Here is a 55420-nt window from a genome sequence, read left to right as displayed (position 1 = left end):
GACCTTGACTTTCGGTGTGATCTGGAATGGCATTTTGGAGATCGCCTACAGATGGCTGCTAGACTCTGCTCTTGTTTTCCTTTGCTTGGGACTATCAGGAAGTACCAACTGACAGCTTTGAAATCCTGGCTAAAGTGTCGGCAATGAGGCAGAGTAACAGTTTGCTTTGCAGACCATTCAGCTGTGGAAGCAGAGCTCTTATGGCGGTTGCTGCATGCGCTCACTCACCTTGACAAATCTGTTTCTGCACAGGATGGGCTTAGATAGAGGAATGCATCTGTCTAGCAGCAGGATAAGGGTACGGGAGATGGAGCAGCCGGCCCTTCTCCCCAGGAGCAGTTCAAGAACCAGGGAGGTGCCACAGATCCCAGCAAGTATGGATTTAATTGACTGTTCATCGGAAATAACATTTACTGAGCTTTGAACTGGAGTTCTGGCATTGAGGCAGATCATTGCCAACCTCTGCCCAGCACCTTCAGCGGCTCTGGGGATCCAGGAAGAAGAGATGGTTAACCTCTATGCCCCGCCACCAACTCCAGAGACTGGGGATTTACTAGACTTTGCTGATGAGGAGAAACAACCTGAGAACCTCCAACAGAAGAGCTTGCATCAGGGCACAACATACCTGAGAGAAGAAGCAGCCATCCTTTCTCCCACACAACTGACAGAAATATGGGATTTCCTGCCAGCAGCATCTGAGGGGTTACAACAAACTTCTCCAGCTGAAAGCACTGGCTGCAGGGCAGAGTGCTACAGACCTCTACCCTACACCGGCAGCAGCTCCGGGGGGAACCAGGGAGAGAAGTTGTCCTTCATCTCCAACGGCAGACCCACAGAGGAGGTGGCCATCCTCACTCCCCAGCAGCAGTTCAAGGACCAAGGAGGGAAGGAAGCTGTCCTCACTCCCCAGCTGCAGTCCGAGATGAAGGGAGGGAAGGAAGCCATTCCCCCTCCGCAGCAAATCCACAGTCTGGGAGTGGAGGAAGGCGGCCTCCTTCCCCAGCAGTTAGCCAGAGCAGATGATGCGGGGTCCCCAGCAGAAGTTCTGGCAGCAGGGCAGAGTCCTACCAACCTCTGCCCAGCACTGGCAACAACTATGGAGTTCCAGGGAGCCAGGGCGGGTGGCCCCTCTCCCCAGCTAAAGTAGCAGAATATCGGTAAATGACAGTTGGACAAAGAACTCTGGTATGGGAGATTTATTCCATCTTTCTGGCCAGAAAAGAATGGACGCTCCTGACCCGACTAATGTCTACATGTCAAGAGTTCCCGATACATTTTACACAGTGTAGATATAATTTCCATCATATTACTTCACAAGCGAACAGACGGTACATTTCCGTTATACAAGACATTCTAACCTTTTAAAAATCAACCTATGCATACAAGTTCTGCAAACTATATATATTTTTAGCTTTTTACTAATCTTTCATTTCTCTGCAGTATGCTCTTGCGGTTCCTTCATCTGTCTTAAATGATGTCAGCAAACAAGCTTTTTGCACAGAAAGAGGAATGTAGCAAATTCCTGTAATGGGGAAGTCACAAGTAGCTTCAACATGAAATACAAGAAATATGATTCTTAGCTGAAATTCTAAATCAGTCTTACTACACACATAACTATGGCCATATAAACTGACCCCCGTTCCCACTTCATTCCCCCCTTTTATCATAATCATAGCGATTAATATGAGCGAGATTAAGCATCATTAAATAACATACAGTTCTTCTTTCTAATGGATCAGGGCCCAATGTGACTGAGATTTTTATTTAGTCCCGGGGGGTTAGTGGCTGGTATTTCCACATAGCCATAATATGGGTCGCAGCCTTTCTTTCAACAGTGGCCTCGGTGAAACTCTGGATCATTCTAGTCCCAAGGGGAATCAGACAGGGCAGCAGCAGACATGCTACGAGTATTACTACAACAATCCCCAATATAGCCTTTACCCCATATACACTGGGGAAACCCCAATCTCCGAACCAGCTACCAGCATTGAGACCATCCCATGTCTGTACTGGCACATGAGATAACTTTTTCATTCTACCAGTGATTTCCTCAACTACTTTTCCTGTGTTGTCCACTTCTAAGCAACAATTACTCAAATTAAATTTTCCACAGACACCACCCTCAGTAGCTAACAGATAGTCTAAAGCAAGTCTATTCTGATACACGTGCGCACGTAAATTAGTTCCTTGTTTAGCAAGCAAATTTAAGGCAGCAGCAGTTTCGTTAGTAATTATTTCTAATACAGCCTGTAACCTTATAACTCGATTAAGCATATAAATTGGTGTTCTATAACCGTAGCTACCATCTTCGGCCCATGTAGCTGGACCATAATACTGGACGATACGTTCTGGGGGCCACTCATTATCTTTCCAGTTTCCTATCTTCAGACTAGATGACCTCCGCTTCCTCTTTGAACCTATGTACACAGGGACTCCCAGTTCTTCCCTATTCCCCAGTGGAAGAAGGAAAAATGAGAGTTTTAATGTGCCTAAGACACAGGCTCCTGACCAATGTTGGGGGAGCTCTGAATAGGCTTTATTCCCACAAATCCAGTACAAGTTTTCTGGGGCTTTCCAGTTAGATTCTTTGGTGAGATTTTCCCATAGCCCTTTTAGATGAGTAAAATTGGTAAAAGGGGTGTGGGTCAGGCACGGGTACGTTTGAATCACTCCACCAGGATGTATTTTTAGAAGTGTTGTTATAAAACTGTTGTCCTAAACAGGCCATTTCTCCTACATGTGTTCTATACTGGGGACCCGACCTGGCTATACAATATTTCCCAATTATTGATGTTTTCAGGTGCCATTCTGACCTTATTCGCTCAGGGGGCTGCTCAGAGGTGGCACTGAATGGCACATCATAATCTTTTTCCCTGGCTTCCCAAGGCCATTGGTCTCCCATGTTAGTTCCTCCACACACATAGCAATCTGTTACTTGTAAATTGTCAGCCACACTTTCTACCAGCTCAATGAACAGGTTCTTTGTGCTAGGGGGCATTTCCATACCAGTGGCTAGCTCTTCATATAGGGAATGAAATAGCTGATGATTAGCACTCCTTGTATGTTCAGTCTCCAGTGAGACATACACAACTGTACCGGGGTCTGATCCTTTACCATAAATATGAACTCCAAATTTATTTCCCCATTGTGTTAAAAACCGGGCAGGGTTATGTATTGTGAAATTCACAGGGGTGCAACTCCCCACTGTGCAGCTGGATGAACCAGCTAAAGATTGTAGAATGGCATCCTGATTTTTCATTCCCCATGTTCCCCAAGCAGCACATCTCCAGTTGGGGCAGTAGTTCCATTCCTCATTTGCACAGCTAGGTCCCAGTTTCCCTGAACAGATGTACCTATCATTTTTCAAATACTCTCTTTCCCATCCTAATCCTCCACACCCTCCCCTTGGGAAGTGATTGAGGTTGATGGCAGAACACACATCAAAAATCAGGGTTGCTGCAGTGCTGGGGTTAGTGATCAGGGTACGGGTAGCGTCCGGGCTGTGGTTGGAGCAGAGCTTAGTAGATATCCCTTATCTTCCGCTGTGCGTTGAGCCAGCAGCTTCCAGGAGTGTGTTGGCCGCAGGGCTGCAGTCTGTCTATCTTCTGCCGTGCGTAAATTCAGCAGCTTCCAGGAGTGTGCTGAACACAGGGCTGGAGTTCTTCCTTCTGATTTCTCTGGTCAATCTCAGTCTCAAAGGATCTTGGGGGTCTACTGTACTCAATGGCGACCCTAGGGGGGGCCAAAGGGGTCCCTGACCCCCCCCCCCCAACATTATGCTGGGCCCCACCATGTGCCCCCCCCCAAAATTTTTTTTTTTTTTTTAAATTTTTTTTTTTACAAAAAGGCAATTTCTTTTTGTTTGTATTCATATCGGATGTGCCGCATCTTACTCGGGCCACCGCTGGGGTAACATGGTCTCTATTGAGAGGGAGAGAGTACCCAGTCAGCTCCTGCAGCTGATTCCTCCCCCCTCCCTCGCTGACACTGCATAATGCGAGCGCTCACACAACCGCGGCCGCCCGATCTGCTCCTTCCCCTGCATCCTCATTGGCAGGCAGAAGAGCGAGTTGCAGGAAGGACTCCACCAGGACTCTCAGTTACTGAAAAAACAGACTGATTTCTCCCGTCCTTAGGACAGGAGGACCAGCCTGTAAATTCCAAGAGATGCCAGACCAGAGCTGTCAATAGCAGGGGCAGGACAGCAAGAGGAGGCTGGGGAACCCCACAGTGGCAGAACACCAGGGAAACCTTTGCAACCCTGATAGTTCTCCCACTGCTTTGGACCCTTATATTTTCTTGGTATGCTGGTGACATATATCTCTTGTTTTCTGTCACCCTGGGGGACCCCAATACAGTAGGAAGGGAACTCACTGCAGAACATGTGAAAGGGCCCGTTGTGGGATCATAGTAAAGGGCCCCAGGATAGATAAAATATATATAGATCTATCTATCTATCTATCTATCTATCTATCTATCTATCTATCTATCTATCTATCTATTTGCATTTTATATTGCCCCCCTATTTTTGTCCTTGTCCCCCCATGTGCCCCCCCTAAATATGAAAGCTGGAGACACCACTGCCCTTATGTATTTATATATGGAGATCATATCCCCTCTTATGTATTTATACATGGAGATCATATCCCCTCTTATGTATTTATACATGGAGATCATATCCCCCCCTTATGTATTTATACATGGAGATCATATCCCCCTTATGTATTTATACTTGGAGATCATATCCCCCTTATGTATTTATACATGGAGATCATATCCCCCTTATGTATTTATACATGGAGATCATATCCCCCCTTATGTATTTATACATGGAGATCATATCCCCCCTTATATATTTATACATGGAGATCATATCCCCCCTTATGTATTTATGCATGGAGATCATATCCCCCCTTATGTATTTATACATGGAGATCATATCCCCCTTATGTATTTATACTTGGAGATCATATCCTTCTTATGTATTTATACATGGAGATCATATCCCCCCTTATGTATTTATAAATGGAGATCATATCCCCCCTTATGTATTTATACATGGAGATCATATCCCCCCTTATATATTTATACATGGAGATCATATCCCCCTTATGTATTTATACATGGTGATTATATCCCCCTTATATATTTATACATGGAGATCATATCCCCCCTTATGTATTTATACATGGAGATCATATCCCCCCTTATGTATTTATACATGGAGATCATATCCCCCCTTATATATTTATACATGGAGATCATATCCCCCCTTATGTATTTATACATGGAGATCATATCCCCCCTTATGTATTTATACATGGAGATCATATCCCCCCTTATGTATTTATAAATGGTGATCATATCCCCCCTCATGTATTTATACATGGAGATCATATCCCCCCTTATGTATTTATACATAATGATCATATCCCCCCTTATGTATTTATACATGGAGATCATATCCCCCTTATGTATTTATACATAATGATCATATCCCCCCTTATGTATTTAGACATGGAGATCATATCCCCCCTTATGTATTTATACATGGTGATCATATCCCCCCTCATGTATTTATACATGGAGATCATATCCCCCCTTATGTATTTATACATGGAGATCATATCCCCCCTCATGTATTTATACATGAAGATCATATCCCCCCCTTATGTATTTATACATGGTGATCATATCCCCCTTATATATTTATACACGGAGATCATATCCCCCTTATGTATTTATACATGGTGATCATATCCCCCCTCATATATTTATACATGGTGATCATATCCCCCTTATGTATTTATACATGGAGATCATATCCCCCCTTATGTATTTATACCTGGAGATCATATCCCCCTTATGTATTTATACATGGAGATCATATCCCCCCTTATGTATTTATACACGGAGACTATATCCCCCTTATATATTTATACATGGAGATCATATCCCCCCTTATGTATTTAAACATGGAGATCATATCCCCCTTATGTATTATACATGGTGATCATATCCCCCTTATGTATTTATACATGGAGATCATATTCCCACTGATGTATTTATACATGGAGATCATACCCCCCCTTATGTATTTATACATGGAGATCATATCCCCCTTATGTATTTATACATGGAGATCATATTCCCACTTATGTATTTATAAATGGAGATCATATCCCCCCTTATGTATTTATACATGGAGATCATATCCCCCCTTATGTATTTATACATGGAGATCATATCCCCCCTTATATATTTATACATGGAGATCATATCCACCCTTATATATTTATAAATGGAGATCATATCCCCCCTTATATATTTATACATGGAGATCACATCCCCCCTTATATATTTATACCTGGAGATCATATCCCCCCTTATGTATTTATACATGGAGATCATATCTCCCCTTATGCATTTATACATGGAAATCATATCCCCCTTATGTATTTATACATGGAGATCATATCCCCCCTTATGTATTATACATGAAGATCATATCACCCCTTATGTATTTATACATGGAGATCATATCCCCCCTTATGTATTTATACATGGAGATCATATCCCCCTTATGTATTTATACATGGAGATCATATCCCCCCTTATGTATTATACATGGAGATCATATCCCCCCTTATGTATTTATACATGGAGATCATATCCCCCCTTATGTATTATACATGAAGATCATATCCCCCCTTATGTATTTATACATGGAGATCATATCCCCCCTTATGTATTTATACATGGAGAGCATATCCCCCCTTATGTATTTATACATGGAGATCATATCCCCCCTTATATATTTATACATGGTGATCATATCCCCTCTTATGTATTATACATGGAGATCATATCCCCCCTCATGTATTTATACATGGATTATACATGGAGATCATATCCCCCCTTATGTATTTATGCATGGAGATCATATCCCCCTTATATATTTATACATGGTGATCATATCCCCCCTTATGTATTTATACATGGAGATCATATTCCCCTTATATATTTATAAAGGGTCAGGTGATCACAGGGGGGTCATTGGGGTCAGGTGATCTCAGGGGGTCATCAGGGATCAGGTGATCACAGGGGGGGTCATCAGGGATCAGGTGATCACAGGGGTGGTCATCAGGGGTCAGGTGATCACAGGGGGGTCATCGGGGGTCAGGTAATCACAGGGGGGTCATTGGGGTCAGGTGATCACAGGGGGGTCATCAGGGTCAGGTAATCACAGGGGGGTCATCGGGGTCAGGTGATCTCAGGGGGTCATCGGGGTCAGGTGATCACAGGGGGGTCATCGGGGGTCAGGTGATCACAAGGGGGTCATTGGGGATCAGGTGATCTCGGGGGGTCATCGGGGAACAGGTGATTACAGGGGGGTCATCGGGGTCAGGTGATCACAGGGGGGTCACATGGGGTCAGGTGATCACAGGGGGGTCATCTGGGTCAGGTGATCACAGGGGGGTCATCAGGGTCAGGTGATCACAGGGGGGTCATCGGGGTCAGGTGATCTCAGGGGGTCATCGGGGTCAGGTGATCACAGGGGGGTCATCGGGGGTCAGATGATCACAGGGGGGTCATCAGGGATCAGGTGATTACAGGGGGGGTCATCAGGGATCAGGTGATCACAGGGGGGTCATCTGGGTCAGGTGATCTCAGGGGGGTCATCGGGGGTCAGGTGATCACGGGGGTCAGGTGATCACAGGGGGGTCATCTGGGTCAGGTGATCACAGGGGGATCATTGGGTCAGGTGATCTCAGGGGGGTCATCAGGTGTCAGGTGATCACAGGGGGGTCATCAGGGTCAGGTGATCTCAGGGGGGGTCATCAGGGGTCAGGTGATCACAGGGGGGTCATCGGGGTCAGGTGATCACAGGGGGATCATTGGGGTCAGGTGATCTCAGGGGGGGTCATCAGGGGTCAGGTGATCACAGTGGGTAATCGGGGTCAGGTGATCACAGGGGGGTCATCAGGGGTCAGGTGATCACAGGGGGGTCATCAGGGTCAGGTGATCACAGGGGGGTCATCAGGGTCAGGTGATCACGGGGGGTCATCAGGGTCAGGTGATCACAGGGGGGTCATCAGGGGTCAGGTGATCACAGGGGGGTCATCTGGGTCAGGTGATAACAGGGGGGGTCATCAGGGGTCAGATGATCACAGGGGGGTCATCAGGGATCAGGTGATTACAGGGGGGGTCATCAGGCATCAGGTGATCACAGGGGGGTCATCTGGGTCAGGTGATCTCAGGGGGGTCATCAGGGGTCAGGTGATCACAGGGGGGTCATCAGGGGTCAGGTGATGACGGGGGTCAGGTGATCACAGGGGGGTCATTGGGGTCAGGTGATCACAGGGGGGTCATCAGGGGTCAGGTGATCACAGGGGGTAATCGGGGTCAGGTGATCACAGGGGGGGTCATCGGGGGTCAGGTAAACAGGGGGGTCATCAGGGGTCAGGTGATCACAGGGGGGTCATCAGGGGTCAGGTGATCACAGGGGGTCATCGGGGTCAGGTGATCACAGGGGGGTCATCGGGGTCAGGTGATCACAGGGGGGTCATCGGGGTCAGGTAATCACAGGGGGGTCATTGGGGTCAGGTGATAACAGGGGGGTCATCAGGGTCAGGTGATCACAGGGGGGTCTTGGGGGTCAGGTGATCTCAGGGGGTCATCGGGGTCAGGTGATCACAGGGGGGTCATCGGGGGTCAGATGATCACAGGGGGGTCATCGGGGGTCAGGTGATAACAGGGGGGTCATCGGGGTCAGGTGATCACAGGGGGGTCATCGGGGTCAGGTGATCTCAGGGGGTCATCAGGGTCAGATGATCACAGGGGGGTCATCAGGGATCAGGTGATCACAGGGGGGGTCATCAGGGGTCAGGTGATCACTGGGGGGTCATCCAGGGTCAGGTAATCACAGGGGGGTCATTGGGGTCAGGTGATCACAGGGGGGTCATCAGGGTCAGGTGATCACAGGGAGGTCTTGGGGGTCAGGTGATCTCAGGGGGTCATCGGGGTCAGGTGATCACAGGGGGGTCATCGGGGGTCAGATGATCACAGGGGGTCATCAGGGATCAGGTGATTACAGGGGGGGTCATCAGGGATCAGGTGATCACAGGGGGGTCATCTGGGTCAGGTGATCTCAGGGGGGTCATCAGGGGTCAGGTGATCATGGGGGGGTCATCAGGGGTCAGGTGATCACGGGGGTCAGGTGATCACAGGGGGGTCATCTGGGTCAGGTGATCACAGGGGGATCATCGGGGTCAGGTGATCACAGGGGGATCATCGGGGTCAGGTGATCTCAGGGGGGGTCATCAGGGTCAGGTGATCTCAGGGGGGGTTATCAGTGGTCAGGTGATCACAGTGGGTAATCGGGGTCAGGTGATCACAGGGGGGTCATCAGGGGTCAGGTGATCACAGGGGGGTCATCAGGGGTCAGGTGATCACAGGGGGGTCATCTGGGTCAGGTGATCACAGGGGGGGTCATCAGGGGTCAGGTGATCACAGGGGGGTCATCGGGGTCAGGTGATCAAAGGGGGATCATTGGGGTCAGGTGATCTCAGGGGGGGTCATCAGGGGTCAGGTGATCACAGTGGGTAATCGGGGTCAGGTGATCACAGGGGGGTCATCGGGGGTCAGGTAAACAGCGGGGTCATCAGGGGTCAGGTGATCACAGGGGGGTCATCAGGGGTCAGGTGATCACAGGGGGTCATCGGGGTCAGGTGATCACAGGGGGGTCATCGGGGTCAGGTGATCACAGGGGGGTCATCGGGGTCAGGTAATCACAGGGGGGTCATTGGGGTCAGGTGATAACAGGGGGGTCATCAGGGTCAGGTGATCACAGGGGGGTCTTGGGGGTCAGGTGATCTCAGGGGGTCATCGGGGTCAGGTGATCACAGGGGGGTCATTGGGGGTCAGATGATCACAGGGGGGTCATCAGGGATCAGGTGATTACAGGGGGGTCATCAGGGATCAGGTGATCACAGGGGGGTCATCTGGGTCAGGTGATCTCAGGGGGGGTCATCAGGGGTCAGGTGATCACAGGGGGGTCATCAGCGGTCAGGTGAACACGGGGGTCAGGTGATCACAGGGGGGTCATCTGGGTCAGGTGATCACAGGGGGATCATCGGGGTCAGGTGATCTCAGGGGGGGTCATCAGGGGTCAGGTGATCACAGGGGGGTCATCAGGGTCAGGTGATCTCAGGGGGGGTTATCAGTGGTCAGGTGATCACAGTGGGTAATCGGGGTCAGGTGATCACAGGGGGGTCATCAGGGGTCAGGTGATCACAGGGGGGTCATCAGGGGTGAGGTGATCACAGGGGGGTCATCTGGGTCAGGTGATCACAGGGGGGTCATCAGGGGTCAGATGATCACAGGGGGGTCATAAGGGATCAGGTGATTACAGGGGGGTCATCAGGGATCAGGTAAACACAGGGGGGTCATCGGGGTCAAGTGATCTCAGGGGGCGTCATCAGGGGTCAGGTGATCACAGGGGGGTCATTAGGGGTCAGGTGATGACGGGGGTCAGGTGATCACAGGGGGGTCATCAGGGTCAGGTGATCACAGGGGGGTCATCAGGGATCAGGTGATCACAGGGGGTAATCAGGGTCAGGTGATCACAGGGGGGTCATCGGGGGTCAGGTGATAACAGGGGGGTCATCGGGGTCAGGTGATCACAGTGGGTAATCGGGGTAAGGTGATCACAGGGGGGGTCATCGGGGGTCAGGTAAACAGGGGGGTCATCAGGGGTCAGGTAAACAGGGGGGTCATCAGGGGTCAGGTGATCACAGGGGGGTCATCAGGGGTCAGGTGATCACAGGGGGTCATCGGGGTCAGGTGATCACAGGGGGGTCATCGGGGTCAGGTGATCACAGGGGGGTCATCGGGGTCAGGTAATCACAGGGGGGTCATTGGGGTCAGGTGATCACAGGGGGTCATCAGTGTCAGGTGATCACAGGGGGGTCTTGGGGGTCAGGTGATCTCAGGGGGTCATCGGGGTTAGGTGATAACAGGGGGGTCATCGGGGGTCAGATGATCACAGGGGGGTCATCAGGGATCAGGTGATTACAGGGGGGTCATCAGGGATCAGGTGATCACAGGGGGGTCATCTGGGTCAGGTGATCTCAGGGGGGTCATGTGATCACAGGGGGGTCATCAGGGGTCAGGTGATCACGGTGGTCAGGTGATCACAGGGGGGTCATCTGGGTCAGGTGATCACAGGGGGATCATCGGGGTCAGGTGATCTCAGGGGGGTCATCAGGGGTCAGGTGATCACAGGGGGGTCATCAGGGTCAGGTGATCTCAGGGGGGGTTATCAGTGGTCAGGTGATCACGGGGGGGTCATCGGGGTCAGGTGATCACAGGGGGATCATTGGGGTCAGGTGATCTCAGGGGGGGTCATCAGGGGTCAGGTGATCACAGTGGGTAATCGGGGTCAGGTGAACACAGGGGGGTCATCAGGGGTCAGGTGATCACAGGGGGGTCATCAGGGGTCAGGTGATCACAGGGGGTCATCGGGGTCAGGTGATCACAGGGGGTCATCGGGGTCAGGTGATCACAGGGGGGTCATCGGGGGTCAGGTGATCACAGGGGGGTCATCAGGGATCAGGTGATCACAGGGGGGTCATCGGGGTCAAGTGATCACAGGGGGGTCATCGGGGTCAGTTGAATTCAGTGGGTCATCAGGGTCAGATGATCACAGGGGGGTCATCAGGGATCAGGTGATCACAGGGAGGGTCATCAGGGGTCAGGTGATCACAGGGGGGTCATCCGGGGTCAGGTAATCACAGGGGGGTTATTGGGGTCAGGTGATCACAGGGGCGTCATCAGGGTCAGGTGATCACAGGGGGGTTATTGGGGTCAGGAGATCACAGGGGGGTCATCGGGGGTCAGATGATCACAGGGGGGTCATCAGGGATCAGGTGATTACAGGGTGTGTCATCAGGGATCAGGTGATCACAGGGGGGTCATCGGGTCAGGTGATCTCAGGGGGGTCATCAGGGGTCAGGTGATCACAGGGGGGTCATCAGGGGTCAGGTGATCACAGGGGGGTCATCAGGGGTCAGGTGATCACGGGGGTTAGGTGATCACAGGGGGTCATCGGGGTCAGGTGATCACAGGGGGATCATCAGGGTCAGGTGATCTCAGAGGGGGTCATCAGGGGTCAGGTGATCACAGTGGGGTCATCAGGGGTCAGGTGATCACAGGGGGATCATTGGGGTAAGGTGATCTCAGGGGGGGTCATCAGGGGTCAGGTGATCACAGTGGGTAATCGGGGTCAGGTGATCACAGGGGAGTCATCGGGGGTCAGGTGACCACAGGGGGGTCATCAGGGGTCAGGTGATCACAGGGGGGTCATCAGGGGTCAGGTGATCACAGGGGGTCATCGGGGTCAGGTGATCACAGGGGGGTCATCGGGGGTCAGGTGATCACAGGGGGGTCATCAGGGATCAGGTGATCACAGGGGGTCATCGGGGTCAGGTGATCACAGGGGGGTCATCGGGGTCATTTGATCTCAGGGGGTCATCAGGGTCAGATGATCACAGGGGGGTCATCAGGGATCAGGTGATCACAGGGGGGGTCATCAGGGGTCACGTGATCACAGGGGGTTCATCGGGGATCAGGTGATCTCGGGGGGTCATCGGGGATCAGGTGATTACAGGGGGGGTCATCGGGGTCAGGTGATCACAGGGGTGTCATCAGGGGTCAGGTGATCACAGGGGGGTCATCAGGGGTCAGGTGATCACAGGGGGGTCATTAGGGGTCAGGTGATGACGGGGGTATGGTGATCACAGGGGGGTCATCGGGGTCAGGTGATCACAGGGGGTAATCGGGGTCAGGTGATCACAGGGGGGTCATCGGGGGTCAGGTGATAACAGGGGGGTCATCGGGGTTAGGTGATCACAGGGGGGTCATCAGGGTCAGATGATCACAGGGGGTCATCAGGGTCAGATGATCACAGGAGGGGTCATCATGGATCAGGTGATCACAGGGGGGTCATCAAGGGTCAGGTGATCACAGGGGGGTCATCAGGGGTCAGGTGATCACAGGGGGGTCATCCAGGGCCAGGTAATCACAGGGGGGTCATTGGGGTCAGGTGATCACAGGGGGGTCATCAGGGTCAGGTGATCACAGGGAGGTCTTGGGGGTCAGGTGATCTCAGGGGGTCATCGGGGTCAGGTGATCACAGGGGGGTCATCGGGGGTCAGATGATCACAGGGGGGTCATCAGGGATCAGGTGATTACAGGGGGGGTCATCAGGGATCAGGTGATCACAGGGGGGTCATCTGGGTCAGGTGATCTCAGGGGGGGTTATCAGGGGTCAGGTGATCACAGGGGGGTCATCAGGGGTCAGGTGATCACGGGGGTCAGGTGATCACAGGGGGGTCATCTGGGTCAGGTGATCACAGGGGGATCATCGGGGTCAGGTGATCACAGGGGGATCATCGGGGTCAGGTGATCTCAGGGGGGTCATCAGGGGTCAGGTGATCACAGGGGAGTCATCAGGGTCTGGTGATCTCAGGGGGGTCATCAGGGGTCAGGTGATCACAGGGGGGTCATCGGGGTTAGGTGATCACAGGGGGATCATTGGGGTCAGGTGATCTCAGGGGGGTCATCAGGGGTCAGGTGATCACAGTGGGTAATCGGGGTCAGGTGATCACAGGGGGGGTCATCGGGGGTCAGGTAAACAGGGGGGTCATTAGGGGTCAGGTGATCACAGGGGGGTCATCAGGGGTCAGGTGATCACAGGGGGTCATCGGGGTCAGGTGATCACAGGGGGGTCATCGGGGTCAGGTGATCACAGGGGGGTCATCGGGGTCAGGTAATCACAGGGGGGTCATTGGGGTCAGGTAATCACAGGGGGTCATCAGGGTCAGGTGATCACAGGGGGGTCTTGGGGGTCAGGTGATCTCAGGGGGTCATCGGGGTCAGGTGATCACAGGGGGGTCATCAGGGGTCAGGTGATCACAGGGGGGTCATCAGGGGTCAGGTGATCACAGGGGGGTCATCAGGGGTCAGGTGATCACAGGGGGGTCATCAGGGGTCAGGTGATCACAGGGGGGTCATCAGGGTCAGGTGATCACAGGGGGTAATCGGGGTCAGGTGATCACAGGGGGGTCATCGGGGGTCAGGTAAACAGCGGGGTCATCAGGGGTCAGGTGATCACAGGGGGGTCATCAGGGGTCAGGTGATCACAGGGGGTCATCGGGGTCAGGTGATCACAGGGGGGTCATCGGGGTCAGGTGATCACAGGGGGGTCATCGGGGTCAGGTAATCACAGGGGGGTCATTGGGGTCAGGTGATAACAGGGGGGTCATCAGGGTCAGGTGATCACAGGGGGGTCTTGGGGGTCAGGTGATCTCAGGGGGTCATCGGGGTCAGGTGATCACAGGGGGGTCATTGGGGGTCAGATGATCACAGGGGGGTCATCAGGGATCAGGTGATTACAGGGGGGGTCATCAGGGATCAGGTGATCACAGGGGGGTCATCTGGGTCAGGTGATCTCAGGGGGGGTCATCAGGGGTCAGGTGATCACAGGGGGGTCATCAGCGGTCAGGTGAACACGGGGGTCAGGTGATCACAGGGGGGTCATCTGGGTCAGGTGATCACAGGGGGATCATCGGGGTCAGGTGATCTCAGGGGGGGTCATCAGGGGTCAGGTGATCACAGGGGGGTCATCAGGGTCAGGTGATCTCAGGGGGGGTTATCAGTGGTCAGGTGATCACAGTGGGTAATCGGGGTCAGGTGATCACAGGGGGGTCATCAGGGGTCAGGTGATCACAGGGGGGTCATCAGGGGTGAGGTGATCACAGGGGGGTCATCTGGGTCAGGTGATCACAGGGGGGTCATCAGGGGTCAGATGATCACAGGGGGGTCATAAGGGATCAGGTGATTACAGGGGGGTCATCAGGGATCAGGTAAACACAGGGGGGTCATCGGGGTCAAGTGATCTCAGGGGGGGTCATCAGGGGTCAGGTGATCACAGGGGGGTCATTAGGGGTCAGGTGATGACGGGGGTCAGGTGATCACAGGGGGGTCATCAGGGTCAGGTGATCACAGGGGGGTCATCAGGGATCAGGTGATCACAGGGGGTAATCAGGGTCAGGTGATCACAGGGGGGTCATCGGGGGTCAGGTGATAACAGGGGGGTCATCGGGGTCAGGTGATCACAGTGGGTAATCGGGGTAAGGTGATCACAGGGGGGGTCATCGGGGGTCAGGTAAACAGGGGGGTCATCAGGGGTCAGGTAAACAGGGGGGTCATCAGGGGTCAGGTGATCACAGGGGGGTCATCAGGGGTCAGGTGATCACAGGGGGTCATCGGGGTCAGGTGATCACAGGGGGGTCATCGGGGTCAGGTGATCACAGGGGGGTCATCGGGGTCAGGTAATCACAGGGGGGTCATTGGGGTCAGGTGATCACAGGGGGGTCATCAGTGTCAGGTGATCACAGGGGGGTCTTGGGGGTCAGGTGATCTCAGGGGGTCATCGGGGTTAGGTGATAACAGGGGGGTCATCGGGGGTCAGATGATCACAGGGGGGTCATCAGGGATCAGGTGATTACAGGGGGGTCATCAGGGATCAGGTGATCACAGGGGGGTCATCTGGGTCAGGTGATCTCAGGGGGGTCATGTGATCACAGGGGGGTCATCAGGGGTCAGGTGATCACGGTGGTCAGGTGATCACAGGGGGGTCATCTGGGTCAGGTGATCACAGGGGGATCATCGGGGTCAGGTGATCTCAGGGGGGTCATCAGGGGTCAGGTGATCACAGGGGGGTCATCAGGGTCAGGTGATCTGAGGGGGGGTTATCAGTGGTCAGGTGATCACGGGGGGGTCATCGGGGTCAGGTGATCACAGGGGGATCATTGGGGTCAGGTGATCTCAGGGGGGGTCATCAGGGGTCAGGTGATCACAGTGGGTAATCGGGGTCAGGTGAACACAGGGGGGTCATCAGGGGTCAGGTGATCACAGGGGGGTCATCAGGGGTCAGGTGATCACAGGGGGTCATCGGGGTCAGGTGATCACAGGGGGTCATCGGGGTCAGGTGATCACAGGGGGGTCATCGGGGGTCAGGTGATCACAGGGGGGTCATCAGGGATCAGGTGATCACAGGGGGGTCATCGGGGTCAAGTGATCACAGGGGGGTCATCGGGGTCAGTTGAATTCAGTGGGTCATCAGGGTCAGATGATCACAGGGGGGTCATCAGGGATCAGGTGATCACAGGGAGGGTCATCAGGGGTCAGGTGATCACAGGGGGGTCATCCGGGGTCAGGTAATCACAGGGGGGTTATTGGGGTCAGGTGATCACAGGGGCGTCATCAGGGTCAGGTGATCACAGGGGGGTTATTGGGGTCAGGAGATCACAGGGGGGTCATCGGGGGTCAGATGATCACAGGGGGGTCATCAGGGATCAGGTGATTACAGGGTGTGTCATCAGGGATCAGGTGATCACAGGGGGGTCATCGGGTCAGGTGATCTCAGGGGGGTCATCAGGGGTCAGGTGATCACAGGGGGGTCATCAGGGGTCAGGTGATCACAGGGGGGTCATCAGGGGTCAGGTGATCACGGGGGTTAGGTGATCACAGGGGGTCATCGGGGTCAGGTGATCACAGGGGGATCATCAGGGTCAGGTGATCTCAGAGGGGGTCATCAGGGGTCAGGTGATCACAGTGGGGTCATCAGGGGTCAGGTGATCACAGGGGGATCATTGGGGTAAGGTGATCTCAGGGGGGGTCATCAGGGGTCAGGTGATCACAGTGGGTAATCGGGGTCAGGTGATCACAGGGGAGTCATCGGGGGTCAGGTGACCACAGGGGGGTCATCAGGGGTCAGGTGATCACAGGGGGGTCATCAGGGGTCAGGTGATCACAGGGGGTCATCGGGGTCAGGTGATCACAGGGGGGTCATCGGGGGTCAGGTGATCACAGGGGGGTCATCAGGGATCAGGTGATCACAGGGGGTCATCGGGGTCAGGTGATCACAGGGGGGTCATCGGGGTCATTTGATCTCAGGGGGTCATCAGGGTCAGATGATCACAGGGGGGTCATCAGGGATCAGGTGATCACAGGGGGGGTCATCAGGGGTCACGTGATCACAGGGGGTTCATCGGGGATCAGGTGATCTCGGGGGGTCATCGGGGATCAGGTGATTACAGGGGGGGTCATCGGGGTCAGGTGATCACAGGGGTGTCATCAGGGGTCAGGTGATCACAGGGGGGTCATCAGGGGTCAGGTGATCACAGGGGGGTCATTAGGGGTCAGGTGATGACGGGGGTATGGTGATCACAGGGGGGTCATCGGGGTCAGGTGATCACAGGGGGGTCATCAGGGGTAAGGTGATCACAGGGGGTAATCGGGGTCAGGTGATCACAGGGGGGTATCGGGGGTCAGGTGATAACAGGGGGGTCATCGGGGTTAGGTGATCACAGGGGGGTCATCAGGGTCAGATGATCACAGGGGGTCATCAGGGTCAGATGATCACAGGGGGGGTCATCATGGATCAGGTGATCACAGGGGGGTCATCAGGGGTCAGGTGATCACAGGGGGGTCATCAGGGGTCAGGTGATCACAGGGGGGTCATCCAGGGCCAGGTAATCACAGGGGGGTCATTGGGGTCAGGTGATCACAGGGGGGTCATCAGGGTCAGGTGATCACAGGGAGGTCTTGGGGGTCAGGTGATCTCAGGGGGTCATCGGGGTCAGGTGATCACAGGGGGGTCATCGGGGGTCAGATGATCACAGGGGGGTCATCAGGGATCAGGTGATTACAGGGGGGGTCATCAGGGATCAGGTGATCACAGGGGGGTCATCTGGGTCAGGTGATCTCAGGGGGGGTTATCAGGGGTCAGGTGATCACAGGGGGGTCATCAGGGGTCAGGTGATCACGGGGGTCAGGTGATCACAGGGGGGTCATCTGGGTCAGGTGATCACAGGGGGATCATCGGGGTCAGGTGATCACAGGGGGATCATCGGGGTCAGGTGATCTCAGGGGGGTCATCAGGGGTCAGGTGATCACAGGGGAGTCATCAGGGTCTGGTGATCTCAGGGGGGTCATCAGGGGTCAGGTGATCACAGGGGGGTCATCGGGGTTAGGTGATCACAGGGGGATCATTGGGGTCAGGTGATCTCAGGGGGGTCATCAGGGGTCAGGTGATCACAGTGGGTAATCGGGGTCAGGTGATCACAGGGGGGGTCATCGGGGGTCAGGTAAACAGGGGGGTCATTAGGGGTCAGGTGATCACAGGGGGGTCATCAGGGGTCAGGTGATCACAGGGGGTCATCGGGGTCAGGTGATCACAGGGGGGTCATCGGGGTCAGGTGATCACAGGGGGGTCATCGGGGTCAGGTAATCACAGGGGGGTCATTGGGGTCAGGTAATCACAGGGGGTCATCAGGGTCAGGTGATCACAGGGGGGTCTTGGGGGTCAGGTGATCTCAGGGGGTCATCGGGGTCAGGTGATCACAGGGGGGTCATCAGGGGTCAGGTGATCACAGGGGGGTCATCAGGGGTCAGGTGATCACAGGGGGGTCATCAGGGGTCAGGTGATCACAGGGGGGTCATCAGGGGTCAGGTGATCACAGGGGGGTCATCAGGGTCAGGTGATCACAGGGGGTAATCGAGGTCAGGTGATCACAGGGGGGTCATCGGGGGTCAGGTGATCACAGGGGGGTCATCGGGGTCAGGTGATCACAGGGGGGTCATCGGGGTCAGGTGATCTCAGGGGGTCATCAGGGTCAGATGATCACAGGGGGCTCATCAGGGATCAGGTGATCACAGGGGGGGTCATCAGGGGTCAGGTGATCACAGGGGGGTCATCAGGGGTCAGGTGATCACAGGGGTCATCGGGGTCAGGTGATCACAGGGGGGTCATCGGGGGTCAGGTGATCACAGGGGGGTCATCAGGGATCAGGTGATCACAGGGGGGTCATCGGGGTCAGGTGATCACAGGGGGGTCATCCAGGGTCAGGTAATCACAGGGGGGTCATCAGGGTCAGGTGATCACAGGGGGTCATCGGGGTCTGGTCATCTCAGGGGGTCATCGGGGTCAGGTGATCACAGGGGGGTCATCGGGGGTCAGATGATCACAGGGGGGTCATCAGGGATCAGGTGATTACAGGGGGGTCATCAGGGATTAGGTGATCACAGGGGGGTCATCTGGGTCAGGTGATCTCAGGGGGGGTCATCAGGGGTCAGGTGATCACAGGGGGGTCATCAGGGGTCAGGTGATCACGGGGGTCAGGTGATCACAGGGGGGTCATCTGGGTCAGGTGATCACAGGGGGCTCATCGGGGTCAGGTGATCTCAGGGGGGGTCATCAGGGGTCAGGTGATCACAGGGGGGTCATCAGGGTCAGATGATCTCAGGGGGAGTCATCAGGGGTCAGGTGATCACAGGGGGATCATTGGGGTCAGGTGATCTCAGGGGGGTCATCAGGGGTCAGGTGATCACAGTGGGTAATCGGGGTCAGGTGATCACAGGGGGGTCATCAGGGGTCAGGTGATCACAGGGGTGTCATCAGGGGTCAGGTGATCACATGGGGGTCATCTGGGTCAGGTGATCACACGGGGGTCATCTGGGTCAGGTGATAACAGGGGGGTCATTGGGGGTCAGATGATCACAGGGGGGTCATCAGGGATCAGGTGATTACAGGGGAGGTCATCAGGGATCAGATGATCACAGGGGGGTCATCTGGGTCAGGTGATCACAGGGGCGTCATAAGGGTCAGGTGATCACAGGGGGGTCATCGGGGTCAGGTGATCACAGGGGGGTCATCGGGGTCAGGTGATCACAGGGGGGTCATCGGGGGTCAGGTGATCACAGGGGGGTCATCGGGGTCAGGTGATCACAAGGGGGGTCATCGGGGTCTGGTGATCTCAAGGGGTCATCAGGGTCAGGTGATCACAGGGGGGTCATCAGGGATCAGGTGATCACAGGGGGGGTTATCAGGGGCCAGGTGATCACAGGGGGGTCATCGGGGGTCAGGTAATCCAAGGGGTTCATTGGGGTCAGGTGATCACAGGGGGCTCATCAGGGGTCAGGTGATCACAGGGGGTTCATCGGGGTCAGGTGATCTCAGGGGGTCATCGGGGTCAGGTGATCACAGGGGGGTATCGGGGGTCAGTTGATTACAGGGGGGTCATCAGGGATCAGGTGATCTCGGGGGGTCATTGGAGATCAGGTGATTACAGGGGGGTCATCGGGGTCAGGTGATCACAGCGTGGGTCATCAGGGGTCAGGTGATCACAAGGGGGTCATCGGGGTCAGGTGAGCACAGGGGCGGTCATCAGGGGTCAGGTGATCACAGGGGGGTCATCGGGGTCAGGTTATCGCAGGGGGGGTCATCAGGGGTCAGATGATCACAGGGGGGTCATCAAGGGTCAGGTGATCACAGGGGGGGTCATCAGGGGTCAGGTGATCACAGGGGGGTCATCAGGGTCAGGTGATCACAGGGGGGTCATCAGGGGTCAGGTGATCTCAGGGGGGTCATCAGGGGTCAGGTGATCACAGGGGGGTCATCTGGGTCAGGTGATCACAGGGGGGGTCATCAGGGGTCAGATGATCACAGGGGGGTCATCAGGGATCAGGTGATTACAGGGGGGGTCATCAGGGATCAGGTGATCACAGGGGCATCATCAGGGGTCAGGTAATCATGGGGGTCAGGTAATCACAGGGGGGTCATCAGGGTCAGGTGATCACAGGGGGATCATCGGGGTCAGGTGATCTCAGGGGTGTCATCAGGGGTCAGGTGATCACAGGGGGGTCATCAGGGTCAGGTGATCTCAGGGGGGGTCATGAGGGGTCAGGCATTGATGGGCCACACTGATGGGCATTGATAGGTTGCACGGATAGGCGGTACTGATGGGCAATGATGGGCGACACTGATGGGCATTGATGGGTGGTACTGATGGGCATTGATGGGTGGTACTGATGGGCATTGATGGGTGGCACTGATGGGCATTGATGGGCAGCACTTATAGGTGGGACTGATAGCCAGCACTGACTGGCATCACTAATGGGCACTGTTTGGTGGCACTTGTGGGCAGTGGTGGGCACTCATCGCTGGCACTGGTGTCGCTGTTGTAATCAGTACCCTGATTACGTCCCTAGATGTCCTCTTCCTCTGCATGGAGATGCCGCCGATCGGCTTTCCTCTCCTCTCTGCTCTCTGTCAGTGTGAGGTGAGAAGAGCCGATTACCGTCATCTCCGTGTTTCCATGTAGCCGGCTGTGATTGGACACCGCCGATCACATGGTTAAAGAGCCGCGTCTCTTTACAGAGATGGGGGTGGCGCCATGTCCTGGGCCATTCTGGGACGCTGTCATTTGGTGGTCGGCGGGTGGCAACCAGTGGCACAAATAATGGGGTATTATATTGTGTTTTTGTGTATTTTTTCCCAAAAATTTGAGTTTGAAAAACCGCTGCGCAAATACCACGTGATGTAAGAATATGCAACACCCACCATATTATTCTGTAGGCCCTCTGCTTTTCAAAAAAAAAAACAATATAGATATATATATATATATATATATATATATGTTTGGGGGTTCTAAGCAGTTTTCTAGCAAAAAATGTTTTATCCATGTAGGAGAGCAATGTCAGAATTGGTTAAATAAACCCCCTGTATGGTCAGCTCCATCTAGTGGTCAAAATGTGGAATTGTTTTCTGAAATTCCTCACTGAGAAAACGTTTCCGCATTCTGTCCACTAGATGGCGCTGATGAGACAGGAATTAATCTCTTACAAAAATGACGGTGACTTTTCGCTCGGCTTGCCGTAGAGATTAATACACCTATCATTGGCTCCATCTTGTGGCCTAAATGCAGTCTAGTTTTCTCACTGAGGAATTTAAAAAAAAACTATGCTGCACCTCGGCCACTAGATGGCGCTGGCGATCCCGGCATCAATCTCTTGCAAAAATTACGGTGACAATTCATTCCGCTTGTACGAATGCTTCTGACATTTCTGCAACCAAAGTTTTATAGATGGACCCTCCCTTAAGGCTCGTACACGATATAAGAAAATCGGGCGAACATTTTCATCCGAGGAACGATTGTGCGATTTTCTGATAGTATGTACACAACTTTCCACAGCTGATTCTGACCTTCCAAATGAAAATTTCTGAAGGGACCGGAACGAACGATTTCCGCTTAATGTGTACGGTTTTCATATGTTATTTTTGTGCAAAAAAATCCGAAACTAAAGACCGCCCCTGATCTGAAAGAATAAACAACAAAAAAGCCTTTGTCGTACGAGAATTTTCGTACCTTATCGCCTATCCCTGGTTCCGACTTGCTGTGAAAAAATGTGGAAAATCAGACGATCTCATTTTCTTATAACGTGTACCCCACTTTACAGGGCGCCAGATTGCATGTAAGATTTTTATCTGCCTGTGTGTGTCTAGCCAGCTAGAGTCTGGGTGAGGCCCTCTAGTGGCGGCCAGCGGTATTGCAGGCTGTGATGACTTTTACGGCATTGTCTTATCTGCCCAAAGGAAGCGCCCCTCTCCTTCCTTCTCCACCAAACTAAGTTCTCGCTTTGGTTAGTAAGTCGCGGTGGGTGTGACTCCTCCACATCTGGTGGCTGGACATGTACACTGCCGAAAAATTTGTTCGTTTTCGTTTCGTTCGGTTTTTTTTTGTTTGTTTTCGGGTCATTCGTTACGATCGAATTGCGGAAATGTTGAAATTTGTAAATTCGAAAAATCCAGAAATTCGAAAATTCAGAAATTTGAAAATTCCAACATTTGAAAATTCAGAAATCTGAAAATTCAGAAATTCGTAAATTTGAAATTCGTAAATTAGAAAAAGTTTAAATTTGAAAATTCGTAAATTTGTAAATTTGAACATTCTGAAATTCGAAAATTCCGAAATTCTGAAAATAAGAATGTAAATCCAAAAATTTCAAAAGAACGATAATCTGAAAATTCAAAATAATAACTAACTAATAATATCTAACGAATAAATTACAGGTATTGGAATTTCCTTTCAAATTTGTCTGTTAGTGAGCGTAACGAATACGAATTTATCCGAAGTTGCGAATTATCCGAAAATAATGAATGCCGCATCTAAACCAATGGAATAAATTAATAATAATAAAATGTTTTTATTATTATTATTATTATATATTGTTATTAATTTATTGCATTCCATTCGTTTAGAAGCGGCATTCATTATTTTGGATTATTTGTAACTTCGGATAAATTCGTTTTCCTTGCGTTCAGCCAAATTTGAAAGGAAATTCCAATACCTATAATTTAATAATAATAAATTTAGTAATAGTTAAGTTGTTATTAGTTAGTTATTATTTCAGATTTTAGATTTTCAGATTTTTCTTCTTTTTTTTGGATTTTCGTTATTTTGAATTTTTCGATCTTATTTTCAGCTTTTCAAATTTCCGAATTTCCGAATTTATGAATTTACAAATTTACAAATTTATGATTTTTCGAATACTCAAATTTGCGAGTATTCGAAAACAATTGTTTAAAATTGGTTAAATAAAACGAATTCGGAATGAAATGAACTGCACATGTCTATTGGTGGCAGTGGTGAGATATTGGGGTGCGCATGCTCGTTACAGTATTACTTGTGCCCAGATTGAAGAACTTTGGGTTCTGGTGACAGGTCAGTTTCTGAAACGGTGACACATTGCATTTTGTTTGCCCCTCCCCCCCTTGCCCCCGTATCCTCTGTATCCCCCATGAGTGACAACAAGCCGGGTCATGACAAGCCCCCCCCCTTCCCCGAATGGTATCGTGCCCCATACACTTGTTCTCCATGCTGGTGGTCTAACGCTGGCAGTTTTTGGTGTGATCGTCCCGCTGTGTATATTACAGTCAGTCGTTGTATTAGAAAATAACAATGTATCAGCTTCACTGCAATCTCGAAACACCCAATACGAGGACAATATGCGACCGGTCTAAACTATGTGGCATGTTCACCAACGCCAGGAGCATGGCGGACAAGATGGGTGAACTAGAGATACTGTTGTACAAGGAGGATTTGGATTTTGTGGGAATTTCAGAGACCTGGTTCAACAGCTCTCATGATTGGCTGGCAAACATTCAAGGGTATACCCTATACCGCAAGGATAGAGAGGGTAAAAAAGGGGGAGGGGTATGCCTATATATCAAGAATAATGTACAAGTGAATGTGAGAGATGACATCACTGAGGGGGCTAGAGAGGAGGTGGAATCCTTATGGGTAGAGCTCCAAAGGGATGAAGCTAAGGGGAAAATAATACTGGGAGTATGCTATAGGCCCCCTAACCTGAGGGAGGAAGTGGAGACGGATCTCCTATCACAATTTGGATTAGCAGCAAGGATGGGAAGTGTTATCATAATGGGGGATTTTAATTATCCAGACATAGACTGGGCGGAGGGAACCGCGCATTCATTTAAGGCTCGCCAGTTCCTTAATGTCTTGCAGGACAATTTTATGGGTCAGATGGTAGACGCACCAACTAGAAATAAAACATTACTAGATCTACTGATTACCAACAATACAGACCTGATAACAGATGTGGAAATACGGGGCAATTTAGGTAACAGCGATCACAGGTCAATTAGTTTCAGTATAAATCACACAAATAGGAAACATAAAGGGAACACAAAGACACTGAATTTCAAAAGAGCCAACTTCCCTAAACTACAAACCTTGCTAAAAGGTATAAATTGGGATAAAATATTAGGAACAAAGAATACGGAGGAGAGATGGGTTTGCTTTAAGAGCATATTAAATAAGGGCATTAGCCAATGTATCCCATTGGGTAATAAATTTAAAAGAGCGAGCAAAAATCCTGGATGGCTTAACTCCAATGTAAAAATGCATATAAAAGCAAAGGAGAAGGCCTTCAAAAAATACAAGGTTGAGGGATCATCCACAGCATTCAGAATTTATAAAGAATGCAATAAGAAATGTAAGGGTGCAATTAGGATGGCTAAGATAGAACATGAAAGACACATAGCGGAGGAGAGCAAAAAAAATCCCAAGAAATTCTTTAAGTATGTAAACAGTAAAAAAGGGTGACAGACCATATTGGCCCCATAAAGAATGAGGAAGGACATCTGGTTACAAAGGATGGGGGGATGGTGAAGGTATTGAATTTATTCTTCTCCTCAGTCTTCACAAGTGAATCGGGGGGCTTTAGTAACCAAAACTGCAGTGTTTATCCTCATGACACAACACAGGAAGCACCTCCATGGTTAACAGAGGACGGAATTAAAATTAGACTTGAGAAACTTAACATTAATAAATCACCGGGACCAGATGGCTTGCATCCGAGGGTACTTAGGGAACTCAGTCAGGTGATTGCCAGACCGTTGTTTAATTTTTACAGACAGTCTATTGACTGGAATGGTACCAGCTGATTGGAGAAAAGTCAATGTAGCACCAATATTTAAAAAGGGCCCAAAATACATCCCTGGGAATTACAGACCAGTTAGCCTAACATCGATAGTATGTAAACTCTTGGAGGGGATGATAAGGGACTATATACAGGATTTTAGTAATAAGAACGGTATCATTAGCAGTAATCAGCATGGATTCATGAAGAATCGTTCTTGCCAAACCAATCTATTAATTATTAGCCGTGTCATTGCATGTGATTGACAGCAGCGCGAGCCAAGGGCTGCACTGCTTTCAATCCATCCACTATAGCCAATCAGCGACCAGGCTGAGCGGCGAAATGGAGGTTGGGAGTGAGCGGCTGAGTTTTGAGGTGTCAGGTAAGTAAAACGGGGGGCTGGGGGCGGCGGTATTGTCAAAAGCTTTTTCACCTTAATGCATAGAATGCATTAAGGTGAAAAAATGTATACCTTTACAACTCCTGTAACAAGACTCGCGGCCACTCATTACAATTAGAAGAAAAGAGGTTTAACCTTAAACTACGTAGAGGGTTCTTTACTGTAAGAGCGGCAAAGATGTGGAATTCCCTTCCACAGGCGGTGGTCTCAGCGGGGAGCATTGATAGCTTCAAGAAACTATTAGATAATCACCTGAATGACCACAACATACAGGGATATACAATGTAATACTGACACATAATCACACAACATACAGAGATATATAATGTAATATGACACATAATCACACACATAGGTTGGACTTGATGGACTTGTGTCTTTTTTCAACCTCACCTACTATGTAACTATGTAACTGCAGCACCCATTGTACAACACTGTGCATTATGTCAGAGACATATATTTATATATATTATATTATATTATATATCACTCCAGTATTGTGTCTCTTCCTATAGCTATTATTATTACATATTATTATTATTATTCAGGAATTATATAGCGCCAACAGTTTGCTCAGTTTGCGCAGTTTGCTCAGTTTGCACAGTTTGCTCAGTTTGCGTAGTTTGCTCAGTTTGCACAGTTTGCTCAGTTTGCTCAGTTTGCTCAGTTTGCGTAGTTTGCTCAGTTTGCTCAGTTTGCTCAGTTTGCTCAATTTGCGCAGTTTTCTCAGTTTGCGCAGTTTGCTCAGTTTGCGCAGTTTGCTCAGTTTGCGTAGTTTTCTCAGTTTGCTCAGTTTGCACAGTTTGCTCAGTTTGCTCAGTTTGCTCAGTTTGCGTAGTTTTCTCAGTTTGCGCAGTTTGCTCAGTTTGCGCAGTTTGCTCAGTTTGCTCAGTTTGCGTAGTTTTCTCAGTTTGCGCAGTTTGCTCAGTTTGCGCAGTTTGCTCAGTTTGCTCAGTTTGCGTAGTTTTCTCAGTTTGCGTAGTTTGCTCAGTTTGCTCAGTTTGCTCAGTTTGCTCAATTTGCGCAGTTTTCTCAGTTTGCGCAGTTTGCTCAGTTTGCGCAGTTTGCTCAGTTTGCTCAGTTTGCGTAGTTTTCTCAGTTTGCTCAGTTTGCTCAGTTTGCTCAGTTTGCGTAGTTTTCTCAGTTTGCTCAGTTTGCACAGTTTGCTCAGTTTGCTCAGTTTGCTCAGTTTGCGTAGTTTGGTCAGTTTGCACAGTTTGCTCAGTTTGCTCAATTTGCTCAGTTTGCACAGTTTGTACAGTTTGCTCAGTTTGCTCAGTTTGCGCAGTTTGCTCAGTTTGCACAGTTTGTACAGTTTGCTCAGTTTGCTCAGTTTGCGCAGTTTGCTCAGTTTGCGCAGTTTGCTCAGTTTGCGCAGTTTGCGCAGTTTGCTCAGTTTGCTCAGTTTGCACAGTTTGCTCAGTTTGCTCAGTTTGAGCAGTTTGCGCAGTTTTCTCAGTTTGCGCAGTTTGCTCAGTTTGCTCAGTTTGCACAGTTTGCGCAGTTTGTACAGTTTGCACAGTTTGCTCAGTTTGTACAGCACTTTACAAACAGAACACATTGCAGCGCCCCCCAGTGCAGAGATATCATGAAGAACACAGCGAAGAGCTCCGTTCATAAAATGTTTAATTTGAAGCAGATTTTTTTGCTGTGTTTTCCAGGTCCAGTCACATGTGGGGAGTGACTCCGGATCTGTGTGTCAGTACGGGGTCAGCCAGTCCCTCCGGCAGATGGTCCATTATAAGGTGAGTCAGTCTGAATCACATCTCCATCCAACATCACCAAGAAAAGTCTGCAGAGACCTCCGAGGAGCTTCACCGGGCAGAGCAGGAGCAGATCTGGATGTCACTGAGGGATTGAGAATACCCTACAGAGGAGACGAGACGGGACGTGTGCTGGACCCTGAGGTGGGAGATACTCTATAAGGGGCACTATACATATATATGGGAGAAGATATTCTATACTGACCCCCCCAGGACAGCCAGAGAGAGGAGAATATACTGTATACCCAATGATAACCTCTCAGGAGGACCACAGAGAAGATAACACCATATATAATCTATACTGGACCTCAAGGAGGGATACAAAGAAGATACCAACCTATAGAGTCTATGCTGGACTCTCAGAGGAAAAGCAGGGAAGATAATACCCTATATAATCTATACTGGACTTCAAAGGAAGGACACAGAGAAGGTAAGACTCTATATAATCTAAACTGAACCTATAGGAGGAATACAGTGAAAGTAACACCCTATATAATCTATAGTGGATCTATAGGAAGGATATGGAGAAAGTAATACACTATATAAGCTATAGTGGATCTATAGGAGGAGATAACACCCTATATAAGTTATACTGGACCTATAGGAGCTAATACCCTATGTAATCTACAGTGGACCTATAGGACATATATGGAGAAGGTAACACCCTATATAACCTTTGCTGGACCTATAGGAGGAGATAACACCCTATATAAGTTATACTGGTCCTATAGGAGGAGATAAGACCCTATATAAGTTGTACTGGTCCTATAGTAGGGATTCAGAGAAGGTAGCACCCTATATAATCTATGCTGGACCTATAGGAGGGATTCAGAGAAGGTAACACCCTATATAACTTATACTGGACCTATAGGGGGGATTTGGAGAAGGTAACACCCTATATAAGTTATACAGGACCTATAGGAGGGATTCGGAGAAGGTAACACCCTATATAACTTATACTGGACCTATAGGAGGGATTTGGAGAAGGTAACACCCTATATAAGTTATACTGGACCTATAGGAGGGATTCGGAGAAGGTAATCTATGCTGGACCTATAGGAGGAGCTCAGAAGGATTTTCAGCTGGCAGGGCAGTCTGGTCACCCCTGGACCACATTTCTGGGTTGCCAAAGGTCCATCTGTATATCCCGAGTGTCCTGCCAACTCCAACACAACATTTCCGACTTTCAGAGAGACAACAGACAAGACGAGGATCCAGTGAGAAGAGACCCTCTGTCTGGTAATACCCCCCCAATATACAGACCACAGAGCCCCCATTATATAACCTATAGCTCCACATAGGAATATCAGCCCCATCATCTGCTAACAACTAGATGGGGGGGGGATTAAAGAATATTATGGGGAATACCAAACCCTCCATTTACAGACTACAGGCCCCTATTATATAACCTATAGCACCAGGACAAGAATATATTGCCTGTTGGTGGGGGGGGGGGGGTGAAGAATATTATGGGGATCTATCATACCCCCAATATATAGACTACGTAGTTACTATTATATAACCTATAGGACCATGACAGGATTATATAGTCTGTTGGGGGAGGGGAGGTGAAGAATTTTATGGGGGGGGGGATATTTCGGATAATATATTATAGATGAGTGATGTTCCTATGTTGGCCTTTTCTGGATCTCATCCTTCCCTCCACGTTTCTCCACCTTGTTACTGTTGGATTAATTCTTCTCGGATAACCAGTGTAAGGATCATTTATTATAATATCACTGGGGGCAGCAACAGTGCAGTCCTTGTCTACAGCAACCAATCAAATTCCTATTTTTACTTCCCATTAAGGAATAAAAATGAAACCTGATTGGCTGGTAAAGGCTCCACTTTTGCTCCATTTTTCTTTCTTCCACTTTCAGCATTCCGTGGTCAGACGTGGCCGGATTCCCATTTATTAATAATGATACAGAGGGAAGGAATCCAAAATCATGTTTGGAAAATGTCAGCAGTGATCCATTCTTCTCTCTTGTGTGTCATATACAATGTGTGGGATCTCATGGGATTCTCTATATACAGTTTCTAATATTGAAAAGTGAGAAGGATCTGGGGGTCCCAGTATCATAGTAGATGAAAGGCTCAGCAATAGCATGCAATGCCAAGCTACAGCAAGCAAAGCTGGCAGAAAATGAGTATGCATCAAAAAGGAGACTTACTCCAGAGACCTCAGTTATGGGGGATGGAGGACCTCGGTTATGGGGGATGGAGGAGCTTAGTTATGGGGGATGGAGGACCTCAGTTATGGGGGATGGAGGAGGTCAGTTATGGGGGATGGAGGAGGTCAGTTATGGGGGATGGAGGAGGTCAGTTATGGGGGATGGAGGAGGTCAGTTATGGGGGATGGAGGAGGTCAGTTATGGGGGATGGAGGACCTCAGTTATGGGGGATGGAGGAGGTCAGTTATGGGGGATGGAGGACCTCAGTTATGGGGGATGGAGGAGCTTAGTTATGGGGGATGGAGGACCTCAGTTATGGGGGATGGAGGAGGTCAGTTATGGGGGATGGAGGAGGTCAGTTATGGTGGTTGGAGGACCTCAGTTATGGGGGATGGAGGAGCTCAGTTATGGTAGATGGAGGACCTCAGTTATGGGGGAATGGAGGAGCTTAGTTATGGGGGAATGGAGGACCTCAGTTATGGGGGATGGAGGACCTCAGTTATGGGGGATGGAGGAGCTTAGTTATGGAGGATGGAGGACCTCAGTTATGGGGGATGGAGGAGCTTAGTTATGGGGGGATGGAGGACCTCTGTTATGGGGGATGGGGGGGCTCACTTATGGGGGATGGAGGAACTCAGTTATGAAGGCTGGAAGACCTCAGTTATGGGGGATGGAGGACCTCAATTATGGGGGTTGGAAGACCTCATTTATGGGGGCTACAAGGCCTCAGTTATGGGGGACGGGGGGCCTCACTTATGGGCGATGGAGGACCTCAGTTATGAAGGCTGGAAGACCTCAGTTATGGGGGATGGAGGACCTCATTTATGGGGGCTACAGGGACTCAGTTATGGGGGACGGGGGGCCTCACTTATGGGCGATGGAGGACCTCAGTTATGAAGGCTGGAAGACCTCAGTTTTGGGGGATGGAGGTCCTCAATTATGGGGGCTGGAAGACCTCATTTATGGGGGCTGCAAGACCTCAGTTATGAGGGAATTTATAGATAGGGGTGAGTGGCGCTACCTGTGTTGGATACCTAGTTACATGTATATTCTCTACTAGGTGCGTAAATGTGCACTACTCAAAAAATAAAAGTAATATAAATTACAAAATAAATATGTGCCAATATGGACTAAATGTCCCGTGACAGTATGTGCAGCAGATAAATCCTTATTGTGTAAAAAAGTTCAAGTACACCCACATCAGTGACAGATTAATCAGAATATATAATCACTCTAGTAACCGTCCCCTCTAAGTGCGTTGAAGGGGATAGATGAAATAAAGCTATAAGTAAAAATCCTCCTTCCACCTCATGTGATCATTAATCAACAATCTGCTACCAATTATTGGTATAACATCTGATATACATATACCACATAATCTCCCCAGCAAGCAACAGGGCAGCAAAATATAGCCTACCCGCAGTACATCAGCGTTAAAAAACACCATATAATAGAAGTGTAAATCCTTGTGAAAATATTTAGAACCACATTAAATATATAAAGAAAGTGTATTATAAAAAATGAAAAATGAAAAATGAAAAAAATTAATTGTGAAAAAATTAATTATGATAAAATTATTATTTTGTTGTGAAAGTCCCAGCTTGAAAAGTTCCATATAATTCCATCACATTCAGATATTCTGTGTAAAGTGACTTTTGTGACTGCGACAGTTGATATCCAGTGACTCCGGTGCTCCCCCTCAAGGATCCCCACTCACCAACTCCATGCACCCCTACAGGGGTAATCAGCATATACTCTCCAGCACTCGATGGCGTCTAGGGTTCCAGTAAAGTTGTCCCTGGGGGTTTCCACTCCAGATACAGTCTGTCCTTCAGAACTCCGGGTTCCCCTCCCCTATACTACTCAGTTATGAGGGATGGGGGAGCTCAGTTATGGGGGGCTGGAAGACCTCAGTTATCAGGGGTGGAGGACCTCAGTTATGAGGGATTGAGGACCTTAATTATGAATGCTAGAGGACCTCGGTTATCGGTGTTGGAGGACCTCAGTTATGGGGAATGGAAGACCTCAGTTATGCGGGATGGAGAACCTCAGTTATGGAAGCTGGTATGGCTCCCCGGAGTTCAGTTCTCAGCCCACACTGACCCTGCCCAGATCTCAGTCACATGGTCATTGGATATTCATATATCTGACTTAGCCTGTCTCCACCCAGAATCTCTGTATTCTCTATATATCAGAATTCTACTGAAGGTTTCTATTCATCTGGTCTGTTCCAGGTATCTGACACTCTGAAGTATCGTAGGGATCATTAATTGTAGGGATCGCCGGCCATCCTGTCCAGGACAATCCAGGGAGCAGACAGGTGAGAGATCATTTCATGGTGTGCCGGTCAACCTGTGACCCTAGGGCCACATGTAACCTTTTCATGTTTATGTGCAGTCGAAGCCCAACAGTCTGTAGTTGGAGCACTGATGTGTAATGGGCTATAAGCACTGATCCCCACTAGTGCTATGTAACGTGACCCCAGTCTGCAGCACATCCACAGTCTTCAACCAAACCTTCAACATATCCATAGTCTCCAACCAAATCTGTAACTTATCCACAGTGCCCAACCAAACCTTCAACATATACACAGTCTCCAACCAAACCTTCAACATTCCACAGTCTCCAACCCAACCTTCAACTTATCCACAGTGCCCAACCAAACCTTCAACATTCCACAGTCTCCAACGAAACCTTCAACATTCCACAGTCTCCAACCAAATCTGTAACTTATCCACAGTACCCAACCAAACCATCAACATATACACAGTCTCCAACCAAACCTTCAACATTCCACAGTCTCCAACCCAACCTTCAACTTATCCACAGTGCCCAACCAAACCTTCAACATTCCACAGTCTCCAACGAAACCTTCAACATTCCACAGTCTCCAACCAAACCTTCAACATTCCACAGTCTCCAACCAAACCTTCAACATTCCACAGTCTCCAACCAAACCTTCAACATTCCACAGTCTCCAACCAAACCTTCAACATATCCACAGTCTCCAACCAAACCTTCAACATTCCACAGTCTCCAACCAAACCATCAACATATACACAGTCTCCAACCAAACCTTTAACATATCAACAGTTACCAACCAAACCTTCAACATTCCACAGCCTCCAACCAAACCTTCAACATATCCATAGACCCAACCAGGCCCGGATTTACTCCCTTTGCCGCCCCAAGGCCGGGCCCTTCAATGCCGCCCCCCCCCCCCCACACCACCAGAAAGAGCCCCCAGACATAATACAGTCAAAGACTGCAGACATGATACAAGAGATGGTCAGAGACTGCAATCATAGTACAGGAGATGGTCAGAGACGGCAGACATGATACAGGAGATGGTCAGAGACTGCAGTTCCTATGGACATTAGTAGATAATGGCCGATCGGCCCTCTCACCTGACCCAACGATACAGCAATGGTTCCCCTGATCAGGAGTCAGCTCACTCTGAATTGCCTGTGGCGACTCCGCTGGGTAGCACCCATATCTGCATTCCTGAAAGGACTCCATTCCTTTCTCCGCCAGGGATGGCGCCAGGCTGTGTGGCTTTCCCTCTGGTGGTGCAGGGCAGCGGGGTTCTCTCTCTGATGGTGTTCCCTCAGCACTGCCCTCTCCCTCTGGAGCCCTGGGTGTACTTTCCTGGGTGTAGACCCCCCCAGGACAAACCACCCCCTTCCATTAGTACAGACCCTCCCCCCCAGGACAAACCCCCCACCATTAGTACAGACCCCCCCAGGACAAACCACCCCCTTCCATTAGTACAGACCCTCCCCCCAGGACAAACCCCCCCACCATTAGTACAGACCCCCCCAGGACAAACACCCCTCCCTTCATTAGTACAGACCCCCCCAGGACAAACCCCCCTCCCTTAGTACAGACCCCCCCAGGACAAACCCACCTCCCTTCATTAGTACAGACCCCCCCAGGACAAACGCCCCTCTATTAGTACAACCCCCCCAGGACAACCCCCCTCCATTAGTACAGACCCCCCCCAGGACAAACCACCCCCTTCCATTAGTACAGACCCTCCCCCCAGGACAAACCCCCCACCATTAGTACAGACCCCCCCAGGACAAACCCCCCTCCCTTAGTACAGACCCCCCAGGACAAACCCATCTCCCTTCATTAGTACAGACCCCCCCAGGACAAACGCCACTCTATTAGTACAACCCCCCCAGGACAACCCCCCTCCATTAGTACAACCCCCCCCAGGACAACCCCCCTCCATTAGTACAAACCCCCCCAGGACAAACCACCCCTCCCTTCATTAGTACAGACCCCCCCAGGACAAACCACCCCTCCCTTCATTAGTACAGACCCCCCCAGGACAAACCCCCCTCCATTAGTACAAACCCCCCAGGAAAACCCCCTCTCCATTAGTACAAACCCCCCCCAGGTCAACCCCCACCCCCTCCATTAGCACAGACCCCCCAAGGACAAACCACCCCTCCCTTCATTAGTACAGACCCCCCAGGACAAACCCTCCTCCATTAGTACAAACCCCCCCAGGTCAACCCCCACCCCCTCCATTAGCACAGACCCCCCAAGGACAAACCACCCCTCCCTTCATTAGTACAAACCCCCTAGGACAACCCCCCTCCATTAGTACAAACCCCCTCCATTAGTACAAACCCCCCCGGACAACCCCCCCTTCACTAGTACAGACATCCCAGGACAACCCCTCCTCCATTAGTACAACCCCCCCAGGACAAACCCCCCCCTTCACTAGTACAGACCCCCCAGGACAACCCCACCTTCACTAGTACAGACCCCCCAGGACAACCTCCCCTCCAAGTGTGTGCAACAGAACAGATGGAGACAGGCACAGGCTTGGGCGGGAGTGAGAGACAGAGGAGAACACGCCCCCCCGCCGCTGCACAGAGACCAGCCGCTCTGATCTTCGGCGGCTGCTCTCCTTCTCTGACAGGAGGAGGGAGGGGGGACAGGCTTGAGCAGCGAAAAACACAGAGGTGGCGGCGGTGACCTGCGGAGGGAGCCGCCTCAGTCTGGACACAGAGAGGAGGAGGAGGGAGAGGAGCACTCTAGCGCTTCAGCGCCCCCACCTCTCTGGCGCCCGGGTGCACTGCATGCTGATGTTAGTGTGGGGGCGGCTGAGCCGCCCCTGTACCACTGCCGCCCCGAGGCCTGGCCTCGGTGGCCTTGTGGGAAATCCGGCCCTGCGTGGGGGTCCCCCTAAATTCCATACCAGACCTAAGATTTTAAGGGGAACCCCGCGCCAAAATTTTTTAAAAAATGGCGTGGGGTCCCCCCAGAAATCCATACCATACCCTTATCCAACCTGGCAGGCAGCAGGAAAAGAGGGGGGACGAGAGAGCGCCCCCCCTCCTGAACTGTACCAAGCCACATGCCCTCAACATTGGGAGGGTGCTTTGGGGTAGCGGCCCCCCAAAGCACCTTGTCCCCATGTTGATGAGGACAAGGGCCTCATCTCCACAACCCTTGCCAGGTGGTTATGGGGGTCTGCGGGCGGGGGGGCTTATCGGAATCTGGAAGCCCCCTTTAACAAGGGGACCCCCAGATCCCACCCCCTCTGTGTAAAATGGTAATGGGGTACAAAAGTACCCCTACTATTTCACAAAAAAAGTGTTAAGAATGTTAAAAATGACACGAGACATTTTTTGACAATTCCTTTAATAAAAGTCTTCTTCTTTCCATCTTCTTCGGGTCTTCTTCCTTCCTTCTTCCTTCGGTTTCTTCCTCCATCTTCTTCTTCCTCTGGTTCTTCCTCTGATCCCCTGCTTCTTGCTCCGGTTTTCTCATCCGGCATCTTCCTCCGCTTCGTTCTCGGGCCGCTCCGCATCCACAGGAGGCTCCCGCTGTGTGACGCTTCACCGGGGTCACCGTTACGTAACCGGGTGACCCTGCCCCTCTGACATCACGGGGAAAGCAACAGGGAAGTCCCAGTCAAGTCCCAGTCAAGTCCCCATGCGTCAGAGGGGGGCGGGGTCACCAGGTGGCCCCACCCTCCATTATATAAGAAGTGTCAGAAGAAGAGAAGCGTCACACAGCGGGAGCCTCCCATGGATGCGGAGCGGCCGAGAACAAAGCGGGGAAGAAGACGCCACGGAGGAAGATGCCAGATGAGAACACCGGAGCAAGAAGCAGAGGATCGGAGGAAGACCCAGCAGAAGAAGAAGATGGAGGAAGAAACAGAAGGAAGAAGGAAGAAGACCCAAAGAAGATGGAAAGAAGAAGACTTTAAATAAAGGAATTGTCAAAAACTGTCTCTTGTCATTTTTAACATTTTTGACACTTTTTTTATGAAATGGTAGGGGTAATTTTGTACCCCATTACCATTTCACACAGTGGGGTGGGATCTGGGGTCCCTTTGTTAAAGGGGGTTTCCAGATTCCGATAACCCCCCTGTGACGGATCCTATCCCACACTCCACTGAGTGCCTCCGTCAATAACACCGCTTACTCCAGTATGACCATCAGACAGATATAATATTATAGCTGCAGTAAATACAAGTCTAGTCGATAATAGCTTGTAGAATCTTGACTGCTTTATTGGACAGAACACAGCCTTTTTATACACATTTAACACAAGGGGTTAGATAACGAGGTAGGGCTGACTCATGGACACTCCCCCCTCCCCTCTAGCAAAAACTTAAAAGACAATAATATAATTAACATGTTAATTAACACAACACTTAAGGCAGACCTGGTGACCAGACAGTTCGTCTCTGCAGGTTAATGTGATCAGCTCTTTCAAGAATCATGTATTGGGCAAGTTCAAAAAAAATAAAAGATTAATATAGAAATACCAAATAACAGGGTGAATGTGGACAGAAAAAGGTCCTTGCAGCCAGTGTCCGCGACACCCCCCGCCCGCAGACCCCCACAACCAACGGCCAAGGGTTGTGGGGATGAGGCTCTTGTCCTCATCAACATGGGGACAAGGTGCTTTGGGGGGCCACTACCCCAAAGCACCCTTCCAATGTTGAGGGCATGTGGCCTGGTACGGTTCAAGGGGGCTCTCTTTTCCTGTGGCCTGCCAGGTTGCGTGCTCGGATAAGGGTCTGGTATGGATTTTTGGGGGGACCCCACACCATTTTTTTATTATTTTGGCGCGGGGGTTCCCCTTAAAACCCATACCAGACCTGAAGTGTCTGGTATGGATTTTGAGGGGGACCCCGACGCCATTTTTTTTTTAAATTTTGGCGTGGGGTTCCCCTTAAAATCCATACCAGACCTGAAGGGCCTGGTATGGAATGTAGGGGGACCCCCACGTCATTTTTTTTAAAATTTTGGTTTGGGGTTCCCTGTGGGGAAATCCCATGCCATTTTTATCAATGAACTTTTATGTGTATTGTCGGACTGGCAATTCATTAATAGCCGCGAGTAGTTTTAAAACACGGGAAACATGCGCCCCTTTACAGGCATACTATAGACACCCCCCAGGTACGAAATTTAAAGGGATATTACACTTTTATTGTTTCACTTTAAACATTATTAAAATCACTGCTCCTGAAAAAACGGCCGTTTCATAACTTTTTTTTTGCATTGATCCATGTCCCCTGGGGCAGGACCCGGGTCCCCAAACACTTATTATGACAATAACTTGCATAGAAGCCTTTAAAATTAGCACTTTTGATTTCTCTCATAGACTTTTTAAGGGTGTTCTGCTGCATTCGAATTTGCCGCGAACACCCCAAATTGTTCGCTGTTCAGCAAACTGGCGAACAACCGATGTTTGAGTCGAGCATGAGTTTGACTCAAACTCGAAGCTCATCCCTAGTAGGGATGATTGGAGGGGTGTTTGTGCTAGGAGGGGGGATGGGGGGGGGGATATTTGTGCTACCGTGTTTCCCCCGAAAATAAGCCGGGGTCTTATATTAATTTTGGCAACAAAAAACACAGTAGGGTTTATTTTTGGGGTAGGTCTTACCATGTAATGTGCTATCTTCTCCCCCCTCTCTCTCCCTGTCTGACAGGAATCCCCAGTGTGAACTTTGTTAAAATGCTTGTAAAATCCTACAATCCCCTCTATTATGGCAGTGGTCATCAGCTCCTGTCCTCAGGGCCCACTAACAGGCCAGGTTTGCAAGATAACTGAAATACATCTCAGGTGATATAATATGTTGCTCAGTGATTGCCGTATTCTAGTCTGCATCTCCCCAAAGTAATACATAAAACCTGGCCTGTTAGTGGGCCCTGAGGACAGGGTTGATGACCACTGTATTATAGTATTATATAATGTACACTGTAAAATGTTTCTGTAATATAATTGTGCCAAATACCTTCATTATAGCGCCGCTCTGTGCTTCTGTGACCCGCCGGGGCTCTTTTCCCCACAATTGTATTACAGAAACACACACTGTACATTATATACTACTGTAATAGAGTAGATTATAGGATTTTACAAGCATTTTAAAACTAGGGCTTATTTTCGGGGTAGGGCTTATATTGCAGCCCTCCTGGAAAATAATGCTAGGTCTTTTTTTTGGGGTAGGTCTTATTTTCGGGTAAGCATGGTAAGAGGGGGATTTGGAGTGTGGGGGGGGGAGTGTGTGTAACCGGAGGGGGAAATTTGACAGGTAGAGGATTTGTGCTAGGAGGGGTGATTTTTTGGGGGGGAGGGGACATTTGTGCTGGGGGGATTTGGGGGATGGAGGGGCAGAGGTTTGCACATGGAGGGGGGAATTTCAGCAGGGGCTGGATTTGTCCTGGGAGGTATGAGGTTTATGATTAAGGGGTGATCCTGTAGAAGGTGCCCCATTTTTTTGGGGGGGGGATTTTTGCTGACACATAATGCTTATGCATCTTGGGGGGGGTGCATTCACCCTGGGCTCTAGGTGACCTTGTCCTGGCAATGGCTCCCATTACTGCTCCTGCATTGTACAGGATGAATGACATAGAAGTGCCCACCCATATTCTTGGGGCTGGGTGGAGTACCCACCCACATTCTTGGGGCTGGGTGGAGTGCCCGCCCACATTCCTGAGGCTGGGTGGAGTGCCCGCCCACATTCCTGAGGCTGGGTGGAGTGCCCGCCCACATTCCTGAGGCTGAGTGGAGTGCCCGCCCACATTCCTGAGGCCAGGTGGAGTGCCCGCCCACAATCCTGGGGCTGGATGGAGTGCCCGCCCACATTCTCAGGGCTGGGTGAACTGTGGAATAAGGTAGGTACTCCTCTCTCTAGTAGAACAAGCATTACATTCACCATCAGCTGGGGGAGGGGAGACAATGGGAAGTATTTTATTTCTGCCCGGAGTTCTGCTTTAAACCCATCCCGATCCTTTGTGTGTCCGATGAATCCAGAACCTGAGGGTTATCCTCAGGATGGGGGAGGGCTGACGCTGCGCTCCTTGGAACACGTGTTTCCATTTAGGGTGGAGATGTCGGAAACGCACAGATGTTCCACATGTGGGAGGATGAGAAGAATGACAACCCAAACAATGGAACCTTCTAAATATATTCCAATAAGATGAATAAATCCACAGCGATCGGCACGGGGACACATTTCATGTAATAACGATATCCGGTGGGCATGTTTTCAGTTTGGGGTGGAGGGGGCAGGGAATTCTCTGGAGGGTGGAATGTTCTGAAGAATGAGGTCATGTGACTCGGGATAGATTCTGATTGATTTGTATTGGAGTTACAGGAAAAAGAAAAAGACGACCTATTAGATTGGGGCCTGGAACCCAAGCCGCATCCCATATCCAACGACAGAACAAAGAGAGGGCGTGACCCGGGGATTTTATGGGCGAGGGTTGAAGCCGGACAGAGAAGTAGACAGCATATATAAAAGAGTATTACAAAATGTATTCATTCATAAGACATACAAAATTGCATATAAAGATATTAAAATCACAAGACCAATGGTTAATGTACGGTAAAATGACAGCAAAAAAATCAGTCATGAAATGGGTCTCATGGTAAGAGGCCAATCGATATACATGAGTTCAGAGCGCCCAACATGTGTCAGAATATTTAAATTGTTAAATTCCTTCTTCAGGGGCTGATTTGCGTCAAGCTGTATTGTCTAATGATACAATGGCAATTTTGTAATACTCTTTTATATATGCCGTCTACTTCTCTGTCTGGCCTCAACCCTCACCCATAAAATCCCCGGGGCACCCTCTCTCTTTGTTCTCTGTATTGGAGTTACACGTCATATACTGGGATTGTATCTCTTCCCGCAGTCATCGCTGTGGGCGGGGTTTATTCATTGTTTTAGATGGATTGGCATTCTAATCCTTCTCATCCTTTGGAGGATAAACATTTCACATATGGAGATCCGGATGTGTTACATTGTTTGGGTGGATTTACTGTATCATGAAGGTGAATAGTGACACATACCCGCCTATTTTTGTTGAAAAATCAATGATACAATGCTACACAGACATAATGATACAATGCTACACAGACATAATGATACAATGCTACACAGACACAATGGTACAATGCTACACAGACAATGATACAATGCTACACAGACACAATGATACAATACTACACAGCCACAATGATACAATGCTACACAGACATAATGATACAATGCTACAAAGACACAATGATACAATGCCACAAAGACACAATGATACAATGCTACGCAGACATAATAAAACAATGCTACACAGACACAATGATACAATGCTACAGAGACACAATGATACAATGCCACACAGACACAATGATACAATGCTACACAGACATAATGATACAATGCTACACAGACACAATGATACAATGCTACACAGACACAATGATACAATACTACAAAGACACAATGATACAATGCCACAAAGACACAATGATACAATGCTACGCAGACATAATAAAACAATGCTACACAGACATAATGATACAATGCTACAGAGACACAATGATACAATGCCACACAGACACAATGATACAATGCTACAGAGACACAATGATACAATGCCACACAGACACAATGATACAATGCCACACAGACACAATGATACAATGCTACACAGACACAATGATACAATGTTACACAGACAGAATGATACAACAATACGCAGACACAATGATGCAATGCTACACAGACAATGATACAATGCTACACAGACATAATGATACAATGCTACACAGACATAATGATACAATGCTACACAGACATAATGATACAATGCTACGCAGACATAATGATACAATGCTACACAGACATAATGATACAATGCTACACAGACACAATGATACAATGCTACACAGACACAATGATACAATGCTACACAGACAATGATACAATGCTACGCAGACATAATGATACAATGCTACACAGACACAATGATACAATGCTACAGAGACACAATGATACAATGCCACACAGACACAATGATACAATGCCACACAGACACAATGATACAATGTTACACAGACAGAATGATACAACAATACGCAGACACAATGATGCAATGCTACACAGACAATGATACAATGCTACACAGACATAATGATACTATGCTACGCAGACATAATGATACAATGCTACGCAGACATAATGATACAATGCTACGCAGACATAATGATACAACAATACGCAGACATAATGATACAATGCTACACAGACATAATGATACAATGCTACACAGACACAATGGTACAATGCTACACAGACACAATGATACAATGCTACACAGACACAATGATACAATGCTACACAGACATAATGATACAATGCTACACAGACATAATGATACAATGCTATGCAGACATAATGATACAATGCTACACAGACACAATGATACAATGCTACACAGACATAATGATACAACAATACGCAGACATAATGATACAATGCTGCACAGACACAATGATACAATGCTACACAGACACAATGATACAATGCTACACAGACATAATGATACAATGCCACACGGACACAACGATACAATGCTACACAGACACAATGATAACACGCCACACAAACAAAATAATACAACGCTACACAGACACAATCATAAAATGCTACTGAGACAAAATGATCTAATGTTATAGAGACACAATGATACAACAGTACACAGACAAAACAATGTAATGCTATACAGACACAATGGCACAAAGTCACACATACATAATGATACAATTTCACTACAGAGACAAAATTATACAACACTACACTACACTACACTACACACTAAGACAGACACAATGATACAATGCTACTAAGACAAAATTATACAATGATACAGAAACAATTCTACAACAGTACACAGACATAATGATACAATGCTACACAGACACAATGATACAATGCTACACAGACACAATGATACAACAATACACAGACATAATGATACAACAATACACAGACACAATGATACAATGCTACACAGACACAATGATACAATGCTACACAGACACAATGAAACAACAATTCTACACAGACACAATGATACAACAATACATAGACACAATGATACAATGCTACACAGACACAATGATACAATGCTACACAGACATAATGATACAATGCTACACAGACGCAATGATACAATGCTACACAGACACAATGATACAACAATACAAAGACACAATGATACAACAATACACAGACACGATGATACAATGCTACACAGACACAATGATACAATGCTACACAGACATAATGATACAACAATACAAAGACACAATGATACAATGCTACACAGACACAATGATACAATGCTACACAGACACAATGATACAATGCTACACAGACATAATGATACAATGCTACACAGACACAATGATACAATGCTACACAGACACAATGATACAACAATACAAAGACACAATGATACAACAATACACAGACACGATGATACAATGCTACACAGACACAATGATACAATGCTACACAGACACAATGATACAACAATACAAAGACACAATGATACAACAATACACAGACACGATGATACAATGCTACACAGACACAATGATACAATGCTACACAGACATAATGATACAACAATACAAAGACACAATGATACAATGCTACACAGACACAATGATACAATGCTACACAGACACAATGATACAATGCTACACAGACATAATGATACAATGCTACACAGACACAATGATACAATGCTACACAGACACAATGATACAACAATACAAAGACACAATGATACAACAATACACAGACACGATGATACAATGCTACACAGACACAATGATACAATGCTACACAGACACAATGATACAACAATACAAAGACACAATGATACAACAATACACAGACACGATGATACAATGCTACACAGACACAATGATACAATGCTACACAGACATAATGATACAACAATACAAAGACACAATGATACAATGCTACACAGACACAATGATACAATGCTACACAGACACAATGATACAATGCTACACAGACATAATGATACAACAATACACAGACACAATGATACAATGCTACACAGACACAATGATACAATAATGCTACACAGACACAATGATACAATGCTACTAAGACACAATGATATAATGCTACACAGACACAATGATACAACAATGCTACACGGACACAATGATACAATGCTACTAAGACACAATGATATAATGCTACACAGACATAATGATACAATGCTACACAGACACAATGACAAAATGACACAGTGACGTTGGTTACATTTGTGTTTGGACAATTGGAGACCTTTTCACTTGTGGGAATGGGTAAAGTGTACCCCTGTCCCCCTGTACTCACCCCCTGACACACCTAATATTCTCCGGGATGGGGGTAAGCTGAATATTCCGGGGTTCAGTTTGAGTTCTGGAAACCAATGTTGCCCATTCTCAAGGTTAATAGGCACGGGACATGGGGGGGTTATGGGGGGGCATGGGTGGGGCATGGGGGGTACATGGGGGGGACATGGTGGGGGAGGGGTATGGGGGGCTTGGCACTGCAAAAATGCAAAATTCCTTTTCCTGCTAGGCCTGTGAAGTGGTCCATCTGTATGATGTATACAACCTTCTACACATCACTGACATTTACCAAGAATAAAATACCATTTACATGGCTGGTAAATGACAGTTCCCGGCCTCTTCATTCTGTTGGGTATTCGGCTGTACCAGACCCCCATGAAGAATACAAGTCTGGTATGGATTGTAAGGGGGTCTCATGGAAATAATAATCCATTGTGTCCAGTCTCCTGCAATCATCATTGTGTGTAGATTAATCGTCTATGGTGGGGGGATTGTGGAGGATAATGGGCACTGCGGCAGAGAGAATTGGGAGGTTCAGAGCTCAGTGTTTGTGGGTCGGAGTTCCACAATTTGGGGTCTCCCAGTAACTTCTCATCCCCGTCCAGGAAGAACACAAGCAATAGTCGGAGCGGAGTCGATATGAGAATGGCGGCGTACCTGGCTGTGGCGTTGGTTGTCCTGAGTGTCATCGCAGAGGTGGAGAGTTGCAGAGACAGAGCAGTGAGGGAAAAATCTTCTACAATTAATATGATTATCATGGGGTGTGGTGTGTATGAAGTGGGGTACAGAGCGCCCCCTGCTTGCCAAGTGTATGAAGTGGGGTATGGAGCGCCCCCTATTTTCTGTGTGTATGAAGTGGGGTATAGAGCACCCCCGCTTGCCATGCGTATGAAGTGGGGTACAGAGCGCCCCCTGCTTGCTGTGTGTATGAAGTGGGGTACAGAGCGCCCCCTGCTTGCCGAGTGTATGAAGTGGGGTACAGAGCGCCACCTGCTTGCTGTGTGTATGAAGTGGGGTACAGAGCACCCCCTGTTTACTGTGTGTATGAAGTGGGGTATGGCGCCCCCCTATTTTCTGTGTGAATGAAGTGGGGTATGGAGCACCCTCGCTTGCCATGCATATGAAGTGGGGTACAGAGCGCCCCCTGCTTGCTGTGTGTATGAAGTGGGGTACAGAGCGCCCCCTGCTTGCCGAGTGTATGAAGTGGGGTACAGAGCGCCCCCTGCTTGCTGTGTGTATGAAGTGGGGTACAGAGCGCCCCCTGTTTGCTGTGTGTATGAAGTGGGGTATGGCGCCCCCTATTTTCTGTGTGAATGAAGTGGGGTATGGAGCTCCCCCAATTTGCTGTGTGTATGAAGTGGGGTATGGAGCGCCCCCAATTTGCTGTGTGTATGAAGTGGGGTATGGAGCGCCCCCAATTTGCTGTGTGTATGAAGTGGGGTATGGAGCGCCCCCAATTTGCTGTGTGTATGAAGTGGGGTACAGAGCACCCCCTGCTTGCTGTGTGTATGAAGTGGGGTATGGAGCGCCCCCTATTTTCTTTGTGAATGAAGTGGGGTATGGAGCGCCCCCTGCTTGCTGTGTGTATGAAGTGGGGTACAGAGCGCCCCCTGTTTGCTGTGTGTATGAAGTGGGGTATGGCGTCCCCCTATTTTCTGTGTGAATGAAGTGGAGCATGGAGCGCCCCCTGCTTGCTGTGTGTATGAAGTGGGGTATGAAGCCCCCCTGTTTGCTGTGTGTATGAAGTGGGGGTATGGAGCGCCCCCAATTTGCTGTATGTATGAAGTGGGGTATGGAGCACCCCCTGCTTGCCGTGTGTATGAAGTAGGGTATGGAGCGACCCCCGTTTGCTGTGTGTATGAAGTGGGGGTATGGAGCGCCCCACGTTTGCTGTGTGTATGAAGTGGGGTATGAAGCGCCCCCTGTTTTCTGTGTGTATGAAGTGGGGTATGGAGCGCCCCCTGCTTGCTGTGTGTATGAAGAGGGGTACAGGGCGCCCCCTGTCTGCCGTGCTACAAGTTGGTGGCATTTGAACTTTTATCTGCTCCTCATTGTCCTCAGAGATGATCTTCCTCTTATATCTCCTCTCAGTGACTTGGCTTTATGTCTGTTCACATTCTCTCTGCTCATGTCCTGTAGGTGCGGAGCTCTGCCCCTGCGGAGCTCATGAGGAGGTGGGGTCTTTGGACTCAGCGGGAGCAGAAGAAGAATATCTGGTCCTTTAATCCCGGACACCGATCCCCGATCTCCTTGGTAAGAGCGCCATCTAGTGGTGAAAATTGGGGCGAACCCCAATAGTTTGGTCATGACAATATGAACTCTGATGTATAGGGGGGGGGGGTTGGTATGACATGAACCCCTCCAGGACTACATATCCCCCTGTAATTTGTTTATCTGTTGATCCTGCCAGGAGTTCTGTTACTTCCCACTTCCTGTAACAGGGTGACAACACAGTAAAAAATCACACAGCAGAGTTGTTGTCACCCTGAGGACAGGAAATAGGGAATCCATCAAGGAATTCATATACTGAATATTTACATTTCCCCCGTACAGATATCAGAATATAAGATTTATTATAGGGGGTCCATAATACCCCGGAATGGTGTCACCGCGTGATTTTATTTCTGTGTTTTGCTCAGGGTGCTGGAGAAGTAGAAGTGGTTTCCCCTCCCCCGGTGGATGCGGTGACCGGAGTGGAGTATCGATGCCTCGGCTGCTGCGGAGAGAGAGCACCATCTGGGGTAAATTGCCCATGTGGGGAGGGGGCGGGGGGGGCAGGGACTGAGATTATAAAGGTAAAAATATATTCATTTACAAGTCACCCCTACCAGGGGCAGATACTACCGTGTCTCCGGGGACAGCACAGGGTCCCAGTCCTCAGTGTACCAGTAGAGGGTGATATACCCACACCAGGGGCAGATACCATGGTGTCACTGGGGACAGCACAGGGTCCGAGCCTCAATGCACCATACCAGGGGCAGATACTTCGGTGTCACCGGGAACAGCACAGGGTCCAATCCCTCAGTGTACCAGTAGAGGGTGATATACCCAAACCAAGGGGTAGATACTATGGTGTCACCGGGAACAGCACAGAGTCCTAGTCCTCAGTACACCTTCAGCAGGTGAAATACCCATACCAGGGGCAGATACTGCATTGTCACCGGGGACAGCATAGGGTCCCAGTCCTCAATGGACCAGTAGAGGGTGATATACCCATACCAGGGGCAGATACTACGGTGTCACTGGGAACAGAACAGGGTCCCAGTCCTCAGCACACCAGCAGCAGGTGATATACACATACCAGGGGTAGATACTATGGTGTCACCAAGGACAGCACAGGGTCCCATCTCTGAGTGTGGCAGCGGTGGGTGATAGACCCATACCAGGAGCAGATACCACGGTGTCACCAAGGACAGCACAGGGTCCCAACCTTCAATGCACCAGCAGTGGGTGATATACACACACCAGTGGCAGATCCCATGGTGTCACCAAGGACAGCACAGGGTCCAAGATCTGAGTGTGGCAGCGGTGGGAGATAGACCCATACCAGGGGCAAATACCATGGTGTCACCAAGGACAACACAGGGTCCCAGCCCTCAGTGTACCATGAGCGGATGATATACACAAAACAGGGTCCCAGCACCAGCAGTGGGTGATGTGTTTCTTATTTGGGGAATTCATAGATCTCCATATACTGTCCATGCCTCCAGTGTTCATGTTTGGGTGGCGGGTAGAAGGTTGATCCTTTTTGTTGGAAAGCCACTGCAGATATGGCTCAGGATTTGCTGGACACATGACTGAGCCCTTCTTGTTTTATTGGAAACTACTGAAACAGGAACTGACATCACCGCCATGTAGTTCTATTAGAAAGGACATTATACAAACAGTAAATACTACCACCTAGAGGCTGAACTAGTAATCACAGTATATTCTATGAGAATGGTTGTTGGACCTTTATCTGTATGAACATCATGCTAACATATCTCTTTTCTCTCCTCAGAGTAAAAAGACCTCCAACCCGCAGCCATCAAACCGAGTCGGTCGGCTCGTCCTACGCCCCGATGGTTTAGCTGTGATTGGAACAGAACCATACTCTGTGAACGACCGGTGTGTGGGCTGCTGCGAGAACATTGTGACTTCCATCGATGGGGTGATGACAGTGATTACGGTGAGACCTGGGTGGGGGCTGAGACACGGAGCACACTCTGATATCCCCGGAATATTCTAATTATTTCTGGTGTGATAATTACAAAACATGTAGATTGATGACGAGGTACAATAAGGAAATACATTCCTGCTCAAAGGAGCTTACAGTCTAAACCGGGAGAATGTCAGAATGTGGAGACCTGAACACATTGTCATGATGGAGGAGACAGTGCTGCCACCAGGGGGTTCTGAGGAAATCTTGGGGGGAGTCTGATTTGTCTGCCTTGCCTTTCATTTTGCCTCTAGCCAGTCCAGCACTTGGCATCTTCACCATGGACACTGGATGACCGAGTCTGGCACTGAGCTCAGTGTCTGAACACGAGGCTCCTGTCACTTCAGACTGTGACCTGAAGAAGGAGTAGGTGAGTCTGAAGTGCGGCACCTCAACAGGCCGACAGGTTTCAGGGGCTAAGCTCCCTTCATCAGGGCTCATAGAGGACAGAGTTTGTTTACCTGTAGTGTGAGGAGGAAATCCAAGTGTGTTATTGATGAGAGATGTTCAGCAGCTGGCGGTTGCTGCCTGACCTAATGCATTTCTGCAGCTAAGCCTTTCCCCTTGGCCAAGAAGGTTGGGCGCATGGTCAAGATCTGCATATGCTCATATTGCAGGCTGTGCTCAAGATTTGGGTTTACAGATGCACACACATCTGCACCTATGAACTGGTTTTGGCACCAATCCCCCTGTTTGAAAAGTCCAACACAACCTAGGAGAGTTGCTGAGTGATCGTCAGACGTCAGCTCTTGTGACTCGTGAAACAAGAAAGAAAGGGCGCTCCAGCCATGTGCATTATCCTTAGGTAAAATTTATTATAATATTGATAAAAAGGAACTACTTACAAACAGCAGTAGAAGATCTCGAAAGTATAAAACAATCTTCAAATCACAGCATGTGGTGAAGGAGCAGTAGAGCCCACCAGAGGTGCCCGAAGAGCTCACGAGAATCACTGCTGGCTGACGCGTTTCGAGGGGAACACCCCCTCTTCCTCAGAGCACTGCAGACTCTGGGCAGCAAGGCCTGTGTTCCAATACCGCTTGGTCAGCTACCCACTTGTGCGCAGGAGCTTTTTTCTTCATTATCAGTCTTCTTGTGACACGTGACCTGACCCAAGGCGTTTGTTATTTTTCAGCCTCCAATCCCGGAAGTAGCTCACTTGGCACCCTCGCTACACACAGCTGGTAAAAAGGAGCCAGCGGGCTGCCGAAAGGTGGGAGTCCGGTGTAATTTTTTGGGAGGGGCATAAGAGAACCTCCTGGTGTAGTATGGGGGGGATAGGGGAGCCTCCTCTCTCTCACCCCCTCTCTCACCGCCCCTCTCTCTCTCTCTAAACCCCCCCTCTCTCTCCCCCACCTCTTCCCTCCCCTCTCTCTCTCACCCTCCCTCTCTCACCCCCTCTCTCTTTCACCCCCTTCTCACTTGTTCACCCCTCTCTCTCAACTCCCTTCTCTCTCCCCCACCTCTTCCCTCCTCTCTCTCTCTCACCACCCTCTCTCTTTCACCCCCTCTCTCACCGCCCCTCTCTCTCTCAACCCCCCTCTCTCTCTCTCTCAACCCCCCTCTCTCTCCCCCCACCTTTTCCCTCCCCTCTCTCTCCTACCCAACTCTCTCTCTCAACCCCCCTCTCTCCTACCACCTCTTTCTCTCACCCCCTCTCCCTCTCTCTCACCCCCTCCCTCACTCACCCCCTCTCTCTTTAACCCCCTCTCTCTCACACCCCATCTCTCTTTCACCCCTATCTCTCTTACCCCCCTCTCTCTCTCACCCCCTTCTCTATCATTCACCCCTCATTCTCACCCCCCTCTCTCTCACCCACTCTCTCCCTTTCACCCCCTCTCTCTCTCACCCCCTTCTCTATCATTCACCCCTCATTCTCACCCCCCTCTCTCTCACCCCCTTCTCACTTGTTCACCCCTCTCTCTCAACTCCCTTCTCTCTCCCCCACCTCTTCCCTCCTCTCTCTCTCTCACCACCCTCTCTCTTTCACCCCCTCTCTCACCGCCCCTCTCTCTCTAACCCCCCCTCTCTCTCCCCCACCTCTTCCCTCCCCTCTCTCTCTCACCCCCTCCCTCTCTCACCACCCTCTCTCTTTCACCCCCTTCTCACTTGTTCACCCCTCTCTCTCAACTCCCTTCTATCTCCCCCACCTCTTCCCTCCTCTCTCTCTCACCACCCTCTCTCTTTCACCCCCTCTCTCACCGCCCCTCTCTCTCTCAACCCCCCTCTCTCTCCCCCCACCTTTTCCCTCCCCTCTCTCACCCCCTCTCTCTCTCCCCCACCTCTTCCCTCCCCTCTCTCTCCTACCCAACTCTCTCTCTCACCCCCCCTCTCTCCTACCACCTCTTTCTCTCACCCCCTCTCTCTCACCCCCTCCCTCACTCACCCCCTCTCTCTTTAACCCCCTCTCTCTCACATTCCATCTCTCTTTCACCCCTATCTCTCTTACCCCCCTCTCTCCCTCACCCCCTTCTCTATCATTCCTCCCTCATTCTCACCCCCCCTCTCTCACCCACTCTCTCCCTTTCACCCCCTCTCTCTCTCATCCCCTTCTCTATCATTCACCCCTCGTTCTCACGCCCCTCTCTCACCCCCTCTCTCTCTCTTACCCCCTCTCTCCCTTTCACCCCCTCTCTCTCTTACCCCCCTCTCTCTGTCACCCCCTTCTCTATCATTCAGCCCCCCTGTCTCTAACCCCCCTCTCCCCCCACCTCTGAAGAGGTGGCACTCTAATAGAAAGAGGTGGAGCCTATAGAGGAAACAGTGGCGTTTACAGATGAAGGGGTGGATATTAAACTGGAAGGGGTGGGACAAATTTAGATGGTGGGAGGTGCCCAATTTTAGTCTTGCCTAGGGCAGCACAAAACCAAAATACACCACTGGTCACTGGTCGCAGTGCTTTGCTTAGTGGATTTGGCAAAAGTGATGCCCTCATGATTTTCAGCAGGCAGTACCACCACTGAATGCAACCAATGCAGGTGAATAGGGCCACGCCACAACCTTACATCAAACGCTTGGCTTGCTGTTGTGGTGCGGTATTTACATACAAAATCCCCACTTTGCTGTCAAAAAATTATTGGCGTTCAGTAGACAGCGGCCTTTGTTCTACCGCCCTCTGAAAAGTGATCCAACGCAAGTCTCTGAAGCGGCAAGGACAACTGTCTGTGGAACAAGCCAATAATCTTAATGGGACTTTCAGTTGAAATCAGATAAATCCTTTCCAGGTGCATCAAATTGTGTGCAAAATCTTACTGTGAGTTTTCTTTTTAAAGCAGCCACAGCCTGAGTATAAAAACCTGTGCCCTGCCAGCATACTGCAGAGGAGGAGCCTTGCTCCCTGTGTGGAAGCAGTGGCCTCTCTGCAGAGGTCAACCACACCCCTCTGCTGAGTTAGAGATAGAGCTCTCCAATCAGCAAAGCTCCTTCTCCCTACTGATTGGAGAGCTGTGGCTCTGATTCAGCAGGGGGTGTGTCGGACTTCTGCAGAGAGGCCGCTGCTTCCTCACAGAGAACAAGGCAAAGCCTTCTAAATATAAGGAAGGGTAAGATCGTATTTAGCTTTTCTAAACTGAAAGTTCAATTGAGATTTGAATATTTTGGGGGTCAGGGTCCCTCTCCTGCACCTCCATAACCAGTGGAGGAGGACCAGCCTGTCCACAATGAGTTATAACCGAAACAAGCACATGGTTAACATTTGTTGTTGTTCTCTGCAGCTCCGTAAATGAATCCACATCGTTACACCATCAATGAGTTTGATTTCTTTCTCTCCTGGCAGGTCCCAGTAACGGGCAGACAAAGGGTGTGGCAGGCCCAGCGGGGAGCGCCCTATGAGAATCCCAATTGGAGATTCGAATCTTCCAGCTCCAGTGAAGAGGTGAGGGAATGACTCATCCTTATTGTTGTTTTCACAGGGCTTGGGGTGTCACCTGTCCCAGGAGACCAGCCATTACTTTATTACTAGTACTTCCCACCAAAGCTCCAAAGACTGAAACATGTGAGAGACCTCTAAGATGGAGGACAGTCCAAGCCCTCCTCAGTCTGCTGGGGGTTGTTTGAAGGTGAACTCCACCAATGTATCTGACCTCAGAAGAAGGCCTGGCTCCATTCTTCTGTCTGGAATGGTCCCCGGGTTGCTCTGATTGGGTGTTGGTTAATTTGAAATACTATACATGCCCCGTGTCCCGGTAATGACCAGTTCCCCCTCTCCACAGATCTCCAGGGTCAGGCGTCCTCCACAGCGCAGCAGATTGCAGCCAATCAGAAGCAGGATGGATGTCAGCTGCCGCCATCTTGGCTGTAGATCTCCTCTTGGGTCCATTGTGGATGATTCCAGCTCCAGCGAGGAGGACTAATTTGCCGGTAAGAAGGTTCACATGACCTCATTCAACTGCCACTTTCTGACATTGGCTCACCATAGTCACATGACACCACTACACTGCCAGCACTCACTACATTGGCTCACCATAGTCACATGACACCACTACACTGCCAGCACTCACTACATTGGCACACCATAGTCACATGACACCAGTACACTGCCAGCACTCACTACATTGGCTTATCATAGTCACATGACAACAGTACACTGCCAGCACTCTCTACATTGGCTCACCATAGTCACATGACAACAGTACACTGCCAGCACTCACTACATTGGCTTATCATAGTCACATGACACCAGTACACTGCCAGCACTCACTACATTGGCTTATCATAGTCACATGACTTCACTACACTGCCAGCACTCACTACATTGGCTTATCATAGTCACATGACATCACTACACTGCCAGCACTCACTACATTGGCTCACCATAGTCACATGACACCACTACACTGCCAGCACTCACTACATTGGCTCACCATAGTCACATGACATCACTACACTGCCAGCACTCACTACATTGGCTCACCATAGTCACATGACACCAGTACACTGCCAGCACTCACTACATTGGCTCACCATAGTCACATGACACCAGTACACTGCCAGCACTCACTACATTGGCTCACCATAGTCACATGACACCAGTACACTGCCGGCACTCGCTACATTGGCTCAGGGCGGTCACATGATATCTCTGTGCAGCCAGTTTATAATTGGCTCAGGGTGGTCACATGACACGACTATGCTCTCAGCTTTATGCATTAACCCTTTCCCCACCAGAGGTGGATTATTGATGGATTTCTGTCCTCTACAGATGGGAGGCCGGCGCTGTTCTCTGACTGTATTCCCGGGAGAGGAGGTCTTCTGGCTGGATGATAGGCCGGGCTCATCGGAGGCGTCTGTCTGTCTGTCTCATTCATCAGTCATTGTAATGGGAGTGACACATTATGCAAATTAGCTAGACAGGAAGGGGGCGTGTACCTAATTATTATATTTTCACAACATTATCAAAAACTCACTGGGGCACATTATAGGAAACACCAATAACCGGTGACCAACCTCGTATCATTCTGTTAGAGTGTCAGCTCTGTGGCTCAGCCTGCTTTGTGTTACGGCTCTGCTGACTGCGGAGTAAGGGGGGGAGGGGTAACTTTAATAAAGTGGAGAATTAATAATATATATAATTCTGTCTTCTGTCCTGTATACAGATATCAATAAATATTACAATGTATCACCGTGTGTCCCATGAATAAGTCCTGATGGTGAATAATAGTATATAAAGGGGAACTCCGGACAGAATATCTTTTATCAATGGACGTAGTGGGGACGGGTTTTATTTTTCTCTGTTCCTCTTCAGGAAATTTCCATGTAGTTGCCACCCTGGTGACCACACAGGAAGTGACGGGGAGTCCACCGAGCGGGGACACAGACAAGCTCCAGTTTGAAGAGTCCCCAATCACCAATGACTTCTATACAGGGACCCCGTCCTGAGCCTGTGTGATTAGGCTCTGAGAGAAGCAAGTGCTGCATATCCCTCCAGTCCAGTGACCCTGAGAATAGGTTCAGCTTCACTGCCCTTCTAAGTTTGGCTGCTTCCATCAGAGCCTAATCACACAGGTGTGATAAATCCTCGAGGGTCTACTGACAGTTCTGCTTGAATGCGTTATCACACTCTGCAAAACACAGAACATACCGCAGCATTGTGGTGTTATTCATTCTGAATGACCCCCCCCAACACTAAGACAACACATCTGCATTGAAGGCGACTTGACTTATGCCCCGTACACACGATCGGACATTCCAACAACAAAGTCCATGGATTTTTTCCGACGGATGTTGGCTCAAACTTGTCTTGCATACACACGGTCACACAAAGTTGTCGGAAAATCCGATCATTCTGAACGCGGTGACGTAAAACACGTACGTCGGGACTGCCTGTCCTCCAATTTTCAGACTTGTGCTGACACGCCCCCCCCCCTGCACAGCCTGCTTGTCCTCCAATATTCAGACTTGTGCTGACACGCCCCCCGCATTGCCTGCCTGGCCTCCAATTGTCAGACTTGTGCTGACACGCCCCCCTACACAGCCTGCCTGTCCTCCAATTGTCAGACTTGTGCTGACACGCCCCCCTACACAACCTGCCTGTCCTCCAATTGTCAGACTTGTGCTGACACGCCCCCCTGCACAGTCTGCCAATCCTCCAATAATCAGACTTGTGCTGACACGCCCCCCCTACACAGCCTGCCTGTCCTCCAATAATCAGACTTGTGCTGACACGTCCCCCGCACAGCCTACCTGGCCTCCAATAATCAGACTTGTGCTGACACGTCCCCCGCACAGCCTACCTGGCCTCCAATAATCAGACTTGTGCTGACACGCCCCCCTGCACAGCCTACCTGGCCTCCAATTGTCAGACTTGTGCTGACATGCCCCCCTACACAGCCTGCCTGTCCTCCAATAATCAGACTTGTGCTGACACGCCCCCCTACACAGCCTGCCTGTCCTCCAATAATCAGACTTGTGCTGACACGCCCCCCCTACACAGCCTGCCTGTCCTCCAATAATCAGACTTGTGCTGACACGTCCCCCGCACAGCCTGCCTGGCCTCCAATAATCAGACTTGTGCTGACACGCCCCCCTGCACAGCCTACCTGTCCTCCAATTGTCAGACTTGTGCTGACAAGCCCCCCTGCACAGTCTGCCTATCCTCCAATAATCAGACTTGTGCTGACACGCCCCCCCTACACAGCCTGCCTGTCCTCCAATAATCAGACTTGTGCTGACACGCCCCCCTACACAGCCTGCTTGTCCTCCAATGATCAGACTTGTGCTGACACGCCCCCCCGCACAGCCTGCCTGGCCTCCAATAATTAGACTTGTGCTGACACTCCCCCCCTACACAGCCTACCTGGCCTCCAATGATCAGACTTGTGCTGACACCCCCCCCCCACACAGCCTGACTGTCCTCCAATAATCAGACTTGTGCTGACATGCCTTTCCCTACACAGCCTGCCTGTCCTCCAATAATCAGACTTGTGCTGACATGCCCCCCTGCACAGCCTGCCTGTCCTCCAATTGTTAGACTTGTGCTGACACCCCCCCTGCACAGCCTGCCTGGCCTTCAATAATCAGACTTGTGCTGACACGCCCCCCTACACAGCTTGCTTGTCCTCCAATAATCAGACTTGTGCTGACACGTCCCCCTGCACAGCCTGCCTGTCCTCCAATAATCAGACTTGTGCTGACATGCCCCCCTGCACAGCCTGCTTGTCCTCCAATGATCAGACTTGTGCTGACACGCCCCCCTGCACAGCCTGCCTGTCCTCCAATGATCAGACTTGTGCTGACACCCCCCCCTACACAGCCTGCCTGTCCTCCAATAAGCAGACTTCTGCTGACACGCCCCCCTGCACAGCCTGCTTGTCCTCCAATGATCAGACTTGTGCTG

General features: G+C 49.8%; 1 protein-coding gene across 1 annotated transcript; it reads left to right on the top strand.

The window, feature by feature from the left end:
• Positions 1–27398: 27398 nt before the first annotated feature.
• LOC141145688 (uncharacterized) lies at positions 27399–53315 on the top strand. The gene is made up of 9 exons (XM_073632549.1): positions 27399–27943; positions 31922–32007; positions 43994–44108; positions 45528–45641; positions 46028–46129; positions 47389–47556; positions 51362–51460; positions 51798–51945; positions 52787–53315. The coding sequence occupies exons 3-8, from the start codon at positions 44028–44030 to the stop codon at positions 51936–51938; spliced, it is 705 nt and encodes a 234-aa protein (XP_073488650.1). The 5' UTR covers positions 27399–27943; positions 31922–32007; positions 43994–44027; the 3' UTR covers positions 51939–51945; positions 52787–53315.
• The last annotated feature ends 2105 nt before the right edge of the window (positions 53316–55420 follow it).

The sequence above is a fragment of the Aquarana catesbeiana genome, linkage group LG05, assembly GCF_042186555.1.
Source record: "Aquarana catesbeiana isolate 2022-GZ linkage group LG05, ASM4218655v1, whole genome shotgun sequence".
Classification (NCBI taxonomy): domain Eukaryota; kingdom Metazoa; phylum Chordata; class Amphibia; order Anura; family Ranidae; genus Aquarana; species Aquarana catesbeiana.
This window is presented reverse-complemented; position numbering and strand designations above follow the sequence as displayed.

Coding starts and splice junctions, on each gene's coding strand:
- LOC141145688 (XM_073632549.1), top strand. CDS start 44,028: ATGAGAATGGCGGCGTACCTGGCTGTGGCGTTGGTTGTCCTGAGTGTC. Junction 44,109..45,527: donor AGAGTTGCAGAGACAGAGCA/GTGAGGGAAAAA, acceptor CATGTCCTGTAG/GTGCGGAGCTCTGCCCCTGC. Junction 45,642..46,027: donor ACCGATCCCCGATCTCCTTG/GTAAGAGCGCCA, acceptor TGTTTTGCTCAG/GGTGCTGGAGAAGTAGAAGT.